Source organism: Papaver somniferum, chromosome 6 (assembly GCF_003573695.1).
Source record: "Papaver somniferum cultivar HN1 chromosome 6, ASM357369v1, whole genome shotgun sequence".
In the NCBI taxonomy this organism is placed as follows: Eukaryota; Viridiplantae; Streptophyta; class Magnoliopsida; order Ranunculales; family Papaveraceae; genus Papaver; species Papaver somniferum.
In genome coordinates this window covers 140,826,110-140,898,198 of record NC_039363.1, presented here as the reverse complement: position 1 = coordinate 140,898,198, position 72,089 = coordinate 140,826,110, and the positions used below count along the sequence as shown (strand labels likewise).

General features: G+C 37.6%; 4 protein-coding genes across 4 annotated transcripts; all 4 read left to right on the top strand.

The window, feature by feature from the left end:
- Window positions 1–30,285: 30,285 nt before the first annotated feature.
- LOC113291587 lies at window positions 30,286–31,251 on the top strand. Its single transcript, XM_026541106.1, has one exon. The coding sequence runs from the start codon at window positions 30,286–30,288 to the stop codon at window positions 31,249–31,251; it is 966 nt and encodes a 321-aa protein (XP_026396891.1).
- An 18,324-nt stretch (window positions 31,252–49,575) lies between these two features.
- On the top strand, window positions 49,576–50,630 carry LOC113291586. Its single transcript, XM_026541105.1, has 2 exons — window positions 49,576–49,608; window positions 49,740–50,630. Exons 1-2 carry the CDS (start codon window positions 49,576–49,578, stop codon window positions 50,628–50,630), a joined length of 924 nt encoding a protein of 307 aa, XP_026396890.1.
- Window positions 50,631–50,633: 3 nt separating this feature from the next.
- LOC113291584 lies at window positions 50,634–54,339 on the top strand. The gene is made up of 3 exons (XM_026541104.1): window positions 50,634–51,066; window positions 51,207–51,426; window positions 51,645–54,339. The coding sequence occupies exons 1-3, from the start codon at window positions 50,634–50,636 to the stop codon at window positions 54,337–54,339; spliced, it is 3,348 nt and encodes a 1,115-aa protein (XP_026396889.1).
- Window positions 54,340–54,411: 72 nt separating this feature from the next.
- On the top strand, window positions 54,412–55,143 carry LOC113291583. The gene has a single exon (XM_026541103.1). It carries the CDS (start codon window positions 54,412–54,414, stop codon window positions 55,141–55,143), a length of 732 nt encoding a protein of 243 aa, XP_026396888.1.
- Window positions 55,144–72,089: the final 16,946 nt, after the last annotated feature.

Here is a 72,089-nt window from a genome sequence, read left to right as displayed (position 1 = left end):
TTCTCTAATGGTCTTATGTTGTCTTTGGAAACCAACTTCTTAGACGAAGATAAAATCCTACATACCTCAGCAGTCTTCTGAGCAAGTTTAAGCTTCCTTGCCAATCGATTTGCTCTTCGTTGAAGTTTGTTGGCGTGCCTCACTTGATGTTTGTACTTGTAACATATTGATAGTTCATGACCCTTCTGAGAACAAAACTAGCACATCAAACTTGGATAGTATTCAGGCATCCGTGGTGTGAAAGCAGCCAGACACATAGTAGATCCTGAAACATTACAAACAGAGTTTCCAAAGGATGGGTCAATTGATTCTTCCATCTTGATTGGATTCTCTTCTTTAACGAAACCATCAAGGTTGATATATGTATTGCTACAATTATCAAAATCAATGTTTTCACATAAAAGACCAACAATTGATTTCCTATCTTCATCAGAATCATATATCTCAGACATCTCATCAAGTGTTACAGCAAGACCTTTGTTCCCAGTGTATTTTCTACGATTTGGTCACTCGTTTGCAAAATGACCAAAACCTTTACACTTAAAGCATTGTGGCATATCCTCGTCATCAGCCTCGTCATCATCCCTGTTTTTAGGAGGGACGCGATTGTGAGGTTTATCTGATGACCTAGGTTTGTCTCTTGAAAACCGTTTACTTCTCTTCAATAGAAGATCCCTAAACTGTCTTGTGATCAAGGAGACTGATTTGTCAAGATATTCATCCGAAAAATCACCCTCCGACTGATCATCCTCAGAGACACATACACTTTTACTTTTATCAAGTAACTTAGTGTTCTTCTGTGCTTTAAAGGCAACATCCTTTCGGATTTTGGATGTATGCTCATGATCAAAGATCTTTAGCTTTCCAAACAATGTATTTATGGAAAGATTATCAAGGTTATTTCCCTCAACGATGGCATGATTCTTAGAATCGTATCTAGATGGCAGCGATCTGAGAATTTTCATCACAATGTCCTTTTCAGGAATAGTCTTACCCAATGCAAAAGATGCATTAATAATTTCATAAACTCTGTGATTAAACTCATAAAATGTATCTTCATCTGCCATATGAAGGTTCTCCCAATCAGAATTAAGGTTTTGAAGCCTAGCTTCCTTTTCACTGGAGTTACCTTCAAATACGGTTTCTAAGATATCCCAAGCATCTTTAGACTTAGTGCAATTTGACATATGGTGCTCAAGATTTGGGGTAATGGCATGTATGATGGCATTCAAACCGTCGTAATTTTGCTTTGTAGCAAGTATCTCGGCAGGATTATATTTACCAATATTCTTGGGAACGTTTACATCTCCAACTGCCACAACGGGAGTATCATAGCCATTAACAACATATACCCATGATTGAAAATCATGCGCTTTAAAAAAAAGCTCGCATAGCAATTTTCCACCATAAGTAATTAGAGCCATTGAATACTGGTTGTACGTTAATAGAGATAACACATCTTTCCATAGAGTCAGATCGCTACAAACACAAACTTGTAAGGTCTTAAACGTGTTTGCATGCTCTGATACCAATTGAAAAAGCGGGGCCCCAACACCACCACCCAATATTTCGCTTAGAAATTTGTATGGACAAACTCAAATATAATTTTAAGAGAATCAACAAGACTCAATCAATTAAAAGTATATCAACAAGTTTATATCTCTCTCTTGATTTGATTTACTCAAGCAGGAACTGCGAGTTCTAATCAAATGCAAGGAATAACTTGTATGGTACCAAAGACCAATATCCAAGGATCAATCAATGATAATCAAAAACCAAAGGTTGGATTACTCTAATTGATGATCTAACGCAAAACCTGTATTATTTCAGTTATAAAGATAAAACAATATAATGCGGAAATTGAAATAACACAAACACCAGAAATTTTGTTAACGAGGAAACCGAAAATGCAGAAAAACCCCGGGACCTAGTCCAGATTGAACACACGCTGTATTAAGCCGCTACAGACACTAGCCTACTCCAAGCTAACTTCGGACTGGACTGTAGTTGAACCCCAATCAGTCTTCCACCAATCCAAGGTACAGTTGTACTCCCTACGCCTCTGATCCCAGCAAGATACTGTGCACTTGATTAACTTAACTGATCTCACCCACAACTAAGAGTTGCTACGACCCAAAATCGCAAGCTTTGACAATAAACAAATCTGTCTCACACAGATAAGTCTATCAAAGGATCAATCTGTCTCCCACAGATAAACCCTAAAAGTTTTGTTCCGTCTTTTGATAATAATCAAGGTGAACAGGACCAATTGATAATCCGGTCTTATATTCCCTACGAACAGCCTAGAGTTATCAATCACCTCACAAAAATCTTAATCGTATGGTAGCAAAACAAGATGTTGCGGAATCACAAACAATGAGACGAAGATGTTTGTGACTACTTTTTATATCTTTCCTATCGGAGATATCAATCTCAAGCCAATCAATATGATTGTACTCGTACGATAGAAGATGCAAGATCAGATCACACAACTACGATAAAAGTAGTATCGGTCTGGCTTCACAATCCCAATGAAGTCTTTAAGTCGTTAACCTGGTTTTAGAAGAAGAAAACCAAAGGTTAAAGGAGAAACGACTATAGCACGCAAAATAGTATCACACGTAAGGTGTGGGGACTAGTTTTGCACAACACTAGATGTCTCCTTTATATAGTCTTTCAAATCAGGGTTCGCAATTAAGTTACCTTGGTAACAAAGGAATCAATATCCACCGTTAGATGAAAACCTGATTTATATTCAATTTAATATTTCTCAACCGTTAGATCGAAAACTTAGCTTGTTACACACACTTGACAATGCACGTTTCTAGGTTTGTTAACCTTACCCAAACATATGCACTTGTTGGTTCAACAGTAGTTAACCAAATGGTTAGCCATATGAGCATTTCATATCAACCATGTTCTTCTTTACCATAACTAGTTCAAATGACTTCAATATGAACTAGTTAGAGAGTTGTTCAATTCCAAGGAAATCATATGTACTGCACAAGACACAACTGAAGCAAAGATGATTTGATTCACTTGAATCGGTTCATGAAATTTTATAGCCACGGTTTGCAAACTGCGTTCCTTAGTCTTTTTAAGTTTAAGTTCAGAAATCATCTTCAGATATATAACCTTCTCAAGTTCGCAGACTAGGTTCGCGGACTTAAGTTACTGGGCAGAGTTTACAAACTCCATCAAAAATTCTCGGGTATGATAACTTCGCCAGTTCGCGGACTTAGCTTCACACAAGTAGTTTGTCAACTCCATCAGAAATTCTCGGGTTTGAGAACTTCGGCAGTTCGCGGACTTGGCTCACGCCATTCTTCCGGTTCTCTTGATCAACAAAGTTCGTAAACTTTGGTTCAAGGAATAAGACTTATACATAAATGTGTTTCCACAATAATGCTTATGTCCACCATTGGTTATGTAATCTAAACTCTCATTTAAATCATTGAAACATTCTTAGAGGACGTTATATAGTTGTTACACCATTTTTCGTCAAAGCAATTTTCAAGATGATTGAAACATATCATGACTTTCGTCACTATGTAAGATAAACTTGATCGAAGCGAAAAGCTTACCAACACATATTTCGAGATATAGATAGGCGAGGTATACTCGGCTCGAAATACCAAATGTGTATAATCCAAGTCTATATATAGCATACGACTTCTTGTCTCAAAGAGTAGGAAATAGAGTAGATAGACTTTTGAGTGATAGATAAGTTCAAGTCTTCATATACCTTTTTGTCGAGAAGTTCCACCGGTTCCTTGATTAGTTCTTCTACTTATATGATGAATCTCCATGAAGTCCTTGAGCTCAACTACACTTTCTATCCTAGTCCGAGACTTAGCTATAATAGACTAGAAATTAACACTTATAGTTTTGATCACTAACATTGACAAACATGATTGAGATAGCAACGCATGCGAGTTCGACCGAGCAATGCTCTAACAGCTACGACCCAAAGTCGAAGACTTATAAACAAATATTTCTCCCATAGATAAGTCTATTCTGATAGATAAATCTTTCTCCCACATAAGTACCTATGAAGTTTTGTTCCATCTTTTGATAAATCAAGGTGAACAGGAACCAATTGATAATCCGGTCTTATACTCCTGAAGAGCAGCCTAGAAATATCAATTACCTCACAACAACTTAACTATATGGTAGTAGACGAAGTTATTATGGAATCACAAAGAATGAGACGAAGAGCTTTGTGATTACTTTTTATATCTTACCTATCTGAGATAAATGTCGAGCAAATCTTAGAGAAGATAAAACTCAATACAATAGAACAAGTAAGATCAGATCACGCAACTACAGAGAAATAGTTGGGTCTGGCCTCACGAATCCCAAATGAAGTCTTAAAGTCATTAACCTATAATGGATTTAGAAAAACCTAGGTTAAAGGAGAATCGAATCTAGTCGCAACTAGGACGCATGAAAGTGTCGTGATTAGGTTTTCCAGTTGCTAGAGTTCTCCCTTATATAGTCTTTCAAATCAGGGTCTTCTTTCAATCAAAGCTAAGATAGCTTAGTAACAAAGCATTCAATATTTACTGTTAGATGAAAACCTGATTTAAGATTCAAGCTAAGTCTGCTTAAAACCAAAGAAATATCTCTCCACCATTAGATGGTCTTAGCTTGTTACGTACAAATGAAATATACCTTCATTTAGATATGGGTAACCGTACCTAAACGAGTATATTGAGTTGGCTCAATAATAGTTAACCGAAATTAGACATATGAACACTTTGGTCTTAACCACATTCATCTAACACTTCTAGATCAACTATGATGATAAATCAATCATGAAAGATAATAAAATGAATCTAATTGTGTTTCACATAAATTTGTTCAATTGTTCACTATCTCACATAAATATATATGAACCAATTGAATCAAAATCGGATTGATTCGTAAGAATCAATTCATGAACATTAAGCCACGGTTTGCAAAGATTGCATTCCTTAATTCATAAATATATTTGTTCATGAGTATGATAAACATACTTAACCGATTTTAGAACTTTAACCACTAAGTTTGCAAACAGGTACGCAAACTATAACTTCCGGATTTTGGTCTTGTCCAGCAGTTTGCAAACGGGTATGCATATTGTTGTCCCGGACCTTAACTCAGGTAGAACCGTCTGCATACTGGTATGAAAACTTGTTTCCCGGACTATAAAAGTTAAAACCGTTCGCATACTAGATATGCAAACAAGGTTTCCGGACCTGAATCATACCAAAACAGTTTGCATACTGGTATGCATACTATTTTGTATCCAGGCAAAGGTTAATTGTTCTAAACTCCCATTTCAATCATTGAAACATCCTTAGAAGACGAGAATAGCTGTCTCACACAAACTATTATCTTATAAGTAATTTTCAAGTGATCGAATGACTAATACGAAACTTTCCGATTCGACATAAAATGGTTGTCTCACACAAATCATGTAAGATGTTTCAAGGCAATTTTCACATGATCATCTTTTGACTTATTATTTAGTTTCCAACAAATTAATTTTTTCCAACTAAACTCGTCAAGAATATGATGAACGTAGCTAAAGCAAAAAGCTTCCAACATATATTTCGAGAAATAGATAACCGAGTTAAACTCAGCTCGAAATATCAAATGTGTATAATATAAAATTCTATATAGCTCTACGCTTAGTATCATTATGAGATATAATAGAATATACTTCTAAGTGATAGATAGTTTTTAGTCTCCACATACCTTTTGTTGATGAAGTTCCTCCAAGCTCTCCTCCGTATATCTTCGTCTTCAATCGATGAACGCCGTGAAGTTTAAAGCTCAACAACACATTCTATCCTAATACGAGATATAGCTATAAGTAGACTAGAAACTAAGACTTACAGTTTTGATCAACTAAACTTGACAAACAAGAATGAGATAACAACGCTTGCGAGTTCGACCGAGCAATGCTCTAATAATTTCCTCCTTTGTCAATTTTAGTGACAAAACTATCAATACATATGGATTACAAAATAGATAAACTTTGTATCTTCTCATCCATCATGCTTGATTTCCTTGGTTCTTCAACATTCCTTGAATTCTTCGCCACTTCAAGTACTCCAGTGATTCTGAACTATATAACTAAGCATCATTGTTGTTGAAGATCCGTAGCCATAACAATAAGAAAAAATATATGTTCTCAATCATTGTTATACAGTGTCATAGTATTATTACATAGCATCAAAGTCCAATTGTATCACTTAGTCAATACTTCCATCTCACAGTGTCATAATATAAATTGGCAAAGGTACGAAAATTATGAGATCATAATGAAATTCTCAAAGAGATAATTCATGACTAAAATAGAACATACCAACTTTGTTTTGATGATTTCACATAGTCGAAACTTAGTATATTCATCAAGGATTTTATAAAGATACATGATAACTCCTACAATATTCCACAGCCGCACTCCCCACAAAGATTTGGCAATTAAGCACAAGTTCAATTAAGAACTCTCCCCCATAAACAACAAGAGCGACCTTACAAGAAAATAAGGATTTCTTTGGACATTAACAAAATACATGAAACATGAATTTTTATCCATAAAAATTGAATAAATTAATCACAAGAAGACCTTATAGATTAATTTAGTGAGAAATGCTCAACATAAGAAAACTTTCGGATCCATACAGTAGTTTCACATAAAAGTGGATCAGGGAAAGATCAATACTGCGGAATATTCAAAAGTTCATTCTATATTTTATCAATATTTGCATAAAGACACAATAGACTTAACTTTTGACATATATGAGATAATCATAGTTCACAGACGTAAACATACATAACCCATAAAATATTTTTGCAGTATATAAAACCAACAAAGATTACTACTGCAAAATCATGTTCCAAATAACTTAGAATTTAAATAAATAAATCTAAAACATTGCAAGATGAAAATCGTTGGCAATAGCTATGTATAATCACAATATTTGCTATTCCAAACCCTAGTTATCTATCTCAAACATATGAATGAATTCTCATAAGAAGTTTCCTAGACAAAACAAAAAATTCAGACTTCTTTGATAACTTCATACCTCTCCATAAATCCATCATCAAAAGTATTATCGATATCCTTGATCCTTTTGACCATAGAAACTCCATGTTCATGAGTTAGAACATTCACCCTTCGATCAACAATGCGAGCAAGTTTTCTGGCCTTGATACAATCATAGATGAGCTTCTTCTGCTTTCGTATCAGTATCTTTTGATTTTCAAAGATTTTGGTCTGACCATCAATGATATGATTTATTTGCAGCTGTAGATTTGCAAAATCGACCTTAGAATCATTCTGAAAATGAATTAATTCCTTGATTGATTCAGCAATCTACGAGTTGTACTCTTTTCTTGCAATCATCTTTTTCAAGACAAGTTCTTGAACCGAACTGTATCATTTGATGTCTTCTTCCATATCAAGATTTACTACTTCCTGAGATCTTGAAAAGTTCTCCATATTATTATTATTTTTTTAAAATGGGGATGGAGAAAAAATAATATATAAATATATATAAGTTTGTGAAAAAGAGAAGGAAACCCTTGTTATGGAAACCCTAAAAACTCTTAAAGGATAAGAAGAGGACACGGGGGCTCGTGGACCGGTTATAAAAAGTTAATGGATCAGAAGAGATCCAAAATAAGGAGACATACTTTGTTTTTCAGTTATCTCATATATTTTCAAAGCTAAATAATTTAGAGGATTCTCTTTAAATTAGAGCACATGAAACAAAATCAACAAGATGCATAGTTACTAGGAGTCAAGATATGACTCAACATTCACACATAAAGAAAACAACTTTATTTCAAACACAAGATCAGATGATAACATACAACGAACTTGAGCATCCCGCAAATATCATCCTTGCATCTCTCAAGTTAGCTACAAGGATGAAATTACCTAGAATTAGGTAGCAAAGTGAGAAGTCATCCCACTATGAATATTTAGAGATGATTTGTAAATACCATCTGAGTGTTTGTGCCTGGTATTCCTTACCTTTATTCGGTTATTTATTATTCCAGAAGAATTATACATAAACCTTTTAGAGTATCCAACAGAAGGATTTTTCTGAGGATTAAGTCTATGACCTCTTGAAATCTGTTCCATAGGATAAGAATTATGAGAGTTCCATATCCTAGACCTAGATGTGCCAGACTTATTCTCATAAATATTCCTATAGAGATTTCTAGATGAGTGATCTTGGAAACCACTTTTATGAGAGATCTGTTTTCTGCAGGAGTAAAATCCATTGTAGATGTCGTCATACAATTTACTTTGTCGACTGTAAAAATAAGTAGATTTCGAAGATCCGAAATTTGTTTCTTTCTAGCAAAACAATATAGAGAATTATGATTTATTTTTCCCCCAGAATGAACAGGTTTGTGGACTAGGAACATTAGAAGAAACCTGTTTTAAGCTTATAGCCTTTTCAGAAATCCGCCAGTCACGCAAATGTTTCTTAACAGACAATTCCGTAGGAGTAATTTTCTTCATGCTAGGTAATACCACATGAGTGTTAGACATAGGCATTGAAGAAGACTTACTCACTAAAACAGAGTTTTCCCTTTTCAAGGATTCGCACTGTTCCTGGGCTAGAAACATGGATGCAACAAGTTTATCTTTCTCAACACGAAATTTGTTCAATTATGATGAATGAGTCTTCATTAAACGTTCTTCTATGATTGAGTCTTCTTTAACAGTGTCTTCAAGCATACTAATTTTTGCGTTGTAGAGTAGTTTCTTGAACAAGATTTTTGATATTGTTTGAAAAAGACTCAATAATACTATAGAGTTCCCTTTCTCTATCAAGATACTTATCAAGTTCATCAGCGAGCTGAGTATATTTTTCTCAAGCGATTTCATTTTAGAAACTTGAATATCAACAATCTCAGCAGATTTTATTAAAGTCCTGGTGAGCCCCACTTTCAGATTATGACATAGTGTCAACTGTCACTTTAGAGAGAATGTTATCAGAATCTGATAGAAAAAGTTTTCTACCTCGGAATTCAGAAGAATCAGCTAAGGAGTTATCCTTTGAGGTAAGCCCAATACATTTGGCATAATCAAAAACTATGGAGGACATCTCTATGTGCGTAAAAGCGAGATAAACTTCTATCCACAGAAATCAGATTGCTACAAACACAGACGTATGAGGTCTTAACGTGTTTTCCTGCTCTGATACCAATTGAAAAGGCGGGGGTATAACAACCACATCCAATAATTCGTTCGGCAATTTTTATGGACTAACTCCAATATAATTCCGAGAGCACCGGCTTATAAAGCGAGCTCAATCAAGAAATATACCAAAGAGTTATATCTCAATACAACATGCAATCGAACAAATAGAAATCTGCGAGCCCGATTGATATGAGAAATAACTTGGACGGTACCAAAGACCAATGCCAAGTTCCAATCAATCACTATCCAACAATCAAGGTCAGATTTACAAATTGTTTGAACTACGCCACAACCTGTGATATTTCAATTATATAAACAAATATAACGCGGAAAAGAAATAACATAGAAACTAGAAGTTTTGTTAACGAGGAAACCGCATTTGCAGAAAAATCCCAGGACCTAGTCCAGATTTGAACACCACATTGTATTAATCCGCTATAGATACTAGCCTACTACAAGTTAACTTCAGATTGGAATGTAGTTGATCCCTAACCAAGTCTCACACCGATTAAGGTACAGTCGCATTCCTTACGCCTCTTGAACCACGTCGGATTCTGCGCACTTGATTCCCTTAGCTGATCTCACCCACAACTAAGAGTTGCTATGACCTAAGGTCGAAGACTTATGAACAAGTATGTCTCCCACAGATAAATCTATTCTGATTAGATAAATTTGTCTCCCACAGAAGTACCTATGAAGTTTTGTACCGTCTTTTGATAAATCAAGGTGAATAGGAACCAATTGACAATCCGGTCTTATACTCACGAAGAGCAGCCTAGAAATATCAATCACCTCACAATAACTTAAATATATGGTAGTAGAAGAAGTTATTTTGGAATCACAAAGAATGGGACGAAGAGCTTTGTGATTACTTTTTTTATCTTACCTATCAGAGATAAATCTCGATCAAATCTTAGAGAAGATAAAACTCAATACGATATAACAAGTAAGATCAGATCACGCAACTACAGAGAAAATAGTTGGGTCTGGCTTCACGAATCCCAAATGAAGTCTTCAAGTCGTTAACCTATAATGGTTTTGGAAAAACCTAGGTTAAAGGAGAATCCACTCTAGTCGCAACTAGGACACAATAAAGTGTCGGGATTAGGCTTTCCGGGACACAAGGAGAATCAGGTTTTGCTTTCAATCAAAGCTAAGAAGCTTAGTAACAAAGCATTCAATGTTTACTGTTAGATGAAAACCTGATTTAAGATTCAAGCTAAGTCTGCTTAAAACCAAAGCAATATCTCTCCACCGTTAGATGTCTTAGATTGTTACAAACAAATGAAATATACCTTCATTTAGATATGGGTAACCGTACCTAAACATGTATGTTGAGTTGGCTCAATAATAGTTAACTGAAGTTAGACATATGAACAATGTTGTCTTAACCACATTCATCTAACACTTCTAGATCAACTATGATGATTAATCAATCATGAAAGATAATCAAATGAATCTAATTGTGTTCCACATAGAGTTGTTCAACTGTTCACTATCTCACAGAAATATATATGAACCAATTGAGTCAAAATCGGATTGATTCGTAAGAATCAATTCATGAACATTAAGCCACGGTTTGCAAAGATTGCATTCCTTAATTCATAAATATATTTGTTCATGAGTATGAAAAACATACTTAACCGATTTTAGAACTTTAGCCACTAAGTTTTAAAATAGGTACGCAAACTATAGCTTCCGGACTTTGGTCTTGTCCAACAATTTGCAAACGGGTATGCATATTGTTGTCCCGGACCTCAACTCAGGTATAACTGTTCGCATACTGGTATGCATACTTGGTTCCCAGACTTTAACAGTAAAAACCGTTCGCATACTAGATACATAAACAAGGTTTCCGGACCTAAATCATACCAAAACAGTTTGCATACTGTGCTATCTCTAGACAAAGGTTAATTGTTCTAAATTCCCATTTCAATCATTGAAACATCCTTAGAAGATGGCTACAACTATCTCACACAAACTATTAGCTTATAAGTAATTTTCAACTGATCGAGTGACCAATATGAAACTTTCCGAGTCGTCATCAAATGATTGTCTCACACAAATCATGTAAGATGTTTCAAAGCAATTTTCACATGATCATCTTTTGACTTATTATTTAGTTTCCAACAAATAAATTGTTTCCAACTAAACTCGTCAAGAATATGATGAACGTAGCTAAAGCAAAAGGTTCCAACACATATTTCGAGAAATAGATAACCGAGTTAAACTCAGCTCGAAATATCAAATGTATATAATATATAAGTCTATATAGGTATACGACTTAGTCTCATTAGGAGATAGAATAGAATTGACTTCTGAGTGATAGATAAGTTTTAGTCTCCACATACCTTTTGTTGATGAAGTTCCTCCAAGATCTCCTCAGTAGACCTTCGTCTTCATTCGATGAACGCCGTGAAGTCTAAAGCTCAACTACACATTTTATCATAATCCGAGACATAGCTATAAGTATACTAGAATCAAGACTTATAGTTTTGATCAACTAAACTTGACAAACAAGCTTGAGATAACAATGCTTGCGAGTTCGACCGGGCAATGATCTATCATCCGCATTAATGAATAATGCATCTAGAAGCTCTATAAATTTACAGAATCCTTGGGATTGTTGCAACATGCACCAATATTATTTTAAGAAATTTAGTACATGTAGATACTGAATTACACAGTACATATGTAAGCAGAGAGGCATATACACTCATCAGATTTTTAGTGGCTCGGCTTCCTTGCAGAATGAAGGCACATAAATATGGAGTTTTATAGTTTTATCCCTGAACTAAAAACCACCATCAACAAAGTCGACAATAGTAGCCCAAAATAAAGTATGCAGAAAAGAAACTACAGTTTGGAACGACTGGAGCATAGTTTAAATACTACAGAGAATTGAGTCATCAACATCTGATGCAAATCCTCTACTCTACAGGGAAGAATAAACAATAATTGGATAACTTCTACCTTCGCACAACGGAGTGTCCCAACTAATCCAATTGAAACTCAACAGGAACAACAAAGAGATTACGAAACCATAAACGTCTCCCAGTCACTCAAAATCAAACTAGTGTTAGTGAAACTGAAAGTATCTTTATCGCAGCTCCATAGTACAAGCTCATGTTTAATCAATCCCGCACTCTCCATTACAGATTTATGTCTTCCCCCAAAAACCCTGTTGTTCCTTTCGTTCCACACAATCCACATGACTGCATATGGAAGAATTTTCCTTATTTCATTCCCTCTACCATGAAGAATGTTATTCTCCCAAGCTTTATAAAGCTGAATGATAGATTCCGGCAAAGGCCAAGCAACTCTAAAATCCTTAAAGAAGTAATCCCAAATATCAAACGAGGAAGAATAGTGCATGAACAAATGTAATGCACTTTCAATCTCACTGTTACAAAACATACATTCAATAGAATTAAGATGCGTATCTCTTCTGCTCAAAATTTCACGTGTTAACAGAGAATTGTGAAATGTAGCCCAAACCATGAAACTCACTTTTTGCGGTATATCATTCTTCCACAGATACTAAAATCGAAAGCTACAGTGTCACCTGCTAAAGCCTCATTACACCTTTTATTGCTGAAGTCACCCGAAAACATCACTTCATCTTCTTCACCCATAGTTAAGACTGGAACTGTTCTTAAATCTCTTCTAAGTAAGTCTCATTCGAGTTTCTCGTTAGCATTGAGAATGTGTAAAAACTCATAAGTCCATTCCCCTTCATGAATCGTTTCAGTTAAAGTAGCATGCTTGTTCCTCCAAGCCTTGTAGATTCATGTGAAAAGATCTTCCAGACTCCCTCTGATTACCCACCTGTTTTGCCAAAATCTTATGGTTTCACCATCGCCAACTTTAAAAGCTAGAAATTGCTGAATAACAGAGACCAAATCAACCACATTCTTCCATACATTTCTACCTTACGCATTATTGTCTGTTATAGGCATCAAAACTGATTTGTTTTGCCTTAGACATTTGTTGAACAATCTGCCTCCATAAAACCTTTTTGTGCTTTGAGTATCTCAACACCCACTTAGTTAAAAAGGACTTATTCATCAATCTCAAATCCCTAACTCCAAGACCGCAATCTTTTGAAATATTTACTTTTGGTCATCCAACCCAAGCCATAATTGATCCAATTGTTGCTACATTTTTATTTGTAATTACTTACTTTTAGCATCCTCTTGATTCGGGTTTTCGATATTAGTAAATTAACCATTATTTCGTTTGGTTAGGACATGCCACCCTACGTTGTCCATAATCCATATCATCAAAAATATGCAATTTCATTCATCAAGGCAGGACCACCTCCACTTACGGATTGGATTAATCATCAATGAGGGCAGGACCACCTGATGATGAGGAGAATATTAATCTCCTCGAGAAAATAATGCATTATAATCCTATTCAAGTTTGATAGATCCCAAAGGGCCAAGTAATAAGATTTCCTGACCTCAAGCCAACTGAAAAGTGAAAACTAACACCGATTGACCTTTTAGAGACGTTTTCTGTTTTTTAATTTATTAGTGAGTTAGTTCTTTAACACATTTTTAACCTCGCGCGTTTTTAGGGACCACTCAAAAGGATTTAGGGGCCATCAATTTATACCCATCCAAAGACTCTAGTTAAGGGGTACACTATATGATATTGAAGTTACATAAATGCCCTTCTGGTAAAACCGTATAAAAACCAAATCAAAAAAAATTCTATTCATTTCAACTCTTCTTCTTCCAGTTTCATATCTTCCGATTGTGGAAGAAAAAAAACTTTCCTCGTTCAACCGAAACATCGGCGCGAATCGTAAAATCAAAACATCGTCGATTCGTTTATAAAACAATGGATAAGGGAAATGAAACCCACAGACCTAGAACCAAAAATGTTGCTCGGGGTATCGATCCAAAGATTGGGATTTTAGCAAGAAATAAAGAAATTCTTGCTGCAAATGAAGAAGAACGCGAAGAACGCGAAGAACAAGTACCCGGCAATGTAGTCGGTGGTGGCGATTCCGATAGTCAAACACTTCGTCAACTTCAAATGGCCCCAATTAGGTAAGAATCTATCATTTTTGGTGTTTATTTCGCTTTAATTCGTCGAATCGAGAAAAAAAATTTCTAGGGTTTTCGGTTATTTATCCAGATTCGGACGATATTCATGCTCATTTACTTCCGAATGTAGTCGTGTTCTTCATTTCTCAAGAACATCGACAATATTCGGGAGAAATATTTGATGATTATCTGCCGAATATTGGTGGCCATATCTTCCTGGATACAAACTGCTAATAATCGGTAGTTTAATGAATTTTCTGGCTACCGAATATATTTAAGTAGACACAGAGTATTCGGAAGAACACTCACTACCGAATGTATATATTGAAAAAATCTCAAAATTTCTGATATAGGAAAAATCCCATTTTGGGGCCAGTATTTATTCGGAAGACAATATAATGTTTTATACCTCCGATTGTGTAGGATAAAATTTTAGAGTTTCTGAACTCCAGTTGATGAATATTCGGTTGTAAAAATGTTTAGTTATATTCCGATTGTTTTTCATTCGGAAAAAATATGTGTCTTCTTACTTCCGAATTTGTACATTCGGGTTATAGATGTGCACTTTGTCTTCTGATTGTGTAGGATGAAAAATTTACAGCTTCTGAACTCCAATTGATGCATATTCGGTTGTAAACATGTTTAGTTATATTTCGATTGTTTTGTATTCGGGAACAGTATGTGTCTTTTTACTTCCGAATGTGTTCATTCGGGTTATATTTCCATACTTTGTCTTCCGATTGTATAGTTTGTAAATATTGTTCCTTTCTTTGTTGTTTAGACAAAGTCGAGAAAGGAGGAAGAAAGTGACAACTAGTGCTAGGAGGGAAAGGAGCGCCAAAGATAATTCAAGTGCTCAACAAAGCTTACAAGAACAAAGCAGTCAACAAGGAGTGCAACCAAGTGCTGAACAAAGTGTAGAACAACAAGGCAGTGAACAAGGGGTGCAACCAAGTGTTGAACAAGCCGCTCAACAAAGTGCAGAACCAACTGCTCCACAAGTTACACCCCACCATGAAATTGAACCAGTTGATCCAGTGCCAAGAGTAGAAGAAGAAGGAAAACCAAGTGGTACCCAAAAAGCCAAAAAAGGAAAAGATGGTGTAAAGAAGGATATTGCTAAGAAAGCATCACATCTTGTCCCTCAGCACTTGAAGAAGAAGGGTATTCTAGCAGGCACAATCCTTGGGCTACCGGCGGATGGAGGAAAATTGCTATTTGGATACAAAGACTCATGGGCCAGAGAAATATACGAAACCGAGGTAATAAAATTACTATTTTTTATTAATGTATTGTTTATGTGTTATATCGTAATATTTGTATTAAGTATTTTTTTATGTACTTTAATAGGATCATCAAGATGCGGTCCATCTACTCAAACCTACCGCCGCACCAACAAAAATGCTTGCGTGGCCTTTATCCGGTGAATGTGAAAGGTTCAAGTCATTTGTTGCCAACTCGGGGTTAGCTAATGCCGCCGAGAATTCATTTTTGGAACATGATCGTGTGGCCATATCGGCGTTCGTGGAGAGAATGTATCCTGAGACCGATACTTTCCATATGTCGTTTGGGGAGATGACGATTACTCCGGATGATGTTGTGCAGATTTTTAACCTTCCCGACCAAGGCACAGCTGTGAAGTTTAACTACACAAAGCAGTTAAGTTGGGCACAACTTTATGCTCTAACTAAAAAGTGCTTAGGTTGGGATGAAGAGACAACAACAGCAGAGTTTAGGAGGCATGCAAGTTACAGAACAAGACAGATCAACATTACAGCTTTGATGAATATGTTTCGAGGCACCTTGGAGAAGGAAAAGAATGGAACGTTAACTGATGAGCAAGTGAACCACGCTGCCACCGCATATCTCCTTTGTGTATTGGGATGTGTCATATTCCCCAATACTTCTGGCAACCGGATCGACGCCAACCTTATACAACTTTTGGATCCTCTCCATGAAGTCGGTGACTATTCTTGGGGCACGGCATGCCTAGCATTCTTGATGGAAGAGTTGAGAAAGGCTTCGAGGCTAGGAACCTGCCAAGTTGCCGGGAATGTGGCTCTATTGCAGGTTTTTTCTTTAACTCTATAACTCACTCTAGGGTGATGCGACAACACGGGTATATACAACACAACCTGTGGAGAAAATGGGGGATTACTACAAATTGGAGTTGGAGTTGTGCTCTTCTAGTGGTGATAATCTCACTATTGTTCACACAGGCCCACCTACTGTTCTTGATAACTGGGATAAGAGGAATGACTTCGTTATCGACACTAGTAGACGAACCACCCGAGGTGATGAAAATTCTCCAGACTATATGAGTTGGTATAACAAGGTATCACATCCTTTGGTTATCCGTGAAATCAAATCCAACACTACTGCGGCGGGTTCAAGTTATAATTGTATCATCAAAGACAAACCAGCTGGTTATGATAGACTGGTGTGTGTTCTTATATTTTTGTTCATTTTATATTATTCCTATAAATCTTAGGTAATTACCGTTTGATGTTATGTCATTACGTATAAAAAACAGGTGAATAGGTTCAAGCGTGTTTTCAAAATGTTAACTGCATGCCTGAAGAGCGGAGATCCCATGCCAGCTGAGAAGATCAAAGAGGCTAGAGATCTAGTTGATAATATGGATAACGAAGATTATGCTGCCCAGTTTGGGGAGAAAGTCACGAAGAGGCATCAACCCAAGGTGGCAGTATCAAAGACGGGTAAAAGAACTCGAGCTTCATCGAGCGCTGAAGCTGCTCCAGCTGAAGCTGCTCCAACTGAAGGTGCTCAAACCCGTGGTTGTGCAGGACTGGGAGGTAGTCACGGTCGTAAAGTAAAGAAGAGCAGATAAATGACAATGATTTTTGTTGTACATTCGGAAATTTTTTTGGGTAACTAAGTTAGACAAGTTCAAATGACAATGATTTGTGTGGTATATTCGGAAGTTTTGGTAACTAATTTAACTTCCGATTATTTCAAAGACAAAATTTGAAAAGTATAAGTTTTTCCAAATTCTGATTTTTGGGCCATCGTACATTCGGAACTTTACAAAAACCTATCCTCCGAATATCACAAGTTCAAAACAAACCACGCCATGGCTCCAGGTTGTTCCAAGGGCCAATATTGAAGGTTAGACTTCCCATATTCGGAAGTTTTGGTAACTAATTTAACTTCCGATTATTTCAAAGACAAAATTTGAAAAGTATAAGTTTTTCCAAATTCTGATTTTTGGGCCATCGTACATTCGGAACTTTACAAAAAACGTATCCTCCGAATATCACAAGTTCAAAACAAACCACGCCATGGCTCCAGGTGGTTCCAAGGGCCAATATTGAAGGTTAGACAGCCCATATTCGGAAGTTTTGGTAACTAATTTAACTTCCGATTATTTCAAAGACAAAATTTGAAAAGTATAAGTTTTTCCAAATTCTGATTTTTGGGCCATCGTACATTCGAAACTTTACAAAAAATCTATCCTCCAAATATCACAAGTTCAAAACAAACCACGCCATGGCTCCAGGTGGTTCCAAGGGCCAATATTGAAGGTTAGACAGCCCATATTCGGAAGTTTTGGTAACTAATTTAACTTCCGATTATTTCAAAGACAAAATTTGAAAAATATAAGTTTTTCCAAATTCTGATTTTTGGGCCATCGTACATTCGGAACTTTACAAAAAAATTATCCTCCGAATATTACAAGTTCAAAACAAACCACGCCATGGCTCCAGGTGGTTCCAAGGGCCAATATTGAAGGTTAGACAGCCCATATTCGGAAGTTTTGGTAACTAATTTAACTTTCGATTATTTCAAAGACAAAATTTGAAAAGTATAAGTTTTTCGAAATTCTGATTTTTGGGCCATCGTACATTCGAAACTTTACAAAAAACCTATCCTCCGAATATTACAAGTTCAAAACAAACCACGCCATGGCTCTGATGAGTGCCAAATATTGTATATATTTATCCCTTTTTGTTGGCATTTAACTCATCTTTTGTGCAGTAATTCTGCATTTTATCCCATATTCTGTATTTTCATTGTTTTCAAGAATAAATATTTTTCTTACTTAATTTTGCATTTTTAGGTAATAAATAAAGTTTGGATGAATAGCAGAGCGGAAAAGAGCAGAAAAGTAGTGAAAAGCCGGGAGGAATTACACAAGGAAGCCGCGAAGAATGTTGTGCACAAGACCAAAAGGCTAGAAGTGGGCTTGAAGAAGAAGAATTGTCCTTAAAGAAGATATGGGCTTGGCATACCCAAGGCCCAAAACCCTTACTCAAACACATTTCCACTATCCAAGCCCGTCTCGGATTTCAGCCGTCAGATCGAAGCATCTCAGCATCCTACGGTCGCTCCATCATCGCACATCAAACTCCGAAGCCCCCGCTTTACATCGCAACGCCCATCTCCATCTTGGGTCGTCCGTTTTGCTACATCCCTTCATCCGACGGTCGCTCCACGCTTACCTCCGTATCGCCGTTGGATCCACCTACCATCTTCCCATCCATCGCTCCTTGTCGCAGATCATCAAACCGCGCTATCCCCGCTTCACACCGTAGAACCCGATACCCTATACCCAAACAAACACTTCCTTTCTCCCAAAACAGTCGAGCTTCTTCCCCTTCTCCCAAAATCAGTTGCAGAACCACCACCACCTACATGCCCTGTCTCTGCAAACTGTCACTACCTCGCCTTCTCCACCACCATCACTTCTTCCCCGACCGTAGCAGATACCACCATCACGTCCCCTTCTTCTCTAGCCATCTATTACATCAACTTCTCAACCCGAAAACCCTAGTTTAGAAGTTGATGAAATAGGTGAGGTTAGAGACAGAAATTGAAGCAGCCGAGAAGAGCAGGAAGGTCAGAGGAAGCATGGGTCGAGACTACATGGAAGAAATTTCCTCGATTTGGGTGAGTATCACTAACCCTAATTTCTCTGTAATTTGGGGGTTTCTCTAGAAACCCTAATTCATGTTGGGACCGTACCAGGAGAGGATTAGAGTAGGGAAATGAGCTCAATTAGACCCATGACATTAGAAAAACAGTAAACCTAATTGTACTGTTTTATTCTGGGATTTTGGGAAAATGGGTGATAACCCTAATTTGATGTTTTGGGTATAAATAGAACTGGAGGGTGTGTGTGAGAGAATATGCTGGAATAGCCAGTGTCACCCAAGAGGACTGGACTAGCCAATGCCTCAAGGGTCATAATTTCTGTTAATGTTTTAGTTCAATTTGATGCTTTGTTTTATGTTCATGTTCCACTTGCAATTTCAATTACTCTTTATGTTTATCATGTCATCAATTACTGTCAACATGTTCTAGATCATCAGTTGGGGCTTAGATGAAGCCTGAAGACCTTGTTGGGTAGCAAAATCTTAGTGAACACTCTTGTAGGTATAACTGAATTAGGATGTTAGTGTTCTTGGTGATCGAAGTCACCTGTGATTGAGTGTGCTGTAAGAAGACACTCAATGCTAGGGGTGAACTAGAGAATTTAGGGACTTAACCGTCCACATTTAACTGAAGTAGGGAAGTAATGAAGTTTAGGGATCAAACATCACCTGTGATTGAGTGTGCCTTAAACAGACACTCAATACTAGGGGTAATGCTAGTGAATTAAGCTAATTATCTTCCACTAATGCAGCCCTGGACCATAGGCAGGCTTGAACCTTAACCTAGGTCCATTAGGGACAAGATTTTAGTTCACAAGTAACACTGCCTAGATAGGTTAGATGGTGGAATCAAATCCCTAGTGTTCTTTAGTATTTTACCTCATCTTTGTTTACTTCTCTTTCACTGCCTTTGGTTATTTGCTCACTGTCCCTGCCCTTGGCTCACTGCCTTGGTCTTTCTCTTTGCTTCATTTTTATTGCCTCTGTAAATACCATTTTCACTGCCCCAGTAAACACCATCTTATTCATGTTTCATTGCTTTACTCCATTTGTTATGTAACTCACTGTCAAGGGAAACCACAAGCCCAGATCACTTTACTAAGCCCAGTACATTTCCAAAGGATCTAAAGGGTACTCAAAGCCCATTGACCACTCAAAAGCCCAATAGCAATTTAGAACCCAAAATAGCTAGAAACTACCAAACACTCCCAATCTCTGTGGATCGACCCGTATTTGCACGAGCTACAACTGACGACCGTGCACTTGCGGTATTACTGTAGGCCCGTTCTCATTTCACTTCAATTTTATACGCTTTCCCGGGCCCACCAGGCTCCAGGTGGTTCCAAGGGCCAATATTGAAGGTTAGACAGCCCATATTAGGAAGTTTTGGTAACTAATTTAACTTCCGATTATTTCAAAGACAAAATTTGAAAAGTATAAGTTTTTCCAAATTCTGATTTTTGGGCCATCGTACATTCGGAACTTTACAAAAAAATTATCCTCCGAATATTACAAGTTCAAAACAAACCACGCCATGGCTCCAGGTGGTTCCAAGGGCCAATATTGAAGGTTAGACAGCCCATATTCGGAAGTTTTGGTAACTAATTTAACTTCCGATTATTTCATAGACAAAATTTGAAAAGTATAAGTTTTTCCAAATTCTGATTTTTGGGCCATCGTACATTCGGAACTTTACAAAAAAATTATCCTCCGAATATTACAAGTACAAAAAAAACTGTTTCCTGGAACCAAACAACACCATAATCGGAAAGAAAGTTGACTCATAACATAACCGAATATTACAATCGGTAGGTTGTTTAAAAAAATAATCTACCGATTTCATATAATTGGCTAGTTTTCATATTAATAATACTCCGATTACATCCATTACATAAAGTTCAAACGGCCTTAACCTTACAATTTCGTCAAAAGCACCTAAATCCATACTCCTAATTGACCATAAAAGTATTAAAACAGAGCATAACTTCCAGTGACCATAGAAATTGTCCCTCTTAATTTTGTAGCATCCTTCATGTTCAAATCGTTTCCCGTAGAGGTCCACATACCGGCGATCCGCAAGATTTCTCTGAAATTACGAATGAGTAACAAGTTAGTACTAACTTTTGTTAATGTGAGTTGGAGTTACAGAGATACTTACTCGTTTTTCATACGTCCACCAAGGAAAAGCGTTCCTAACAAACCGTTCCTCATCTTCAAGTTTGTCAATCTCCTTATCGAGCGCATTCTTTCTCATCTTAATGTCATTGGATGATCTTCGAATTCGATTACCATCTAAGGCCTCAAATACCATTAAGATACGGTTCCATATCTGCTCTTCGGATTCCGATTTTTGGAGCTTGTGAACACGATCATGAACAGTTACCACAACCCACGCTCTATAAATAGCACAATCTTCTTCTTCGGCAAAAGCAATATCCATGTTTTTTGTTATGAAAATTAAAACTGAAGAGAGGAAAGAGTTTGGTGCAATTGGGGTGATAGATATGAGTTTCTTCATATAAGTTTAGGGTCCAACGGCTCTTTTTGTTTTTCCCAAAAACTCCAACGGCTAATTTGACGAAAGTTGAATGTGGAGAAACCAATAATCGATAGGTATTGTATTTAGCATATCTACCGATTATGGTAGCTTTCAAAATTTGAATTTGGGGCAACTTATAATCGGTAGGTTTTGTAATATATTTAACTCCCGATTAACGTTGCATCCAAAACACGAACCAAGTGGTTATGGCTGGCTGTGTACACTCCCGATTAATGAACACAAATCATTCTATTACTGCACCGACTACAATCGGAAATCTGGGAAATATTTTGGCTTCCGATTGCAATCGGAGGATAACAATGTTATCATATCCTCCGAATATATAAGGGTAATTTCGCCATTAAGAATTACGCGAGATAAGGGCTGGCTACATTTTCCCTTTGGGTGACCTTTTTTGTTTTATTGTTGGCCCCTAAATCCTTTCGAGTGGCCCCTAAAAACGCGAGGATTTTTAAAGGTCGCATACGAATCGTTGGTCCAGCTCAGACCTTTTGGCGATCTAGAAATTACTCCTAGTTACTACACCTACTTTGGAAATGCACATTCATCATGTACATGTACAAATTCGATTTCCAAATGATAAAAAAATAGGATCCTATTATTGGGGCCGTGGGGGAGAGAGTTTTTGGGGCTAAAATGCTATGTGTAGCCAAAACATGGATAGGGGATTCAAGGTATATGAAAAATTCAATAATACCTTTACCTAAATTTCACTACTCATGAAAAAAAAACAACTAAATCTATAATCTTCTCCTTCTCATTTACAAATCATGATGATCATGATTTTATCATGATGAAGATCATCAAAAAAAAACAACAACTAAATCTATTATCTTCTCCCATCCTTCTCTCCCCATTCATAAATTGTAATAAAGATGATGATCATAATTTTATCATGATGAGAATGAAGATCATAAAGAAAACCCAAAATTATCAACTTCTCTTTCTCCTTTTCATTCATAGATCAAAATAAAGATGGTGATCATCATAAAAAGCAAAAACTAAGAGAACCCACCATTTATTTTTGCTTTTAAATGGTTAGAAAATATGATTCTATGACTTTCGAGTTTAAAAAAAAAGTTTCTGAAAGTATTTACGGCTAGGAGTTCTTAGATTCCTAGTCGAAAGTACATGTTTCGGCTTGATTTTCCCATCCGAAATTAGTTTTATGATGTTTTTGGTTTTCAGAACCAGTTATGGCGGGGAAAACCCAGCCGAAACCGGTTCTTAAAACAAAAAATAATCGGAAAAATGATTTCACTAGAAGTTCTTTATTTCCCCGCCGTAAATAAAAATACGGCTTGGAACATCATTATTTCCCAACCGTTTTTTCTTTCTACGATTAAGCTGACAAATTATCCTAGCCGAAAACCAAGCCGAAGTGCAGTTAGAGCTTGGAAAACCTAGCCGTAACTGGTTCTGAAAACAAAAAAAAATCGAAAAAACTTTCTATTGGAAAAACCAAACCGAAACATGGACTCTCGGTTGGGTCGGCAAACTATACCATCCGTAATCTTGATTCATGGTTGGGAATCTAAGAACTCCCAGCCGTAATTACTTTCAAAAACTGTTCTTTTTTTTTACCCTAAATTCATCGAATTTGATTTTTTTAACCATTTAAAACAAAAATAAATAGTGGGTAGTTTTTTCTTTCTATGATGATCATCATTTTTATCATGATCTTTGAATGAGAAGGAGAAGAAGAAGAAAATAGTTTTGGGTTTTCTTGATGATCATCATCCTCATCACGATGAAATTATGCTCATCATCTTTTCACAATTTATGATCGAGAAAAGAAGGATGGAGAGAAGATAATAAATTTATTTTTTTATGATCTTCATTATGATCATCACTTCATCATGATCGTAAATGAGAAGGAGAATGGAAGATTATAGTATTAGGATTTTTATTTTTATTTTTTTTATGAATAATGAATTTAGGTAAAGGTATAATAGATTTTAGGAATATGATATGTTAAGGGATAATCTCATTTACTATTCATAACTTTAAAAAACCCCAAAAGATCATTGACTTTCAAAGCCCCAGTAATAGGATTCAAAAATTATTCAGCAAACCAAATTCTCGCAATCGCATCCCCCTTTTTCATGCCACATTGTGGATCCATGGAATTTTGTGGTTGTTGGTTGGGTTTGTGTTACCGGCCCACTAATCATGCATTGAACATGGTCATAATTCAGAAAACACACCCATATGGGATCCATGACTAATGTTCTTAGTTAACTAATCTACTGAATGAAGTTAAAAATAATCAAACGAATTAAACAAAAATTTAGCAAATTTTGTCGTTGTCTCTTGTGTTAAAATATCTATACTGGTAACATGTTACAGGGAACTATTCCATTCTCATACACAGTATAATTGTATGCATAAGCGCAACGCATGTCATATTATTCCATCACGCGTATATGTTAGCGGTTAAGAACTTGAGACATTGAACAATCCGCTTAATGTTAATCATCCACAAATTATAAGATGTATAAATACGTGGAAATGTTCTGATCACTGAATTGATTAATAACTCTTAATTTGTCATTTTACTTGATCATCATATCATTCGTCGGTCATTGCTAGATCTTTCACGAGACAATGGAAGAAAATGGAATCTCTCCTGGTTTTCTAGTGCTTCAAAGTAAGTTGGTATTTACAGAGTCTTATCTGTCATGTCTCGATCTCTCCGCTTACCTAATCCCTAATCCTAATGCATGCACTCAAGCTTTTGAGTCTTGGTCTTTTGCTGCAGTTAAAACTGGTTGTGCTTAATTTAGTCTATCATGATCACGTGTTGGGAAAACGATTAATAACTATGCAGCCAGCAACCGTTTTAAATTCAAATAAAACAAAATAATAGAGACCAAGTGATCTAGTTAATAATTAAGAACATAACTCCGACCCACCACCACTTTGGATACAAACACCGCGGTTTTAACCACCAGCCTATCTGTCGATCGACCTCCTTTGGGTCCTATCTATGGATATAGCAGAGATGGACTGCATTTTTTCTTTTGTTTTCACCTTTTGCTTTGGTAGTATTATGCTGTATTATTGACAGTTATTTTCAGTTGTCTCCTTTTGGCGGCTCTTGTTTACATTTGTCCTACTTAGGGCAGGTTGTGGCGAGGCTGGCATGCCGACGTAAAACTTGATATCCATTTATGAGATTAAATTTCTAGTTTATCTGTTTATGGATAAAAGATTTTGATTATCGGTTGTCGGAAAAATTATCGCATAAAAATTATTATATCCAAATTGTTCAATTCGTGGCAATTTATCAAAAAATAAAGACCATTTTCACGACAACTAGCAAGTCCTTGTGGTTTTACTGGGATACATATTGGATTGTATTTATAGATACCTCATTTAAAGAGACAAATTTATTGACGGGATATATTTTCCTTCTCTATTTGGCAGATCAAAGGTCTTATGTATATTGGGGCAAATTTTGGGTGGCCTTCTTCGGCTCTGCAAGTAGAAGCACATTCTCATGGGTCGCAGGTAACTAGATAAATTATAACACTCTTTCAAATATCATCCTAGCAATGGACATTATACAACTAGCGATTTTGTCAATAACAAAGACATAACAGTTCACTGGCAAGCCGAAAATATAATTAATAAGACTGTTTCGATTTTGGCGAACCTTCAACAAGCACAAGTAAAATTCATTGACATGGACCATAATACAGGAAAAGACTCCATGGAGAAAACAACGAGAATTCAAAGCTTCTAACAAATTTCAACAAATCTTAACAACAAGTTCAAAAGTATGCTATTTTATGTAATATGTTTACTGAACGAAAAATTAATAACCTGTTGTACTATTTAATAATATCTAATCTTCACATCAATTTTTTCTAGCTATAGTATTTTGTACGTTGCGCTTTGTGCCTCCACAAAATAAATTGTTATTGGCGGCATATCATATTAAATTTTCGAACTTACTTTTTGTTTGGATTTTTTTTGAAGGCATAATTGGGGGATACTCGAAAAAAAATAAAAAAATTATGAAGTAATTGAAGTACCCTTATCCAAGTGCGTTTAGGGGATACTTCAAATAATATATTTTGATTAGATGAAAAAGAAGAAGGACTTTAGGAGATTTGTGTGATATGGGAAGGTGTTTAAATTGATTTTAATGACTCCTAATTGCAAACTTTTGTAGACAAAACTTTCATCTATGAAAAAATCCTAAACCAAATCCCAATTCAAATACTAAATCAATCAAATTTGCATTTACAGAGCCACTGTCGATATTGTATTCATCCGACAAAACAATACTGACTGAACTTTTGGTATTGTATTCATCTGACAAAACAATACCGACTGAACTTTCAGTATTGTATTCATCCGACAAAACAATACTCGGTTAAACTTTCGGTATTGTATTCATCCGACAAAACAATATCGAGTGAACTTTCGGTATCGTATTCATCCGACAAAACAATATCCGACTGAACTTTCGGTATTGTATTCATCCGACAAAACAATACCCGATTGAACTTTCAGTATTGTATTCATCCGACAGAACAATACGGACTATTAATCTGGTACTGAAATTCAAATTCGATTGTTTTTATTTAAATAAAATTTCGACTTTTTTTTATAACCTAGATGGTTTTGATTCAAATCATTTTGATTATCATAATTTGCGTCGCTACTCAAAATGATTTTTTTGATAACCTAAATTAATAATCATTCATCATGATTTATGTGATTTGTTTGATGGAGAAGAAAAGTGAATGGGGATACTAGAAAAAAGGGTTTTTAGTCTTTCTTTTTAATTTTTATTAGGGTAAGGATAATATGATTATTTCACACCTAAAAAAAAGTACCCCTTAACCAAAATACAACCCCATTTAACTTTGAGTATCCCAAATTTGTGGAGGTATCCCCAAATTGCGCCTTTTTTTTTCCATACAACTTTCTTATAAAGGTGTGAAGTGTATCGGCATGGCACGACATAACACACAATGGAACGTGGCTGATATCATGGTGTTGTATCCGATAATTAAGTATCCCTATTAGGATGATGTACTTTTTTTTCTTTCCAAATTTATATTTTAAAGATCAATTAAAATTTCATATATATTGTTATTTAGTAAAATTACATTTCAAATTGTATTACTTAAAAATAGATGTATAACCAAGTTACTTGATAGCGAATACACCGTTATCTATTTTACTATCAGATGAATGTCAATTCCGCCTTTTGAAAGTTTTATTACTTAAAGTATGTACTCCGTTAATAATTACTATATTAAGTATTTTTTTTTGAAATAAATGTAAAATATGATATATTATATTGAGCCTTACACCGTTACACGCTTTGTATTACGGTTTCGCAACATACAACATATTGTGTTGTGATATGATATGCTCGTGCCAATTGTGTTGTGATATGATATGCCCGTGTCAAATTTGTTTAATGGACCGAAAATCGTGGTACAACACGTATGAAAATGCTAAACACGGGACAAAAGCAAAACAAAAAAGATGGCCTAGATATGGGACAGAAGAAAAAAAAAAGGTAAGGATAAGAGACATGGCGCCTATTCATGGATGCACATAAAAACATCCCTTGCTAATCTATGATCCCGAGGGCTAACACCTCCTGTCCCGTATCCGTCCAAGCCCTTTTATCTCGGCTGTAGCAGCTTTGCAATGCAACGCAACACTTATAGTGTTAAACAATGATATACTAGGTTTTCACTTTTCAGGTTGTATGTTGTGCTGCACTTTAAAAATGATGTATAGAGAGACCAAGAAACTAAAATCAGGGAACATTTGTTGAGTTTGGAAAGATATTTACTCTCATCTTAAAACCTTCAAGCAATGCACCAATCTCAGGCTTGGGGATGGCAAGACGATCATCTTTTGGGAGGACACTTGGGTCAGAGAAGAACCACCGAATGCAACCTTCCCTCATATTTATTCAATCACTTCTACTAAAAACTGGACAGGGTGAAAATATGCTGACATTATTCAACGGAGGTTCGTGGAACTTTGGCTTGGACATAAGACTAACACAAGTTCAAATTGATGAAGTTTCTACCTTACTAGTGATGTTAGAAAACTTAATGATAGGTTCTGACCAAGATCCTTTAGCATGGTCTCTTGACAAAAAGGGATTTTTTCCAGTAAAGTCCTCTTATTCCTGGTATTCAAATCAACATTTAATGGAGACTGAAAACTTAAGCATTTGGTCAAGGATGTCCGCACAAAGTAGGCTTCTTTTTATGGCAGGTCTATCATAAAAAACTATGGATGTCCTTTATAGAAAAGGTAAGCTCTTGATTAACAATTGTCTTTTGTGTTGTCATGATAGAGAAACTACTTCCCATATTCTATTTCACTGCAGTTCTGCCTATTCGGTTTGGCAACATTTTATGTCGAGCACTAAACTTAATTGGGTAATGCCTAATTGCATTGACTTACTTATCAAAGGATGGGGAGTGAAAAATCCGTCTACTTCAGGAAAAAGTCTTTAGCATGTGCTGCGGACAGCTATTTATTGGTGTATTTGAAATTGCCGGAACGACATCATTTTCAACAACGAGACGACGAACTTTACGAATCTTATAGAAGACATAAAAACTCAAACTTTCTTCTGGTGTGAAAACTTGGACTCTATAACAGGAGTCTCTCTTGATCAAGTAATTGCTAATTGGGATTCTTTTCCTTTTGGAATTTAGGTTTCTTTACTTGGGTTCTTTCTAAGATGTTTAGGTTCTGACAAGTTTAGGGAGGTTGAGCCTGTTCTTTCTCTCCCTTTGGATGTTTAGGTTCCGTCGTTTTTGGGGAGTTTGAACCTGTTCTTCCTTTCCCTTTGGGTTTTGTCCCTTCTTCTTTCACTGCTTACTTTTCGTAAACCTTTTCAATATATGTCTTTTGCCGAGTAAAAAAAAAAAGAAAATGTTGTGCTGCATTGTGATGTGCCATTAACGTGCCAACAGAATGTGATGTGCCATTAACGTAACGTGATGTGCCATTAACGTGCCAGCGTAATGTGATGTGCCATTAACGTGCCAGCAGAACACACTTTACACCCACAGCTTTCATCAAGTTGATCTTTTTGTTAAGTAGAAGATCTATTTGGGAGAAAGCCACGCCCAAAATGTTGGAAGAGCTAACTTAAGAAGAATTAAAGAATGAAAAAGAGAACTACTTTTGACTAATTTTGCAATAAATTAAGTACAGTAGAGTACTACGGTTACCAAAAATCGAAGATGATGATCAATTTGCTTAGCTCATAAACATCTTGCTTAATAAAATAGGAGGAGATCGCTGCCACCACCCAGCTAAGAGTTGTCACACAAACCCATAAATCTCATTGGCTACACGTCACACAGGTAGGGTCCTTAAATGCTTTAACCAAGTGGGTTGTGGTGTCTGTTTAACGCGTTGCCGCCGCCTCCGCCGTCACCCAACTGCCCATCCCAAAAGTTTTAGTTTGGCTAACTAAAACCGTGTGGTATCATCAAGTTCAAGAAATATAGTTAGTTGGCCTTGACTATTTAAGACTTAGACTCTTGGTCGCAGCTTGCAACTTGCAAGTAATCAACACATATTAGCTTAGCTACTCAGTGTTTCTTTATTCTACCATTTTCCTATTGGCACTAATTAATCTAACGCAAAATCACCTCCATGGCCATGACCACACCCTATGGATGTCAAACTAAAACTCTATACACCACCAGGATCATAGCAACGCACATATAATACTACAATGCAGTGCACTCACGTGCATAATTAAGGTAGATTGTGATCGTGATGGTAACACCGGTTATACAAAGATATTTACACTGATCTGATCTCCCAATAATTTGAGATTTTGACATTGTTTATTTGTATTCAACCCTAGAAAACCTAACTAAAATCTTGAAAATCAATCAAATCTTGATTCACTCCCGATATTATGCTGCTTTTACTTACACAAACACTTCCAAATCTTGAATTACACTCATTAAAACCAGCTAGCTAATCAAATCTCTCATTTTCCCTCTTAATTAATCAATCACTAATCAATCGTACCCACGTATTTCTCTGTACACACCCATACATCATCATCTCTTGATTTCTCATCCGTATGGTCCCACGTGAGTAAATCAGGTGGTGGGTAACTGTTAAAAACTCCAGATATGGTCTCACTTCATTCAAAATTCCAGCTACTTCCTCCACGTGGTGTCCCTTTTCCCTACAAAAAAAAAATACCCTCCTCGATTTCAATTTTCAACCCCCTCGGAAGTCCAGCTGTACTTCCATCTATCCCTACTCCTATAACGAGCAAAACTTTGCTCACTCACTTCTTTATCGTGAACAAAACCCACGATCTTAGCAACTCACGCGTAGAATCAAACGACCGTAAAGATTCAAATTTTCAGGTGACACTTTTAGCTCACTAGCCACTACCCCACCACCACTGATTGAATACCCCACCAACACCATTTGCTATATAAAAGCACGAACCTCGCTTCTTCCATTCACAACAGCAAAACAAGCCTTACAAGCACATTTGAGTTTTCCAAGTGTAAATAGTTACAAATGGCGGTTTCAAGAATCCGTCGCACACTTTCATTCAATAAACCAAACCTTAATCATCAAACATCCTTTTCCTCACCAAAGGGTGGAAAATCGTATCATGTAAGATCAGTTAGTCTTCCATGCAGAACACATCCATTGTTATCTCAACTCAAAGACGAAATCAATGAGCTCAAAACATGGGCATCCAAAGTTGACGACCGAACATCGTCTTGGTTATGCGACGGATTAATGATGCTTAAAGATGTTCATGATTCCGTCGATGATCTCCTTCAACTTCCACAAACACAAGCATCTCTTCGCCGTAGATCTGATTGGGTTGAGAACCTATTAGAAGATTTCCTACGTTTTGTTGACGTGTTTGGAATTTTCCGTGCCTCGCTTGTTACATTGAAAGAAGAACAGTTATCAGCACAAGTTGCCATAAGGCGAAGAAGAGACTACGAGTCTAAATTATCTTCTTACGCGAAAGCTCGCAGGAATATGGAAAAAGAAATGGAAAAACTCGTGTCCACGGTTCGAAGTATCGGACGTTGCTCTTTGCCACCACCGGTGGGTTGTGCGTCGTTGTTAGCGTCATCGACGTCGACCCAAAATGAGATTGAGTTGGCTGGGATTTTAAAAGATGTTAATGAAGTGACAGTTTTAGTTTCTATGTGTGTTTTCAATGGAATTTCAAAGTCTTCCATGGGAGGGAAATATAAAGCTTGGGCTAGTTTAAGTTTATGGAAGAATAACAACAAGGAGATGATGAACAAAGATTTCCAAGGGATTAGAGAATTTGAAGAAGTGGAGATTGAGAAATTAATGAGGTTGAGAAAACAAAGAGAAGAAGAAGAAGTGAAAAGGGTGTTGATAAAAATGGAGAAGTTGGAGAATTCAATCGAATGTATTGAGAAAGAGAGTGAGAAAATGTTTAGGAGTTTGTTAAACACAAGAGTTTCACTTCTCAATATTTGTACTCAGTAATCTAAAAATTGTAGCTCAAACTAGAGATAAATGAGAAAGATCTTATCTTCTTTGAAAACTATGACATTGAAATGAAGAAGGATTAGAGAGGAAAAATGGGGGGAATTATTGAATAAAAATGAAGTTTAATTATGAATTAAATTGCAAGCACTAGAGGAGGAAAAAGAAAAAAAGGGTGTATAGTAGTAGCAGTAGTCGGGATGATTTGACAGTGTAAAATGGTTTCTTTGAAAAGAATACCCAATCGGGTTTTTTGCCATATGAAGTTGGTCTGGTTTTTTTAATTTTTTTTGTTTTACTTCTTATTTTGTGGCTTTTGTTTTTCTCGATCAATATCTCTCGCCCAATCATTTCTTTGCAATTTCTAAATCTTTTTCATACCATCTCCGAAGGTTTCTTATCTCTCTTTCTCTGGATTTTTTTTTCCTTTTGTTCTGTTATCAAATATCCTTGTATGCATTATGAGTTCTCAGCAGGAGAAAAAGAAAGAAGTATTATTGAAGAGTCTAAAATGTCATTCGATTCTTGTTTGTAATCTTATTTTAATTATGGGAAAGAATTTGTTGTTGTTTTTTCTATTCAGTTACCTGTTTAGGAGTTATGGTTCGACCAGTTTACTACACCACTTGATCTTACTTAATAATAATTACATTAACATATCTGGGGCCAAATATTACTGCTAAAAGAAAATGTGTTCCTATAATTATGTTCAACTGCAATATGACTCTTTTGAATCCTTAATTTTTTTCCGCCAAATTGAATTGATGAATAGGTCGACATTAAGTTCAAAATTAGAATATTTTTGAATCCGATTTTTTTGCACACTCTTTAACGAGAATTTGCATCATTTGATAGATTTTTGAGAGTTAGTAGCTAGGGACGAGATTTTTAGCATGTGTAACAATGATACCATCTGTTAACTATTTAACCAACCATATAAAGATCAAAATATTATTTTGTAAAGGAGTGGGTGGGTACAAAATCGAGCTGGAATATGCTCCATGGATCCCAATGTTTTTGGCCGCGATCAATGGAATATGGTTCGGTGTGACTGTATAGAACTCCGGCCATAGCTAGCTGGATAATGGGAGCTATAATAAACAGCAGATTAGTTAATCAACTAATTAAATAGTTTGGGGAACCAGACCGTGATTCTTGCTCTTAATTAGTCACTCATTCTCTTATACCAACGCGCTTTGCAACCACCTAGGAGTCTAGGACTCAAAGAGTGATCACGTTCACCCAGGACTCAAAGAGTTAATCATGACATGTTAAAATTGAAACAGATTTGAAACCATGCATGTAAAATGCTAATTTGGCGAAGTCTTATGGACTAGATTGAAGGTGCTAGATTAGCAATTAAGTGTTGCATTAAAAAAAAAGTGTGGCCCAAAAGTTAACACTAGTTCTCTCTCCTACCAGTTGCTAGCATGTGAACTAGCAACTAGATAGTTTCGCTGAATGATTAAGCGCAAAAAAAAAACACTTTTTCGCTGAATGGTTCAGTGCTGGACGATATATATTTTAATCTGACGGCTGAGATTTAAAGCGCTGAACCATTCATCGCTGGGATAATTTGGATTGCTAATCTAGCTGCTAGATTAGGACTCACATAAGATTTAGGAAATAGTCCTAGATGACGTGGACTGCTAATCTAACTGCTAGATTAGCACACCATGAGACTTAACCTTAGGATAAGAAGGTATATTGCATTGGTTTAAATTGATTCTTAAACTAATGTCACGAAGATAACTTTTTATTAAAGTTCTTCTTATCGAGTTGTTGAAAGGGCAGTTTTAAACACTACAAAATTTGATCAGTTGTGACTGTAGACTACGTCGTAGGATGCAAGTGGTGAGGTGCTTTGCCAAAAAAAAAAGTTAAATTAAGCTTTGGCAGCTGATTAGATGCACAATTCCATGCATGTCATGAAGAATCGGAAAATGGGTTATTTGTCCAAATATTTTTAAATCACGATTCAAATGGACGAGTAAAAAATAGTTTGGGTGAAATGGCTAAAAAAAAATAGTAAGGATGAAACTGGTTTTATCCTAACTTAAATTTAAAAAATAGCAAGGATGAAACTGGATAAATCCTGTGTAAATTAAAAATAAGAAAAAATATTTAAAAATGGGCACGATGAAACTGGTTACATCCTGCCTATTTTTATATTTTTTTCCATTTAAACAGTATCGAAATCTAACTATCCATTTCACCCAGGACTTATTGATTTTGGTCTTCTTAACCAATTTTGTGATGAAGAATCAGGTTATTAGCTAGTAGGAGTAGTATTTAATAATGCAAATGGCATGCGGAGTAGAAACTAGAGCTAAGAGAGAAACATAGTAAGTAAGTTCTAAGGTTGAAATAATTGCTGGCCGTGCTATACCAAACATATAATTCGATGATTGAAGAGAAATAACATTTTTATAAATGAATCAATCAATGTTGTAGTGCCTAGAAGAATGATGCCATGCATGAAAACATGTCGAGTCATGAGTGTGTGCACATATTTCATCATCAAACACGTGTACATAGGAAGATACATGGAGGGCATGCGGAAAAGGTCATTAAAGTATGATGACACACGCTCATAACCAAGAATCCCATCCCATCACCGAGGGATCTTTGCCCGAACAATCCAAGGATAGAAGTTAAAGGATGTTCCGGTAACACGCTGTACTGCGGAGCACCAAATAACTCCCAAAGAGTTACTTTATCTCATCCCCAAAAGAAGCCAAGATCAACGACGGAGAGAAGATGTACTGACATGGACGCGACAGAGGCAGAAAACACTTGCCTGACACGAGCAGGCGCCTCAACTACCCGCATTAAACACTCTGAGCAGCATACGTGTCGATCAACCCGTGGAACGAACGAGGATGAATCTGCGTGATGAAGTTACGAACGAAGACCCCTGCGTGATGGACACAAAACACAAGAAGATAAGGTTCCAACGGCCTTCAGAGATGGGTCCCACACTCTAACCCTATAAATACCCTCTCTCCACCAAGAGGAAAGGGGATCGGAAAAATCAGGAAGAGAAGGAGAGAGAAGAATCTTGAGCGTAAGTTAGTCCTTTACAATAGAAAGACATGTAAACTCAAAAGCCATTCGACTACTCTTGTAACCGTCAAGTATATAGTGAAACGACAAACCCCGTGGACGTAGGCCTTAGTTCTGAACCACGTAAACCTTGGTCTTGTTTATATTTCTGCACTTTACGTTTGCCTAAAACCCCATGAATCTTTACTTCTATGTTTTGTTTTCTTTGTTTTTACTTATATCCCGTGCGCAAACGCCTCACACGGAGTTAGATGAGGCTGTGATAAACCCGAGAGTTTTGAGCCAAGGAATCAACACTATGATATCATCATTACAAATCATTCTAAATTACGATGATTGGTTGTGAGCATTCAGATGACTTCTTGATTTGTGTGTTCACAATTTGGCGCTAGAAACAGGGACTTCGTCCCGGTAAAAGATTTATCTTGTCCTGTGATTTCATCTTAAACTGGCATATGATTGCTCTGCTTTATTAGCTCTGACAGTATAGATCATTTGTTAACTTTATTATATTCAAAAACGCACCTATTATCTTCGGTAGCCTTGGAAATACTTTCATTTACTCATTATAAGATTTATTGTTTTGATCTATGGATTTACGTTTTTCTTTAGATCTCGTACAAACCTACCTCTCAGGTGAGTTTTCGTAGGTTTTTTAAAGGATCTACTTGCGTTTTTCAATGAACACTCTCTTTTAATAAAACTTTAACCCGTGTATTGTAACTCATATGTTTTAATCCGATGAGCATCCCTGAGAGTTCTATGTGGCCCTCGGGTAGTTATTCCCTATCTTGGAAGAAGATATTTCGCCGACTAACCCGATTCGCACGGATATTCCCGTTTCTCGTTGTTTAAAATTCCCTTGTGCAGAAAGAAAACGGATAGTGAGTAAAGAAGGCGAGCTTCCGCGAGATTTCATTGTCGACAAAAGGACCCGTGATGGAAAGACGCAGGAAGCAGGCAAATCCAAAGCTTTGTCAAAGGAAGCACCCATGACAACCCCGGTCGTCACCCAAAGCAAGCAGAAAGGAGACAAAGCCAAAATGACCAGTCAAAGGCAAGATACTGCGGAAATCACTTCACCTATAAACGCTAATTCAGTTGCATCCGCGGCTCTCAGAGAAGCGGCAACAAAGTACGGTGCGGTTGCGATAGTCCCGAAGGCTGCCGAGGCTAGCAAAACTTGTGCTATGAATCAATTTCATCAACCAAAAGAAAGGGAGGATGAATCCAGAACATACCAACCCGTGCACCTTCCAACTTTCGGAATGCCATCAACAAATGATCAAAATCAAACCATGCCGGCGGCTCTAGCACCGCAGAGGGGCACTCACCCCGATTCGGAAATTCCAGCAACCGAAGCTGAACCTCTGCCACCTTTAGTGCAGACCGTAGAGGAAGGCGACACCATGTCCGTAGTGGCACGAGCTGGGACTCCCAATCAGGGGTCAAACCAATCACATCGACTGATGGCTGAGCTTGAAGAAGAGCCAAAAGGTTTACGCAGATGCCGTAGCTCTGCTGGCCCGAGAAAATCAAGATTTGAAGGATCGGATTGCCCTAAGCACGAAGACCAGCCAACAACTTGATGAATCAAATTCGAAGGCACCAGAGCCAAACCGAAGAGTCGTTAGAGCGGCTAATGGAGACGCGACTAGGGGAAGTAGCGCATCCGACCCGGATTATGACGACGGAGAATCAGACTATAACGAGCAGAAGAACATAGGGCACCACCGCGCGATGGAAGAGCTACGAGATGAAATGATGGCCAAGATCAGGCAATTAAAAAGTATACAAGGAGGGGGAAGGTTAGAAGAGGTCATGAGAGAAGCTAACTCTACTCCCTTAACTCATCGCCTGGCCAACACCCCTATTCCGCTGAAATGCCCTGTCCCGACGTTCGAATGCTATGACGGATCCAGCGATCCTGCTGCACATATTCGGTATTATAACCGTGTCTTAGCTAGATGGGGTCAGAACGACGTTGTACTCTGTAGATACTTCCCGTCAAGCCTGAAGGGATCGGCATTGTCTTGGTTTGATAATCTTCCACCAGACTCCATCCACTCATACGACCAACTCGCAGAAAAATTCTTAAGAACATACATGTACAACAAGACTGTAAACACCGGAATGGATAAGCTCTTCTCACTAGCAATTGGCTACAAGGAAACCACGAGGGAATACACTAACAGATGGCACAAGATCTGCCAAGCCATAGGAAGTGTGGACCCAGTGGTAAGCATCAATTGCTACAAATGGGGATTAGACCGAATGAGTCCACTATTTGTTGAGATTCACGGAAGCATGCCTAAGATAGAGGGAGATCTTCGAATAATTATTGAAAAGCACGCTCGACTTGAAGAAATCCAACGGGAAAACCCGAGGGCATTTCTGCAGAGATCTCACCGCACCAATTCAGCAGAACAAACCAATTGGGCCAAAAGGAGTTGTTCGGTGGAGAGACCTCACGAAGATAGGAAGGAACGAAGGGATGAACGAAGAACAGGTGACCGAAAATTCGAAGATCAAGTTTACACGAAACTCAACGCTAGTTATGCTCGTATCCTACGAGAGATCAAAGGAAGAGAAAACCTGGAGTGTCCATGGTCTAAGGGAAAGCATCCCCCGAGATCCGAGAAGTCTAAAGATTACTGTGAATATCATTGTTTCAACGGACACCAGACCGAAAAATGTAAAAACCTCAAAACAATGATCCAAAAATTAATTGATGCGGGAGAGCTCAAACATTACGTACGAAAGGATGTTGCCGAAGATAGATCCAAACGAACCAAACCAGTCCAACTTCCGGAAGGGAACCGCACAATCAACACCATCTCGTGTTCTGAAGCCGCAGGGCCCTCACTTACAACACAGATAGGAAAGAGGTTACGGAAGCAATTCGAAGACCGCTGCGAATTGTATAAGGTCGATGGGATAGAGGTGGACGAGCACGAAGAGTGGATGGACTCTCCTATTATTTTCGATGCCGAATATATAGAAGAAGATATGGAAGACCATAACGATCCCTTGGTCCTAACACTACCATTAGCTGGATGTAACCTCAAAAATATCCTCATAGACGGGGGAATCTCGGTAAACGTCCTATTCTACGATGCATTCAAACGGATGAAACTCCATGATGAACAGTTAATGACCTCTTATTACACCATCTACGGATTCAATGGAGCACCCACGAAGCCTTTGGGAGACATCGTGTTGCAGGTTAACGCAGGACCCATGAAATTAGAAACCTGATTCAGTGTGGTGGACACCCCATCCCCCTACAACGCTATTATTGGGCGAAAATGGTTACATAAACTTAAAGGAGTTGCGGCAACGTACTACCAATATCTCAGATTCCCAACACCCGAAGGAGTAATGGAAATCAAGGGAGATCGGGTCACTACAAGAGAGTGCCAGGCCACTCAGGATCGTATCAACAACGAGCAAGAAGAGCAGCGAAAAATCCGAAGAGTTAAAAATTAAGAAGCCGCGAAAGAGAAGGCCATAGACCTGTTCCTCAAGGAAACTACAGGGAAGGGCTTGACGAAAGATGATAATATCCTAAGCACAGAGACAAGTACTTCAACAACCAGCGAAGGACAGAAACACGCCAAATAGCAAAAAAGAGCGTCCCAGTCCTCGGAGACCCGAAGCCCGTGTTCACACCAGTGGAGCCCGTAAAATAAATCAACATAGGAACGGAAGAAAACCCGAAGATGATCAAAATAGGGACCATAATGGATGAAGGAAGAGAAGATTCTTTAACCAAATTACTTAAGGAATACGCGGATGTGTTCGCCTGGAAGCTAGGAGATATGCCGGGGATTGACCCGAAAGTGATCCAACACGAGCTACGCATCGAACCGGGCACGCCCCCGTTCAGGCAAAAAATAAGAAAAGTAGCTCCAGAGTATCATGAGGCAGTGGAAACAGAACTTCGGAAACTACTAGACGCATGATTTATCAAGGAGGTCAAGTACCCTACCTGGATTTCCAACATGGTCATTGTTCCTAAGAAAAATGGAGGGGTTAGAATATGCATCGATTTTACTAATCTCAACAAGGCATGTCCAAAGGACAGCTATCCCCTGCCGAGCATAGATCAGCTGGTAGAGAGAGCAGTAGAAGGATATGAAGAACTGTCATTCATGGATGGACATTCTGGCTACAACCAAGTAGCCCTGGCAGAAGAAGATCAGCCACACACAGCGTTCTACACCCACATGGCCTTTATTGCTACACTAGAATGCCCTTCGGACTTCGAAACGCAGGGGCAACATACCAAAGATGGTCGATGCTATCTTCAAGCCATGGATTGGAGGAACCTTAGAAGTCTACGTTGACGACATGCTCGTCAAAAGCAAGCTGCGCAAAGATCACCACCAGGATCTGAGAATATCTTCGAAGCAATGAGAAAACATCACATGAAAGTGAATCCGGAGAAATGTACTTTCGGTGTCACCTCGGGGAAATTCCTCGGGTATCTGGTAACAAAAAGGGGCATCGAGGTAGACCCAGCAAAGATTCAAGCCATAGTAGAGATGCCGTCCCCAAAGAATTTAAAGGAAGTACAGAAACTCAATGGATCCATAGCAGCAGCTTTGGGCAGATTTATTGCCGATCCTCGGACAAATGCAAACATTTCTTCAATATTCTCAAAAAAGGGAGCAGGTTCGAATGGACCGTTGAATGCGAGGAAGCATTCCAAAAAATCAAAGAACACCTAGCCTCAATCCCGATCCTGCAGAAGCCAGATCCTGATGAGGTTTTGGCATTGTACATAGCAGCAACAGAAGACGCAGTCAGCGCAGTGTTGGTCAAAACCAATACAAAGATAGAACAACCTATCTATTACGTCAGCAAGACCCTCAATTCTGCGGAAAGGAACTATACAATTGAACAGCTCATCCTCGCATTGGTATGGGCTACTCAAAACTGAGAACCTACTTCCTAACTCACCTCGTCAGGGTCCCATGCAAAGCACCATTGGAAGCAGTCCTCAAAAGCACGGGAAAAGTGGGCCGAATAGCCAAATGGAACACCCATCTGGACCAATTCAACATCATTCATGAAATTCAACATTCTCGGAAGTCCCAAGTTCTGGCGGATTTCTTAGCAGACCTCCCCCTTGACAACGACGAAGAGATTAAGGGAATACCAGAAGCCGAGGAAGAAAACAAGGATCCAATGGATATCCTCGAACCTGCGAGTCAAAGACAATGGGAAGTCTTCGTCGACGGATCCAAAAATAAGGAAGGAGCAGGAATAGGCATTGTCATCATCACCCCAACCGGAGAAAGGATTATACAGGCACTTAGGTTAGAATTCAAAGAGCATACCAACAACATCGTTGAATACGAAGCTGTCGTACATGCCCTCCGTATAATAATAGAGATGGGGGTAACCGATGTAAGGCTGACAAGTGATTCGCAGCTTGTCATACGGCAAATAGGGCTCGAGTATAATGTGTACGATGACACCCTCTCAGCTTACATGGCCTTGGTCCAAACATTGGCATCGCAAATCCCGAACATAAGTTCCGGCACTTATGCAGAAGGGACCTCAGGCACGCGGATGCCCTAGCATATATATCATCCATGCTGAGGGATAAAAACGTCGAAGCTATTAAAATAGCAAGGGTATACGAGCCTTCGATTGCATCTCAATTCTCCTTCGCTACCAATCAAGATACAGTGGAAGAAAATATCGAAGACCAGGTAGGAGAAGACATCCATAACGACTTTGACGAAGAAGATATCCTGTCAAGAGCAAATCAAGACGAAGACTTCAGCAACGAAGATTGGAGAGTGATGATCCATGCCTTTCTCGAAAAGGAAAAGCTTACCTGCGGATCAGAAACAAGCTAGGAAGATACTCTCCAAAGTAGGAAGATATGATCTTCGGGATGGGGTCCTGTACAAGAAATCCTTCCTCTGGACCATTACTACGTTGCTTGTCCCGGAAAGAGGGGCATCGAATTCTAAATGAATCCATTATGGTGACGCGGGGAATCATAGCGGCATGAGATCACTAGCTGACAAAGCAAAAACGCAAGGATATTACTGGCCGACAATGATACAGGATGCCGCGAGGATGTCCCGACGTGTGAAGAATGTCAGCGCTTCGCCAAAAAGATCCACGCGCCGGCAACAATGTTAAACTCCGTCGATAGCCCGTGGCCATTTGCAAAATGGGGCGTAGACATCGTCGGGCCTTTCATCGAAGGATCAGGGAAAAGACGATTTTTGATAGTAGCCACGGACTACTTCAGTAAATGGGTGGAGGCTAAGGCCTTGGCCAGGATCAGAGACGTGGATGTGTTTACTTTCATATTCCAGAACATCATTTGCAGATTCGGTATACCCGCTGAAATTGTATCTGATAATGGTAAGCAATTACAGGGGAAAAATATAGACATGCTCTTCGATACTTTCAAATAAGAAAGAACAAGTCCACCCCCATATACCCTCAAAGCAACGGACAAGCGGAAGCTACCAACAAGACCCTCGCCCTTATACTCAAAAAACAATTAGACGAGCATAAGGGAGATGGTGAACACTGCACAATGTGTTATGGGCATACAGGACAACACGAAGATCCGCCACGGGGAATCCCCGTTTCTTCTAACTTATGGAGCTGAAGCAGTCATCCCTACGGAAATCCTCATGCCAACCACGAAGACCGAAGCTTGGGAGAAAAACCTCACAACAGATATGATGTTAGAAAGGTTGGACGACTTGGAAGGAAGAAGGGAAGCAGCATTACAAAAGATGGAAAATTATCAACGAAGACTAGCAAGGGAGTACAACAAAAAGGTAAAGCTCGGAATTTTGTAGAGGGCAGTATGTGTTGAGAACAATCCCACGGTATCAGCAAGAGAAAGAGATGGGGAAATTAGCACCTACGTGGGGAGGACCTTTTATAATACACGACGTTGGGGTAAGCGGTTCCTACTACCTTCGTAATCTAAAAGGCGAGGTCCTCCGGCATCCTTGGAATGCTAAGTGGCTCAAACCATACTTCCCATAGGAGCAACGCAGACTTGAATCTGCTTGGAGTGTACCAGAAGAAGAAGGGAGTGACCGCTCCACATGTTTCTATCTCTGGAAGAGGAATTGCAGGCCTCAACCTATCAATCAAACAAGCTTTCAAATTATCAAGTCACGAAATCTATCGACAATATTGGGGAAAGTAGTTAATCTACAATCTCTCAGGGCTCCCCCATCAGTGTCCATAAGTGTAAGACCAGGGGGAAGGCACCCAGCAGAAAGAGATACCCAACCAATATTAAGGCAACGGGTCGACGGAATGGGTGTATGTAAATATTTTAACCCCATATCCTAGAACGTTGCCTCGGCCCCCACCGTCTGGGAATCTTCTGGCCCAGGATTCGCCAGCGGGGTGACAGGTCTCAAGACGATCACGAAGGTACCTCCCTTCAGTATCGCACCCAAACACTTAAAAAACTTAGATTTTTTTTTTCACAATGCTTAAAATAAAAACAAACCAACATTGCAGGTATATCAAGAAAAGGATCCATTTCATAAAGGATGATTACAAAAAGCAGAAGGCCAATTCAAGGAAGAATACACATCAAAAAATATTCCTTTTACATGATACTAGCAAAAAATATTATTTTTGCATGATTACAAAAAGTGGAAGGATAATGATGCCGCGGTCTCTACCTAGATGATGCCGCCCCATCAGCAGGATTGTTCCGAAGACTTGAAGGGACGCTCCCACCAGATGAGGGTCCCGAGGAGCCAGGCAAGGCAGCAGGAACTGGACGACGCGGATAGTTCTTCACAAGACCATGCTCGTTCTTTAAGCCAAGTTTTATCTTCTCTAGCATCTTGTTCGTCTCCTCAGCCAATTGACACCGAGCCTTGTGCTTAATAACTGTCGTCCGCTGTTGGGCTTGGGATAACAATGAAGATAGACGATTCACTTCTTTAGAAGCAGCACCAACGGCCTCCTCGCGGGTTGCCGCTAAACTCTTAAAATGATTGGTCTGTTCTTCCTGCTGCGCTAAGGAAGATTGAGCCTTTTCAAGTTTTTCATTTGCAACGCGAAGTTGTCCCTCGAGCTCTGAAAAAGACAACACCAGGGAGTTAGCACAGAAAAGACACAATCACACTCGATGAATAGGGTTATACCTTCGACACAAGCCGAAGCTCTTCATACTCATTAACAACCGCATCTCGCGCTTCATCAAGATGTCATATTCCGCGGATAATTTCTTATAATCTAGTTGAAGGTTGGTGAGAGTAAATTGACTGGCATCTAATTCTACCTGCTTCATCGAATCCATGTGACGAAGGTGGTCGACTTCTTTGTTTATCTCTGATACCCCCTTGCTCAATCTGTACATACACACTTCAAGATTCTCTCAGACTCAGCCTGACGAGCTACTTCGCGGGACGCGGCAAGGGCCTTGCTTAGAGCAGCTTCGGCACGGGCATTGTCCCTTTCTCTGAAGACACACCGCACTATCCTAACTCCTGGAAAAGGGAGGGATCGAGCCTTTTGTAATTCCTCTTCCAGAAGTTGTATCCTAGACTCCAACAAGAAGTACGCTCACGGGATTCCCGCAGACTATCACGTGTCCACAGCAGGTATTAAATAAAGCACGGTCATGGTTATACAGATTTGCATATCCATTGAACATGCCTGCGCCCATACCTCAGCCGAGCATCCCATTTTTGGCTTCGCTTTTAATTTTTCAACAAGTCTTTAATACGAGATTTGCCGTGCCCTTTCGTTCGAAGCCATATCAGCTCGGGGACCACCCACTGGAGATAGGGTGGGGAGACTCAGACAGAACACTAAGTAATAAGAGGAAATGACACTGCGAGGAAAAAGGAAAGAACCAAACCTGTGAAAGCTGAAACTTGGCCGCGAGTTTGCTCTAACTCGGCGCGAAGAACAAGCTCTGAACGAAGACCGGCCTCCGCTTCACCCAGCTTTCTTTCTCCTTGAGGCTTTTCTTCAGCTCTTCTATTTCCACCTCAGCCGCAGATAATTCCTTTTTCTGTGACGAAGCTTAGCCTCGAGCTTCAGAGATTTCGCTTTGAAGAACTGATACAGCACGTGGTTACAATGCTCACTCCTCATCATCTACACATCAAGACGACAAACATTATTTTACTGAAGAATTCGTTCGTCACGAAGAAATATGTACGAAAATTTACCTCCAAGACACGCTGCTGAGGAAAGCCATATTGATACCCGTCGGCTATGGCCATCATATCCGCAACGGAAGAAGGAGGCTCCGACAAAAGGGTAGCTTCGGGAACACTCAAATTTCTTCCCCAGGCCTCAGATACCCGCGCCTTGGAAGACATTTCCATCATACGACGGGTATACGCATCAGAATCCTTTTCACCAGTAACAACCGGGGCGGGATGAGGGACAAATAGCAGATCCTTTTTCTTGAGCCAATCCATTATGGTGTCCTCACCCTCAGATGTCGGCGAATGAGGAAGATCCGCGGCAGGCGAATCAATCACTGACTTCCCCTTTTCTGATACGGCCCCTTCAGCACAAATGTCGGCAACAACATGCGCACCATGCTCCTCCGCGCCACCATCCTGAACATCAGCGTCTTCGTTATCAGCACCCCCGAGCACATCGCAATCATCATTGGGGGAAAGTAGAGAGAAGTCCTCAGGAAAATCGAGGGCATCGTCGAAGAACTCCCCTGTGGAATACATCTGGTCAAAAGAAAACTCTTGAGAAAGGGTGGGGAGAGTATCCGCGGCATCACCAGCAGGGACAAAAATATCACCAATAACACCGCCATCAGCTACCACGGCGTTTTTTCTCCCTTCATCACCATCATGACCCGCACAGACCTCTTCTTCGACATTGAGAGGGGAAATATCAGTACGTTCCTCCCCATCTGTAATCTCCTCATACTCAGCAAACTCTTCGTTCACCGGACTGGTAACTTCTTCATGAGCCTCAGCCTCACCCATCACAATGGTAGAAGACTGCTTCGGCTTAATCTTTTTCTTCTTCGACACCTGAAAACCAACACACCACAAAAAGAATTATTTTTCCCCGAACGGTTGAATTTCTAAAGAAGGAGAAGCGCAGCTAGAATCCGCATACCTGGGCAGTCGAGGCACTCCTCGGTGGAAGTAGGCACAACAGAAGCAGAAAATTTACAAATCAACATAGCGTAAAACAGTGGAAACAAAGAAAAGAAAAAACTTACCAGCAAAAACAACAGCAGAAAGAACAAATCAGAAATAAAGAGGAAGCAAGTGTGATTAATGCTAAGGCGGAGAGAATTTAAGGACTGAAGAATGAAGACTGACAGAGAATTTAAATGAAGACTGACAGGGAATTTAAGGGCTGAAGAACAAGGAATGAAGAGCAAGGAATGAAGACGGAGAGAATAAAATAAATTTGAGTGAATGAAATTAATTTTTCTCTCTTCCTTAATATACTCGAAAAAAAGAGGAGGAAGTTAAGAGAGGAATGAGAAACGTGCCCATTAAATGAGCAGTTAATGCACGAATAAAGAAACATGCCCAAGTATCTAGGAGAAGTTATTAGGAGAGAGGAAGAATATGTAACGACTATTTTCTTCAATGCTCCCGCTAAACACTCAAGCCCGAAGAAAAGGGGCAAATTGTGTGCACATATTTCATCATCAAACACGTGTACATAGGAAGATACATGGAGGGCATGCGGACAAGGTCATCAAAGTATGATGACACACGCTCATAACCAAGAATCCCATCCCATCACCGAGGGATCTTTGCCCGAACAATCCAAGGATAGAAGTTAAAGGATGTTCCGGTAACACGCTGTACTGGGAGCACCAAATAACTCCCAAAGAGTAACTTTATCTCATCCCCAAAATAATCCAAGATCAACGACGGAGAGAAGATGTACTGACATGGACGCGACAGAGGCAGAAAACACTTGCCTGACACGAGCAGGCGCCTCAACTACCCGCATTAAACACTCTGAGCAGCATACGTGTCGATCAACCCGTGGAACGAACGAGGATGACTCTGCGTGATGAAGTTACGAACGAAGACCCCTGCGTGATGGACACAAAACACAAGAAGATAAGGTTCCAACGGCCTTCAGAGATGGGTCCCACACTCTAACCCTATAAATACCCCCTCTCCACCAAGAGGAAGGGGGATCGGAAAAATCAGGAAGAGAAGGAGAGAGAAGAATTTTGAGCATAAGTTAGTCCTTTACAATAGAAAGACATGTAAACTCAAAAGTCATTCGACTACTCTTGTAACCGTCAAGTATATAGTGAAACGACAAACCCCGTGGACGTAGGCCTTAGTGTTGTACCACGTAAACCTTGGTCTTGTTTATATTTCTGCACTTTACGTTTGCCTAAAACCCCATGAATCTTTACTTCTATGTTTTGTTTTCTTTGTTTTTACTTATATCCCGTGCGCAAACGCCTCGCACGGAGTTAGATGAGGTTGTGATAAACCCGAGAGTTTTGAGCCAAGGAATCAACACTATGATATCATCATTACAAATCATTCTAAATTACGATGATTGGTTGTGAGCATTCAGATGCCTTCGTGATTTGTGTGTTCACAATGAGAATATGGATAATCAGGGATCATATAAATCATTGGTAGCTAAGGGCCGAGTGAATAAATGGTGGAGGGTGTTTCAACATGGCATTGCACCAAATTTCTCCCACAATGACAGCTTCACTTCGCTTAGTTTTGTTTTCTTGTAATAACTTTCTCAATTATTTTTTGCATTACTGAAAACCAATACAACCTATATGATCTGCATGTGTTTCTCAAATCCACTTGTTTAATTAACAATTGAAACTCGGGTTTCTATCACTAACTCGATAAACTTCGTTGATTAATTAACTAATAGAACTCCTATTAAGTTTCTTCAGCAATTTAGGGCAGAGAGAGGGGAGGAATTATTCTTAGAATCGGTATTTTGTTTCTCATGCACTTGAATTTTTTTCATTTGTTTGGTGATGTTTTCTTGTTTATATATATATACTTTGAGGTGCACATGGGGCTTTTTGGTAGCAAAGATGCTTTACAAGTGTGGTTTGAGTTGTTTATATATTTTCATTCTTCCTATATTGCTGTTCTTAATCATATTTATTGTATACATGAAACTCTGTAACAAAGGTAGTGACGGAGTTCATCAATGGTGGACAATATGTAAGGAATGATTCCTTGACTAGGGCGGTGAGAGCGCGAACATGTCTGCAGCTGCAGTTAGCTCTATAATGATATTCACTATAGGTCGACGACGACATTAATTTTCTCTGATTCTGATTTAAATAATTATGCTAAAGTTTTATTTTTTAATCTTGAATCACAGTTTTATGATGATATGCCTACGTATACCGGACAACCGAAAGTACAGTAGTTACATGGTTGATTAAATAGGGAAAATTTCTTGTTTGGTCCTAGGCCCATATAGTTATTTATAGTAGGGTCCAACCGGATCCTTTTTTTATCCGCAGGTCCAAAATTAATTAAAACATGGAAATGTCCATAATACCCATTACTACCAAACGTGTGTGTCTACACTGCTTACAAATTTGAGTACATATCTGGTACACTGCTTACAAATCTGAGTACATATCTGCTACACTACGTACAAATCTAAGTATGTATCTATCTCACTGCTTACATATAGAGTATGTATCCGTTGGACATATTGAACCTGTAAATGTGACCAGAATATAACAATATTAAAACACAGCAACAAAACTAGCATCCATTTCAGTATTTCGCATACGTACTCATGGATCAAACCAAACTAAAGTGGCAAAACTATGAATAAAACAGAATTAAAAGAAGTTTTTATCAGTACAACATATACGTACCGCGGATTCATAAACTAAAAACTCAATTACATGTCAAGAAGTGATGAATCCATGAATATAACCGAATCAAAGCACATACTTCAGTATTTCACATACGAATTCATGGATCAAACCAAACAAAGTGGCAAAACTCTGAATAAAACAGAATCAGAAGAAGTTTCAACCAGTACAACATATATGTACTCCTGGATCAAACCAAAAAAATAAGAGAAAACCTATAGATTCATAGTAAAAAAAAAAAAAGAAAACAGTACGTCAGATATGTATTGATGGTTAATACACAAAAGAAAATTGAAAATCAAACCAAAAACCATAAAAATATCAGATCTACTAATGAAATAAACATAAAACATGATTTTTTATTTAGATCTGAACTTGTTTCATTAAAATCCACCAATATATCATATACGTACCGATGATTAATACACAAAAGCATATAAAAAAAAATGGAACTAAAATCAGCTGCATGTGAAAACCAAGTAATGAATCTATAAAAAAACTGAATCGAAACACTTTTTTTTCCAGTATTCCATATATATACTTCTAGATCGAAGAAGAAGAATATCCAAAACTACAAAAATAACAAAATTAAAGCATAATTTTTCAGTACATCATATATGTACTGCTGATTCATAATCTAAAATTTAGCTGCATGTGAAAAACAAGTAGCGAATCTATGAAAAAATAGAATCGAAACACTTTAATTTGAGTATTCCGTATATGTACTTCTGGATCAAACAAGAAAAATCTCCAAAACTATAAAAAAAACAACAAAATTAGAGCAGTATATTTCAGTACACCAAATATGTACTGTTGATTCATAGTCTAAAAATCAGCAGCACGTGAAAAACTAGAGCACATCATGAAATCGAACTACCAAAACTGGAAAAAGAAAGTGAAAACATCATGAAATCAATCAGATCTTCATGATTCGGTTGAGAATTAATCAAAAACAAAGAAGAACTGGAGAAAAGATTACATAACATACCTGTAAAACCACGAAACATCTTCACAAACCCTAGGTCTAAACTTCATAAGCGGCTGCAGCAGAGAAAAGGAGAGCGAGCGAGAGAGGGAAAACGGATCTGAGAAGAAAATTGAGAAAATGTGGCTTTTATTTCGGTTATATTTATAGTGAAGGCCATTTTGGGAATTATTAAAATGCACGTAATAGGTTACACACGTGTGTAGGATCTGGGCTTAAAAAATTTGGTCCATTTTTGTGTTTTGTTTTAATTATGGACCTCCGGTTACTGGGCTTTAATGGGTGGACATGCCACTAACTAAGAACACTATAATAGTACCTATTGGTAATTCCTACATTAAATATCTCCGATGAAAGGAGTAGTAAAAAGAGAAAAAACGGTTTAGTCCAAAAACACGTCAAAAAATACGAATTAGTCCAAAAGTTATTTAAAATATGGAAAATACATATATAACCTTTCTGATTTACAATTTAGTCTAAATTAGATTTATGCCCGTACTATACACCGGGTATTTTTCTTTCTGCTTTGTATGCACGGGAATTCGTCCAGCCCCGTAGCCATGCGTTTTTTATTTGGTCTGCGCGGGGCTTCGCCTTGCCCATCGTGATGCACTAAACCTTTTTCTTTTTTAATAAGAAAAACAAAACAAAAACAAAATACCTATAGCACTACTCTAGTCCAGCACCAACAAAATGAGGCCAAATGTCCCACTTTTCTTTAGCATCTTTCTTCTCTTCACTACTACCGAGAAAGCTCTAACCGTTCTAGAGAATTTTTTTCTTTATAATTAGTCTCCCCACCATTTAAAAGATCAAATGCCTTCTCATGTTCAGCCCATGTCTAAATGTTATTGATAAAAAAAGCAAAAACCTAGGGTTTGGTCGGACTAGCTCCGGTTTTTTCTCTTTTTCTTCTCCTTGCGTTCTTTGTGCTACGATTTGGCATCAATGGCGCCGAATCAATCAATCCCGCCTGATCTAGGCAACCATCCAAATCAGAAATGCTTTGATCGAGCACAGAATAGAAATCAATCACGTTCAAGGCCAAGATTTACCTATGTTCCAAAAACAGAAAACCCTAATCATGGCGCGGCCAATTCCAAAGATGGGAATAGTTCGTATGCTAATATAGTTAAGAAGAAATCAATTGTTATGTCCAATATTGATGCAGATTCTTTATCACATCCTCTTGTTCGAGCTTCTACTGGGGAGACTGTGATTACAATTCCTAAGGATGTCATTCGGCGTTCTAAAGAAATATGGAAATTCAGTATTGTAGGCCGTTTTGATTTCAAAACCCTAGGTACCAAGTTTGAAGATGTTAAGCGAATTCTTTGCGAACAATGGAGATTAACAGGCTAAGTCCAGTTTATTCCATGGGTGAAAGGTTATTTTGTCATTAAGCTTAACAATGAGGTTGATCGTAAAAGAGTTAGCTATGAAGGTCCGTAGAAGGTTAAGGAACAACAATTAAAGATGATGCCATGGACTCCTATGTTTAATCCTGAATCGGAGAAGAACTCAAGGGACACGGTTTGAGTGCATTTCCCTTATCTTCACTTTGAATATTGGGAGGAAGAGATCTTATTTCGAATTGCTCGTGGCCTTGGCAAGCCTGTGACTGTTGATCCGAGAACATTGAAAGTTGAATATGGTTATTTTGCTGCGATACTGGTGGATATAGATTTTTCAAAACCTTTGCCTAAGCTTGTTATTGATGATGAGGATCGTTCGGAAGGTTTTCGTCTTGATTATGATTTTTTGAATAAGCCTGATTTTTGTGACCATTGTAAATCAGTTGGTCACACTTTGTCCCAATGCAGAACAGCTAAGTATCAAGATTTGGAGAAGCTGCATGATGCCAAAGAGGATGATTTAAAATGTGCGGCTCTCAAGGCTGAAATGGATGAACTGAAAGATTATTGGAAGAAGGAAAAATATGTTAAGCCAAAAGATAAGCCTCCACCACCGGATCATACTGGTGGAGGAGGGGAACAATCTTTGGAGCCTAAGGATGATGGTTTATGTATTGGTGGAGTTAAGCATACTGGGCGTCATACCCTGATTCCGAGTCCAGCTTCGAGTATTGCTGGAGAGGACAAGATTGCAGACATTCCGCATGTCTTGCCTGATTCTGCTAGCAATACAATTGGTTCAGTGCCTTTGCGTGATATTTTTGATGATGCTGCTTCACTTTCTTTGGACCTTGAAAAGGAGGAGGAGGAACTTTACAAAGTCTATGATGAAAAAAAAAGGATAGCTGATGATATGGCTAAGGCTGCAGATCTTGCAAAAATAGAACAAGATGCTTTATTGGCTAAATTGCAACATACTAGACAATTGCTTATGGCAAAGAAGAGGCAAGAGGAAGAGAAGAGTGTTCAAGAAGAAGATGCTACTTTGGTTTTAGAGAAACAACAACAAGAAATTGCTCATCAAGACTTTTCACAAACGCAACAATCCTAAGAGATGCATTCTAATACTGCTTTGGAAAAACTCGATGATGGTTTTAGTTCTCCAACTAGAACGGCTAGAAGGTCCTCTCCAGTTCGAACTGCTGAAGCCCTTGAGACTTCCAATATGTTTGAAACTGGTATTGAAGCTAGTGAAGATGAAGACGAAAGCATTGAAGCTGATGCATTGCCTTTTAAGGAAAAGCCACCAGATGTTGCACGCATCGTAGAGATTGAGGCTGAAAAATTGGAATGGAGTGCCGCTAAAGATGAGGAAGATAAGCTTAGAAGGGAGTTAGATGGGAAGAAGAAGTTGGATAATTTGGCTAAGAAGGGCGTTTTTAAAACAGCGCCAAAAAAGAAAAGCAAACCTGGTGCCAAGTCGGTTGAGGCTGTGGGCCAAGTTGTTAGAAGAGGTCGAAGTCAAACTCGCAAAGAAGATGATAAGGGTTCAACAAGCCCTTCAAGGAGCATAGTTAATTAATGCGTGTCTTCTATTGGAATGCTCAAGGATTGGCTAAGGATGGTGCAAGAGACAAGTTGCGGGAGCTTTTTTACTTGCACAAACCTGACTTTATTTGCATTGCAGAACCGCATGTTTTCTGCAGTGTGTGTTTTGTTAGGTCTCTTAATTTGGTTGATTTTTCTGAAGATGTTATTACAAATGATATTAATGGAGATAAAGATAATATTTGGATTTTATGTAGGAATACTCTTTTAAGGCCTGATATTTTATCTACTTCAAGGAAAGCAATTACTATGAATTTTGCGGGGATTTCATTACGGCTGTTCACGCTTCCTATAATCCGGTGGTTCGAAAGAGGCTTTGGCGTCAATTGGGTTTAGGTTTTATATCTATTCCTTGGTTGGTGTTGGGAGATTTCAATTGCATTCTTCGCCTGGAGGAAAAGAAGGGTGGAAGGCCGATCAAAGAGGTTTATATGAATGAATTTCGTAGCTGGATTTCTGACAATGGTTTGGTTGAGGCTGATGCTATTGGTAAAAAATACATTTGATCTAATTGTAGAGGTGGAAATCACCGAATTGTCTCTAAACATGATAGAGCGGTTGTAAATGATGCTTGGTGCTATAAATATGCGAACTGGAGATGCAAGGCCTTTCCTAGGGTTTGTTCAGACCATTCCCCCCTTTTTGGATTTGCGTTTGAAAATCCAAGGACTGCTAGAGTTCCTTTTCGAATTCAGAAGACGTGGCTTTTCCATCCAGGCTTTATGAAGTTGGTGGAAGACAGCTGGAGTGTGTATCTTAATGGCGCTCCCCCTTTTGTTTTTACTTCTAAGCTGAAGAGACTAAAGGGGGTATTGAAGATTTGGAACAAAACTATTTTTGGAGATGTGCAATTTCGCCTGAAACAGGCGAAATTAAAGATTGAGACTGAGAATGATCTTCTTGATTATGATCCGGCTGATGAGTTGCAGTTCTTAAGGGTTGCGGATGCCAAAAAAGAGGTTGACAATGTGAGAACGGAGTTGGCCATTATGCTTAAGATGAAGTCAAGAGTAACTTGGTTGGAGGATGGTGACCAAAATACTCATTTCTTTCATAACAACATCCACATGAGGAGAAGTCAGAATACCATATCAGAGCTTAAGATTGTTAACGATACTACTTTGTTTTTGCAGGATGAGATAAAGGATTACATTGTTAACCATTATCAGGCCAAGTTCAATGGTGGTGACGTTCATATTGATCCAGTTTTATTTGATATTGAGCATGAAAGCATCTCAGCTACTGAAAGTGCTTATATGGATGCTATTCCATCTTTAGAGGAAGTTAAAATGGCGGTTTTTGATTTGGAAGCTGATTCTGCGCCTGGCCCGGATGGCTTCACTGGTTCTTTCTATCGACAGTGCTGGGATATTGTTTCTAGAGATATTTTTAATGCAATTGCAAACTGTTGGTCCATGCGTAAAATTCCCAATGACATTAACTCTAGTTTTATTGTTCTTATTCCAAAAAATAGCAGGTCTGATGCTATTAAAGACTATAGGCCAATTGGCTTGAGCAATTTTTTCTTCAAGATCATTACTAATATTATGGCTACCAGGCTTGGTACTGTTTTAAATAAGTTGATCTCTGAAGAGAAATTTGCGTTTATGAAGGGTAGAAACATTCATGAGAATATAGCTTTGGCGTCTGAATTGATCAATGGGATCGATACGGAAAGGAAGCATGGAAACGTTGGCCTCAAACTGGATATTTCCCAAGCTTTTGATATGGTAAGTTGGGATTTCATAGATGAAGTTTTTCGTCAATATGGCTTTTCTGATTCCTGGTGCAAGTGGGTTCTTAATATCCTTAGCTCAGCTCGGATTTCTGTCATGCTTAATGGTTGCCCTGAAGGTTATTTCAGTATTACTAGAGGTCTACGTCAAGGTGATCATCTCTCACCTTTTATCTTTGTTCTTATTGAAGATGTTTTAAGTCGCAATCTTTCCAAGTTGTTTGCAAATAATAGTATGCATGTTATGGTTAGCAAGAAGGGTGTGGCGCCTACTCACTTACTTTTCGCGGATGATATTCTTATTTTCTGCAAAGGTAATCTTCATAGTTTGCAAAATTTGAAGAATATGCTTGATTTGTATGAGCGTGCGTCTGGTCAGTGCGTAAATTATGCAAAGAGCAAGTTTTATTTTGGAGGTGATCGAATTTCTCGTGCTATTGCTATTTTTAACTATTTGGGTATGGAAAGAGCTATGTTTCCGGACAAGTACTTAGGTATTCAATTGAAACCTGGAATTGTTCGGCATATTCACGTTCGTCAATTAGTTGAGAAAATTATGGACAAGTTGGCTGGCTGGAAAGGTAAGCTTTTATCATTCCAAGCGCGGCTAGTGCTAATTAAATCGGTGATTTCTAGTTATGTTATTCATTTTATGGCTGTTTATAAGTGGCCATGCACAGTTATTAAGCAAGTTGAGAGGGCCATTAAAAAATTTCTTTGGTCGGGGGATGCTGAGAAATGTAAATATTTTACGGTTCTATATGATGATCTATGCCTCCCAAAGCGTGAAGGTGGTCTTGGCATTAAGAAGTTAAATGATGTTAATAGGGCTATGCTCATGAAGCTTTGGATTTCTATTCGGGATTCAAACAAGATTTGGGCCAGATTTTTGAGGGCCAAATACTTTAAGCTCAATGGTAATCTGATAAATTACAAGCTGGGTTCTTCGGTTTTTCCTGGCATTCGCTTAGTCTACAACTTTGTGCAGAAGCATACTCGCTCAATTATAGGTAATGGTGCTAATACTTCCTTATTCTTTGATAATTGGTTTGGTGATTTTTCTATTGCGCAAAGACTTGGCATCACTTCCAAATGCCCTAATGATTTTAAGGCTAAAGTTAGTGATATCATTTTTGATGGTGCTTGGGTTATTCCTGATAAAACAAGAGATTTGATGATTCGTTGTAATATTGATGTGGAAAACTTGCCGGTTATTGCTGGTGGTGAGGATTATAAAATTTGGGATTTAGATAGCAAAGGCGTTTTCTCAGTTAAGTCGGCTAAGGCCGCTCTTAAGTTGTCGGCAGAAGTTGTGCCTTGTGCAAATCTGTTTTCTAGACAGGTTGTGCACCCTACCTTGAGTGTGCAATATTGGAAGATTTGGGCCAAGCAATGTTGTGCTAGTGAAGACAATATTATTAAGAAGGCTGGTAGGAGCATGCCTACTATGTGTCGCTTATGCAGGAAGAGTTGCTAAACTCTTAGCCACATCACTTGGCATTGCAGAGTTGCTAGGAGGATTTGGGCTTGGGTGGCTGGAGTTTTCAAGATGGATCCAAATGAAGACCTGGTGGACTCGTATAAGGCTGCTAAGGGTCGTAGTAGAATGATAAAGGACCTGTGGTTGGTTGCAAATCTTGCAATTGTCACAGAGTTATGGAAGTTACGTAACAAGTCTTATTTTGAGAACATGGCTTTTCAATGGCTGGGCTTTAAAGGGAGAGTTTATCAGGTTATTCGTGATAATTCAATTAGAATGAAAGGCCACATTCATAATACTTTAGAGGAGTTACGCATTCTGAATTATTTCAAAGTGCGGCATAGATCTTGCAAAACGTCTACCCCAATTGAGATTAGTTGGTCTCCTCCTGATCAAGATGAAATCATGATTTGTTGTGATGGTGCTTCTTTCGGTAACCCGGTCCAAGCTGGTGCAGGTGTGGTTTTCAGGAATGCAAGTTCGGAGGTGCTTGGTGTTCTTTGTGTTGGCCTTGGTTGGCAAACAAATTTCTATGCGGAGGTTTGTGCAATTATTTATGGTGCGATTATGGCTAAGAGATGGAATCTGCGGAGTCTTTGCATTCTTTCTGATTCGAAGGGTTGTATTCAAGCTTTTCAAAAGGAGGAGTTGCCTTGGAAGCTGGTGCAGAAGTGGAAAATTGTGAAGTCGTTCTACACTAATGTCCGTTATATTCATATCTATAGGGAGGTTAATTTTTCAGCTGATGCCTTGTCCAAGCAAGCATGTTTGCTGGCTGAGGATATTTTTGAGTTTTTTTAGGGTAGGCCAGGTTTTTATTCCAGCTGTGGAATGGCCTGGAAGGGTTTATTATCGTTTCAAATAGGTCTTTCAGGTGAGTGGACTAGCGGATAGTCACTCAGAAGTCCTAGTCCCTATACTGTTTTCGCTTTTTTTTTTATTGACCGGGTAAAAAAAGTCTAAATGTTATAGATCGTGTTAAATAATTAGTAAAAGAAAACGTAAAATAAATATGAATTATAACCTGCTTTTGCATTAACATTTTGAACATTAAGTGTAAATATATATACAATGCAAATGATTGTACTTATATTAGTTTCTCTTACTACTCATTTGGTAACACTGCAGCATCACCCATGCATAAAAGTTATAATTTCAGTTTCAGCTATAAAAACCCCATGCTGGCATCACCTAACCAAGATGGTCAATCCGTCAATGATATATAAATTATAATTTCAGTTTCAGCTTTGTTTCTGATTCCTTCCCTATAAATAAGTAGAACTTATGTTGTGGCACTTGAGTTAGGATCTAAGCGAGTTCATAAACTCAACTTCGAACGAATTGAAATATTGTAAACCTTTGCCGAAGAGTGATCAATTTTTGAGATGAAATCAAACGATTCAAACCTTAATAATATGGATTTCTTGATAACAATATGGATTTCTTGATAATAATATGAATTCATGCATACAACCTCAAAAACTATCCATGCTATTTTCCACACTCATGATAATAATATGGATTTCTTGATAACCTTCATGTATGGTGCTCATGATGTTACAGAAAATGCTAACCAGTGGCAATATCTTATTAATATGCATTTGTTTGTTGATCTTCCTTGGGTTCTTCTTGGTGACTTAAACTTCACCATGCACGACTCCGAAACACATAGCTCTAGTGTCACTCATCCTCATCATGCTAGACATGTTAGAAATTTTGTTCAGCAACTAGGTCTCATTGACTTAGGTTACTCAGGAGCTGACACAACTTGGTCAAATCATCGTAGTGGAGATGATCATGTCTATGCTCGTCTAGATACAGCTTTAGTGAATAATCGCTGGATCAACCACTACACAAATGCACATCTTCAACATTTAGTACATGTTGCTTCGGATCACTGCCCAATTCTGCTACATACAGTTCCTTCTGCTACAAAACATTCTCCCTTTAAACTCTACAAGTGTTGGTTTAAAATGGATTCATGTACTGATACTATTGCACGCAGCTGGCAGCATCGTTTTTCGGGGTCTCCTTCGTTTCAGTTTTCCAGTAAATTAAAACTAACCAGAACTCAGCTGCAGATATGGAAAAGATTTTCCTTTCGCAACATTGAGAATAACCTTCAAAATATTCAGAAGCATCTACAATTTTTCTATGACTACAATTTGCCTTCTTCTCATCCCCAAGTTAAGCATCTAAGCTCTTCCTTGCAGCAATGGCTTTCGATTCAAAAGGAGTTCTTCATGCAAAAAGCAGGTGATAAATTTCTTGAAGCAGATAGAAACACTTCTTATTTTCATTCCATAGTCAATTACAATAGGAGAATATCAACTATCAACTCTATCCAGGGTCCCTTGGGCATTTGGTTTGATAGCAGAAGTGATATTGAAGCTATATTTACCAACCATTTTAAGAATATTGCTACTTCTTCTAAGCCTCAGATTAATAACGAGATTCTGCAGCTTTTTCAACCTTGTGTTTCAGAAATACAGAATAACACTCTTATCCAGGTGCCTCATGCTCAAGAAATAAAGGATGTGGTTTTTCAAATCAAACCTTGGGTTTCTCCGGGTAACGATGGGTTTCAAGCTGGATTTTATCAACACTGTTGGGATGTTGTTGGCACTGAGGTAATCTCCATGGTGCAATATTTTTTCACTCATAAACATATGCTCAAAGCCATCAATCATACTTATCAGGTTTTAATCCCTAAATTTCAAACCCAAAAACTCTTGTTGATTTCAGACCCATAAGTCTGTGCAATGTTAGCTATAAAATTATCTCTAAAATTTTAGCCAACCGTCTTAAACCCCTTCTTCCTGATATTATCTCCCCTACTCAATCTGCCTTTGTTGCAGGAAGACATATCCATGACAATATTATTATTGCTCATGAGATTTTGTTTAGTATGAAACGTAAAAAGGTTAAGAAGGCTTTGGTTGGTTTGAAATTAGACATGTCGAAAGCTTTTGACAGGGTGGAATGGTCTTTTCTGCTATCCATCTTTCGGCAATTGGGTTTTCATAATGATTGGATTAGTTTAATAGAGCAGTGTATTTCTACTTCAAATATTTCCATTCTTATCAATGGCAGTCCTTCTTCAACTTTTTCTCCGACTCGGGGTATTCGTCAAGGAGACCCGTTGTCTCCTTTTTTATTTCTTTTTGTCATGGAAGCTTTTTCTAGACTCTTGCAGCTTAATGTGGAATCTGGTTGTCTTTCAGGGATTAGAATTAATCATCACTGCCCTATAATTAATCATATGTTCTTCGCGGATGATTGTTTGTTATTTTTTGAAGTTGATTCTACTCAAATGCAGCAGCTTCAACACTTGCTTCATATATTTGGAAAAGCTTCAGGTCAGGTGATAAATATGCAGAAATCAACCTTATTTTTTGGCAAGCACACTTCTAATGCTCATAGGTCTAATATTACTGGTATTCTTGGTATGAAAGTTATGGGCCTTGGCGAAAAATACTTGGGTATACCTCTTCTGATGCATAGATCCATACATAAGAACTGTCAGGGTATTATTGATAACATGAATAACAGATTGCAGGGCTGGCAGAGCAAAATTGTAAATCAAGCAGGAAGAACTACTCAGGTTAATTCTGTTCTAAGCTCTATGGGTCTGTATCAAATGCAGGTTTTCAAACTCCCTGAAACATCTCTTCATCAAATGGAAAGAATTCAGAGAAGTTATTGGTGGAACAGTTATGTCAAGCCACGTTCTCAAAAGTACATTTCTTGGAAAAAGGTATGTTTACCTAAAAGGCTAGGTGGTTTAGGACTTAAAAATCTATGCAACTATAACTTATCTTTTCTTTTGAAACTTGCTTGGCAATTGTTACATAACCAAGATGCCTTATGGGCTAAGCTGTTGAAAGGTAAACATTTTCCTCATCATGACCTGCGTTTCTTCCCTCCACCGGTTAACTTAAATTCAAGTTGGATTTGGCAAAGTATCTCTATTGGGCTTGAGATTGTGTTGAAACATGCTAAATGGCAAGTTGGCAATGGAGATCATATCAACATCTGGACTTCTAACTGGATTCCTTCACTGAATTCTGCTTTACAGGACTGGGGTGATTTGAATATATCTAACTACCAGTTGGTTTCTGATCTTATAGATACTGATACTGAACAGTGGAATGTGTCGCTTCTTCGTCTCCCTTTTACATCTGATCAGGTGAACTCCATTTTAACCATTCCCATTCAGTTAGATCAAGAGCATAAATTAATATGGCCCTTTACAACCACTGGTATTTTTACTACTGCCTCAAATTATAGGATGTTGTGTGATAAGGATATCCTAACAGATAACTCCATGGGTTTATCTCAACATTTTTGGTTATCTTTTTGGAAGTTGAAAGTGCCTTACAAGTTTCAGCTTTTCCTGTGGAGAGCTATTCACAATGTTGTTCCAGTCAAAGCAAGAATTTTCACCCATGTGCATAATGCTGATTTACACAGTGTTCTTTGCAACCACTATCAAATAGAAGATCTGGACCATCTTTTTCTTCATTTCCCTTTCTCTAGGGCAATATGGCAGTATTTTTTACCTCATCAGTTTCACTTTATTTTGCAGCACTCTTCTCTCTTATCCTGGATTCAGACTTGGCAACTAAAAGACTCCATCATCAGCATCCAGAAGTCCCCTGAGATTGTTCACTTAGCTATGTGCATCATGCATTTCATATGGAAGATTATATGTAGTGTTGTTTTTAACAATACCACTCCCAACCATAACTCTGTAGTCCATCAGGTTACTTCATACATTCTCCAGCATCATCTAGGAAACACTCCTGCTAACTACAATCATCCTAATGTTCATAATGAGCATTTACACCATAAATGGGAACCTCCTCCTTTGCAGTACATTAAAATTAATATCGATGCTTCTTATCATTCTAGTTCTTTGTTAGCTGGTATTGGAATTATAATTCAGAACTCTGCAGGGGCATATGTCATGGGAAGGGCAGCCTTGAGAAGAGTTAGTAATGCTCAGCAGGCTGAAGCTTGGGCGATGTGGGAGGCTATGCAACTGGCAGATTCAAATGGTTGGTCTCGAGTGATTTTTGAATCTGATAATCTGGGAATTTGTTCTTTTCTTAAAAAACAATCTTCTCTTTGTCACTGGCAGAGTATGCCCTGTTGCGAAAATGTGTAAACATATGTAATATTAATCCTGGTTGGTCTTGTAGTTTTGTGTATAAGTCTGGTAATAAAGCTGCAGATGCAATAGCGAAGGCAGCTTATAAACATAATCTATGTGGGGATTGGTGGTATCATCCACCTCCTTTGTTAATTCCCTATATAAATTGTGATGTATCAGGTACTCATGTTTAATACAAGTTCTTTCCTTGGTTAAAAAAAAAACCTTAATAAGATATATCTTGAGATGACCCTATACTTACAATGGAAGTGAGTATGTTGGTGTCAGCTTCCTTATTACCCCATCCAAATACAACATAACTAACATAATTTGATGATTCCAATTTGTTTTTATTTCCCTTGGCGTAATCCAAATATCTAGGTTAATGTGTAGACCTGTACAGAACCCCACAAACCCAGACCAACTAATCCTATTAAAAAGCAATATCATCGGATTATACGAATCAGTCTTTGTCTAACCAAGTAAATGACAAAGGTTGATACTAAAATACAAAACTACAACACTTTTTATTTTTTTGTTTTGTTTGAACATTGTAGTTTATTTAATAAAAAACCGAACCTGCATATTTGGAACATCATAATGGGCCTTACCTCATAAGAGCCTAAGATATAAAGACACTATTCCTGTAATATCCGCTTTTTGGTTAGAGGTCTTTGTCGATTTTTCTAAATTCAACTTACATAAACTACATAGTAACATGTTGGACAACTTGATTAGGAGCTTCGGCAGTTTGTTGGTAATGTGAGACTGTCTGGTTGTATTGCCCACCCAGCTTCGTCTTAAATCCTGCGTCAGCTGCTTGTTGGAGATGTGGTAAAACACTCTCTTTCGAAAGTGGTAGAAGGTAAAGGCTAAGGTTATTATGTCATCTTGAAAGACTACCCATAAGAGTAGCCAAGTTTTTGAGCGCAACAGTTCCGAGAGTTTTCCATCGCTAGTTGGTAAACGAAGTACCCGCCGGAGATAACTGCCCAAAATTTCCTCGCAGTCGTCATCCCTAGTTGGTAAACTAAGTACCCGCCGGAGAAGGTAGCTGTGAGGAGAGGGTCCACTTGGTACTGGAGCTGAGGATGGTATATGTACAAGTTGTTGTGGAAGCAAGCTGATGTATAATCGTCGTCGTAGTCGGATGGTCCGTAATCCTGCAGAGTGATTGATGTCTTCACCTAAAAATATACTTTCATAGATATTATTACAGATCGTTGTGAACATGTATATAGACACAGTAATTAAAACAGACACAAAGCAAACACAACATTTAGACTGTCCTAAAACTAAACCTAAAACAGACACAAAGTAGTTAAAGCACTTAAACCACCCTAACACTAAACTAAAAACATTAAAACATTTATTTATTAAACATACAAGACAAGATAGCCCTGTTTCTGGATAACTTTTGTTCAGAGTTTTATCATTCCCCCTTTCGGCTTTATCCTGGCAGTAAACATCTTTTGTCCCACCCATCATTATTCCATGTCTTTTTACCTTTAGGCCCTTGGACGTTGTTGATATTATTACCATTGAGCCACTGATTTTAATCCGCCTGAATCCCTGAATTGACCCGGTATGGAACCGAGTTGTTGTATAGAAACTCAAACAACTCTTTGTTTTGGAGATTTTGTTGTTAATGGCTGTGTGAAGACCGTCGGAGACATCAAAGTTGTAGTTATGGGCTGAGAAGGCCGTTGTCCAGGCGTTTAGGATCATTACAGCAGGACAATATTGAGTTGATTTCAGTTTACTCACTGAGTCTTCAATTGCAGATTCGTCAATATCGTCATTGGTGCAAATCTCTCTGGTTGATTGATTTTGGCCAAAGATGATGAGTTTGATCTCTGATGGTGGTTTTGAGTTTTGAGTTTTAATTGAAGTTATCCATTTTTGAAACCAATAGGATGATAGAGATGGGTTTTTCCTCTCACTGGTTGATGTTTTGTTTTGAATCTCATGGATCAGTTTCCCAGAGAATTCAACTGGTTGATTGAGTTTGATCAAAACAAACAGATCTTTTTTTTTTTTGGGGGGGGGGGGGGGATATCAGATGGTGGAGCTTAACAAATTTGTGTTAGCACAACTCTGCAACGAAGCTTCAATTGGAGAAGCAAATTCCATGGTGATGATGAAACAAAGATTTTCGTTCTCAGAACTTCCAAATCAAGCATACAACCATCTTTCCTTCCTAATCGACTTTTAATAAACAGATTTTAAACCAAACTTGATTTCTATCTGTTTAATAGAAAACAAGATTAAACGGAAATTACTGGTAGAAGATTTATGATTGGGAAGATCATTTGGTTGATTGGATAGGGTTTGATAATGATGGATCGGTTGGAACTTTTACACTCAGATAAACCGAGTTGCAGAGCAAAACTCGGAAGAGAGAGGTTTGGTGTCTGTTGAATACCAGATAACACTTTTGATGCCTACAAACAAACATTAACATCATGTACCATTACAAACTAAAACAAAAATAAAGTAAAATAGGTTGGACTCTTCATCAATCCGAATAAACTTAAAGGCGCTTGGAGCACGCCATCCTTGTTCATTAGCTTTTCGATATATAACATGAGCGAAAACTCAAATATTCGGTCAAGACCAATATTGGCAGAAAAACAGATATGTACCAGAGAAATTATTTAAGGAATTAAATAATCAAACACCAAATTCAAGGAATTATTTACCCTAAGTCATGATTTTTCATCTGGCAATACAACTCAAGTTGTATGTAAGTATTGCCATGTATTCTGGAGTTTGGAGGTAGCGCTGCACATTGGTGTTTAAGTTAATTAAAAATCAAAATGAAGAAAGACAGAAAGAAAGGGGCTTTTGAGCAACCAACACACCTGGTTAATTAGCTTTTCTGTAGTGCGAGACTTCTCTTGAGCTCCCTCTTCCTACCCCGTTCTCAGAGTGCTAGTTCATTCGAATTTGGGTCTGTTAGTGAAGAAATCAAAATAAAAATTCAAGCAAAAATCTTAAAATCAAGAGAATTTTCTTAATTTCTGCATAACCCATTACTTACGATTTGAAGCTTGACTGTTTCAAGTTTCTTTTTGTATTCCGAGAAAAATCAGTTGCAGCCTATATTTCGTCTTTGTTGCAGTATTGCCAAAACAAGAACATCGATCAACTTCAGTTTCTGAAGTGCAATTCGGATCTTTGTATCATAGACCTCCTCTTCTTTTGGCACCTCAAGTTCTTCCATGTTTTCCAAATTCTTAGAATTCTTCCTTATAGCAGTTTTTCTCTGCACCTCTTATATTTCCATGCCAACACATAGGGATAGTCGTTTCTTTGACACATTTAGAAGATAGTGCCTGGACCTATAAAATTGCTCCAACCTAACATAACTACGAATATAACCTGGACAACGCTTAAAGCTAACAAATCGACTTAACCTATTTAAGAACTCTAGTGTTACAGTGAGTTAATTAGTTCCCGTGGAAGTCCAGGATGAGCAAAAGGTTTAATTCGTTAGAGCCAATAAAATCTCAAAATTAGCATGGTTGTGAATCATCAAATGGAACGAAACAATCTAATATTCTTTAAAGTACTCAAATCTCGAAATGAATCACAAAAAAGTGTGAAGACCAAAAACGCAAAATCCATCAAATCCACTTAATTATCTTGCACAATTTCTCGAGTTAATTTTTAAAACATTAAAAGAGCAATTAAAAATAACAAACAAACCTTAAATCCTAAAAAAATAAATGAGAATAAAAAGGAAAAATAACAGTATTACCTTCATGGAAACTTAAGATTAGATTCACCATTGCCGGTGTACATATTCTTCAAACAGAGAACCCAACACCAATTAAACTGTACATTTATGAAGTCTATATATATAGACAGCAAATGGATCATCCACTTTCCTTGCTAACACAATTTTTATAATCGGGAAAAACTGATTTCCTTATAAACTTAATTTTGTGTTTCTTAATGAAAATCCAAATTTTGTGTTTTTTGTAAAATCTAAAACCTATAATCAAAATCAATAGAATTAACAAAAAAAAAAAAAAAACAGAACTTATGAATGCATTGGGTAGATCAATCTGAATGCATTGGGTCTCACTCCGAAACCACATAAAATCACACGAACTGAACTTGAAGTAGATCAATCTGAGCAAATTGATGAATAAAAAAAAACTTACTTGGAAATGAAATTGAAGAAGAAGGAAGATAGATTGAAGAACGGATTGAAAAACACATTGTAATAGATTGTGTAAAAACCTTGGTAGAATCTCACTGTGTAAAAAGCCATATCTCTGTCGATAAAATCTCACTGTCTTGACTCTTAACCAAAAGAACGAAACCCTGGTTCCAGGTTTGTCTTGAACACAAAATCTTATCAGATTCCAACTGGTACCACTCGTTTCTTCTCCTCTCTCCAATGAAATTTTGGGCTATTTGACGTAAGTATTGTCCACACTGACGGAGTTACCAGATGGTGGATTTAGGATTGGGAAGATCATTTGGTTGCTTGGATAGGGTTTGATAATGATGGATCGGTTGGAAATTTTACACTCTCAGATAAACCGAGTTGCAGAGCAAAACTCGGAAGAGAGAGGTTTGGTGTCTGTTGAATACCAGATAACACTTTTGATGCCTACAAACAAACATTAACATCATGTACCATTCCAAACTAAAACAAAAATAAAATAAAATAGGTTGGACTCTTCATCAATCCGAATAAACTTAAAGGCGCTTGGAGCACGCCAGCCTTGTTCATTAGCTTTTCGATATATAACATGAGCGAAAACTCAGGTATTCGGTCAAGACCAATATTGGCAGAAAAACAGATATGTACCAGAGAATTTATTTAAGGAATTAAATAATCAAACACCAAATTCAAGGAATTATTTACCCTAAGTCATGATTTTTCAGCTAGCAATACAACTCAAGTTGTATGTAAGTATTGCCATGTATTCTGGAGTTTGGATGTAGCGCTACACATTGGTGTTTAAGTTAATTAAAAATCAAAATAAAGACAGATAGAAAGAAAGGGGCTTTTGAGCAACCAACACACCTGGTTAATTAGCTTTTCTGTAGTGCGAGACTTCTCTTAAGCTCCCTCTTCCTACCCCGTTCTCAGAGTGCTAGTTCATTCGAATTTGGGTCTGTTAGTGAAGAAATCAAAATAAAAATTCAAGCAAAAATCTTAAAATCAAGAGAATTTTCTTAATTTCTGCATAACCCATTACTTACGATTTGAAGCTTGACTGTTTCAAGTTTCTTTTTGTATTCCGAGAAAAATCAGTTGCAGCCTATATTTCGTCTTTGTTGCAGTATTGCCAAAACAAGAACATCGATCAACTTCAGTTTCTGAAGTGCAATTCGGATCTTTGTATCATAGACCTCCTCTTCTTTTGGCACCTCAAGTTCTTCCATGTTTTCCAAATTCTTAGAATTCTTCCTTATAGCAGTTTTTCTCTGCACCTCTTATATTTCCATGCCAACACATATGGATAGTCGTTTCTTTGACACATTTAGAAGATAGTGCCTGGACCTATAAAATTGCTCCAACCTAACATAACTACGAATATAACCTGGACAACGCTTAAAGCTATCAAATCGACTTAACCTATTTAAGAACTCTAGTGTTACAGTGAGTTAATTAGTTCCCGTGGAAGTCCAGGATGAGCAAAAGGTTTAATTCGTTAGAGCCAATAAAATCTCAAAATTAGCATGGTTGTGAATCATCAAATGGAACGAAACAATCTAATATTCTTTAAAGTACTCAAATCTCGAAATGAATCACAAAAAAGTGTGAAGACCAAAAACGCAAAATCCATCAAATCCACTTAATTATCTTGCACAATTTCTCGAGTTAATTTTTAAAACATTAAAAGAGCAATTAAAAATAACAAACAAACCTTAAATCCTAAAAAAATAAATGAGAATAAAAAGGAAAAATAACAGTATTACCTTCATGGAAACTTAAGATTAGATTCACCATTGCCGGTGTACATATTCTTCAAACAGAGAACCCAACACCAATTAAACTGTACATTTATGAAGTCTATATATATAGACAGCAAATGGATCATCCACTTTCCTTGCTAACACAATTTTTATAATCGGGAAAAACTGATTTCCTTATAAACTTAATTTTGTGTTTCTTAATGAAAAACCAAATTTTGTGTTTTTTGTAAAATCTAAAACCTATAATCAAAATCAATAGAATTAACAAAAAAAAACAACAGAACTTGTGAATGCATTGGGTAGATCAATCTGAATGCATTGGGTCTCACTCCGAAACCACATAAAATCACACGAACTGAACTTGAAGTAGATCAATCTGAGCAAATTGATGAATAAAAAAAAACTTACTTGGAAATGAAATTGAAGAAGAAGGAAGATAGATTGAAGAACGGATTGAAAAACACATTGTAATAGATTATGTAAAAACCTTGGTAGAATCTCACTGTGTAAAAAGTCATATCTCTGTCGATAAAATCTCACTGTCTTGACTCTTAACCAAAAGAACGAAACCCTGGTTCCAGGTTTGTCTTGAACACAAAATCTTATCAGATTCCAACTGGTACCACTCGTTTCTTCTCCTCTCTCCAATGAAATTTTGGGCTATTTGACGTAAGTATTGTCCACACTGACGGAGTTACCAGATGGTGGATTTAGGATTGGGAAGATCATTTGGTTGCTTGGATAGGGTTTGATAATGATGGATCGGTTGGAAATTTTACACTCTCAGATAAACCGAGTTGCAGAGCAAAACTCGGAAGAGAGAGGTTTGGTGTCTGTTGAATACCAGATAACACTTTTGATGCCTACAAACAAACATTAACATCATGTACCATTCCAAACTAAAACAAAAATAAAATAAAATAGGTGGGACTCTTCATCAATCCGAATAAACTTAAAGGCGCTTGGAGCACGCCAGCCTTGTTCATTAGCTTTTCGATATATAACATGAGCGAAAACTCAAGTATTCGGTCAAGACCAATATTGGCAGAAAAACAGATATGTACCAGAGAATTTATTTAAGGAATTAAATAATCAAACACCAAATTCAAGGAATTATTTACCCTAAGTCATGATTTTTCAGCTAGCAATACAACTCAAGTTGTATGTAAGTATTGCCATGTATTCTGGAGTTTGGAGGTAGCGCTACACATTGGTGTTTAAGTTAATTAAAAATCAAAATAAAGACAGACAGAAAGAAAGGGGCTTTTGAGCAACCAACACACCTGGTTAATTAGCTTTTCTGTAGTGCGAGACTTCTCTTAAGCTCCCTCTTCCTACCCCGTTCTCAGAGTGCTAGTTCATTCGAATTTGGGTCTGTTAGTGAAGAAATCAAAATAAAAATTCAAGCGAAAATCTTAAAATCAAGAGAATTTTCTTAATTTCTGCATAACCCATTACTTACGATTTGAAGCTTGACTGTTTCAAGTTTCTTTTTGTATTCCGAGAAAAATCAGTTGCAGCCTATATTTCGTCTTTGTTGCAGTATTTCCAAAAGAAGAACATCGATCAACTTCAGTTTCTGAAGTGCAATTCGGATCTTTGTATCATAGACCTCCTCTTCTTTTGGCACCTCAAGTTCTTCCATGTTTTCCAAATTCTTAGAATTCTTCCTTATAGCAGTTTTTCTCTGCACCTCTTATATTTCCATGCCAACACATAGGGATAGTCGTTTCTTCGACACATTTAGAAGATAGTGCCTGGACCTATAAAATTGCTCCAACCTAACATAACTACGAATATAACCTGGACAGCGCTTAAAGCTAACAAATCGACTTAACCTATTTAAGAACTTTAATGTTACAGTGAGTTAATTAGTTCCCGTAGAAGTCCAGGATGAGCAAAAGGTTTAATTCGTTAGAGCCAATAAAATCTCAAAATTAGCATGGTTGTGAATCATCAAATGGAACGAAACAATCTAATATTCTTTAAAGTACTCAAATCTCGAAATGAATCACAAAAAAGTGTGAAGACCAAAAACGCAAAATCCATCAAATCCACTTAATTATCTTGCACAATTTCTCGAGTTAATTTTTAAAACATTAAAAGAGCAATTAAAAATAACAAACAAACCTTAAATCCTAAAAAAATAAATGAGAATAAAAAGGAAAAATAACAGTATTACCTTCATGGAAAGTTAAGATTAGATTCACCATTGCCGGTGTACATATTCTTCAAACAGAGAACCCAACACCAATTAAACTGTACAGTTTATGAAGTGTATATATATAGACAACAAATGGATCATCCACTTTCCTTGCTAACACAATTTTTATAATCGGGAAAAAATGATTTCCTTATTAACTTAATCTTGTGTTTCTTAATGAAAAACCAAATTTTGTGTTTTTTGTAAAACCTAAAACCTATAATCAAAATCAATAGAATTAACAAAAAAAAAAACAGAACTTATGAATGCATTGGGTAGATCAATCTGAATGCATTGGGTCTCACTCCGAAACCACAGAAAATCACACGAACTGAACTTGAAGTAGATCAATCTGACGAAATTGATGAATAAAAAAAAACTTACTTGGAAATGAAATTGAAGAAGAAGGAAGATAGATTGAAGGACGGATTGAAAACCACATTGTAATAGATTGTGTAAAAACCTTGGTAGAATCTCACTGTGTAAAAAGTCATATCTTTGTCGATAAAATCTCACTGTCTTGACTCTTAACCAAAAGAACGAAACCCTGGTTCCAGGTTTGTCTTGAACACAAAATCTTATCAGATTCCAACTAGTACCACTCGTTTCTTCTCCTCTCTCCAATGAAATTTTGGTCTATTTGACGTAAGTATTGTCCACACTGACGGAGTTACCAGATGGTGGATTTAGGATTGGGAAGATCATTTGGTTGCTTGGATAGGGTTTGTTAATGATGGATCGGTTGGAACTTTTACACTCTTAGATGAACCGAGTTTCAGAGCAAAACTCGGAAGAGAGGGTTTTGGTGTTTGTTGAATACCAGATAACACTTTTGATGCCTACAAACAAACATTAACATCATGTACCATTCCAAACTAAAACAAAAATAAAATAAAATAGGTTGGACTCTTCATCAATCCGAATAAACTTAAAGGCGCTTGGAGCACGCCAGTCTTGTTCATTATCTTTTCGATATATAACATGAGCGAAAACTCAAGTATTCGGTCAAGACCAATATTGGCAGAAAAACAGATATGTACCAGAGAAATTATTTAAGGAATTAAATAATCAAACACCAAATTCAAGGAATTATTTACCCTAAGTCATGATTTTTCAGCTAGCAATACAACTCAAGTTGTATGTAAGTATTGCCATGTATTCTGAGTTTGGAGGTAGCGCTACACATTGGTGTTTAAGTTAATTAAAAATCAAAATGAAGAAAGACAGAAAGAAAGGGGCTTTTGAGCAACCAACACACCTGGTTAATTAGATTTTCTGTAGTGCGAGACTTCTCTTGAGATCTCTCTTCCTACCCCGTGCTCAGAGTGCTAGTTCATTCGAATTTGGGTCGGTTAGTGAAGAAATCAAAATAAAAATTCAAGCAAAAATCTTAAAATCAAGAGAATTTTCTTAATTTCTGCATAACCCATTACTTACGATTTGAAGCTTGACTGTTTCAAGTTTCTTTTTGTATTCCGAGAAAAATCAGTTGCAGCCTATATTTTGTCTTTGTTGCAGTATTCCCAAAAGAAGAACATCGATCAACTTCAGTTTCTGAAGTGCAATTCGGCTCTTTGTCTCATAGACCTCCTCTTCTTTTGGCACCTCAAGTTCTTTCATGTTTTCCAAATTCTTAGAATTCTTCCTTATAACAGTTTTTCTCTGCACCTCTTATATTTCCATGCCAACACATAGGGATAGTCGTTTCTTCGACACATTTAGAAGATAGTGCCTGGACCTATAAAATTGCTCCAACCTAACATAACTACGAATATAACCTGGACAGCGCTTAAAGCTAACAAATCGACTTAACCTATTTAAGAACTCTAATGTTACAGTGAGTTAATTAGTTCCCGTAGAAGTCCAGGATGAGCAAAAGGTTTAATTCGTTAGAGCCAATAAAATCTCAAAATTAGCATGGTTGTGAATCATCAAATGGAACGAAACAATCTAATATTCTTTAAAGTACTCAAATCTCGAAATGAATCACAAAAAAGTGTGAAGACCAAAAACGCAAAATCCATCAAATCCACTTAATTATCTTGCACAATTTCTCGAGTTAATTTTTAAAACATTAAAAGAGCAATTAAAAATAACAAACAAACCTTAAATCCTAAAAAAATAAATGAGAATAAAAAGGAAAAATAACAGTATTACCTTCATGGAAACTTAAGATTAGATTCACCATTGCCGGTGTACATATTCTTCAAACAGAGAACCCAACACCAATTAAACTGTACATTTATGAAGTCTATATATATAGACAGCAAATGGATCATCCACTTTCCTTGCTAACACAATTTTTATAATCGGGAAAAACTGATTTCCTTATAAACTTAATTTTGTGTTTCTTAATGAAAAACCAAATTTTGTGTTTTTTGTAAAATCTAAAACCTATAATCAAAATCAATAGAATTAACAAAAAAAAACAACAGAACTTGTGAATGCATTGGGTAGATCAATCTGAATGCATTGGGTCTCACTCCGAAACCACATAAAATCACACGAACTGAACTTGAAGTAGATCAATCTGAGCAAATTGATGAATAAAAAAAAACTTACTTGGAAATGAAATTGAAGAAGAAGGAAGATAGATTGAAGAACGGATTGAAAAACACATTGTAATAGATTGTGTAAAAACCTTGGTAGAATCTCACTGTGTAAAAAGTCATATCTCTGTCGATAAAATCTCACTGTCTTGACTCTTAACCAAAAGAACGAAACCCTGGTTCCAGGTTTTTCTTGAACACAAAATCTTATCAGATTCCAACTGGTACCACTCGTTTCTTCTCCTCTCTCCAATGAAATTTAGGTCTATTTGACGTAAGTATTGTCCACACAGAAGGAGTTACCAGATGGTGGATTTAGGATTGGGAAGATCATTTGGTTGATTGGATAGGGTTTGATAATAATGGATCGGTTGGAACTTTTACACTCTTAGATGAACCGAGTTGCAGAGCAAAACTCGGAAGAGAGAGTTTTGGTGTCTGTTGAATACCAGATAACACTTTTGATGCCTACAAACAAACATTAACATCATGTACCATTCCAAACTAAAACAAAAATAAAATAAAATAGGTTGGACTCTTCATCAATCCGAATAAACTTAAAGGCGCTTGGAGCACGCCAGCCTTGTTCATTAGCTTTTCGATATATAACATGAGCGAAAACTCAGGTATTCGGTCAAGACCAATATTGGCAGAAAAACAGATATGTACCAGAGAATTTATTTAAGGAATTAAATAATCAAACACCAAATTCAAGGAATTATTTACCCTAAGTCATGATTTTTCAGCTAGCAATACAACTCAAGTTGTATGTAAGTATTGCCATGTATTCTGGAGTTTGGATGTAGCGCTACACATTGGTGTTTAAGTTAATTAAAAATCAAAATAAAGACAGATAGAAAGAAAGGGGCTTTTGAGCAACCAACACACCTGGTTAATTAGCTTTTCTGTAGTGCGAGACTTCTCTTAAGCTCCCTCTTCCTACCCCGTTCTCAGAGTGCTAGTTCATTCGAATTTGGGTCTGTTAGTGAAGAAATCAAAATAAAAATTCAAGCGAAAATCTTAAAATCAAGAGAATTTTCTTAATTTCTGCATAACCCATTACTTACGATTTGAAGCTTGACTGTTTCAAGTTTCTTTTTGTATTCCGAGAAAAATCAGTTGCAGCCTATATTTCGTCTTTGTTGCAGTATTTCCAAAAGAAGAACATCGATCAACTTCAGTTTCTGAAGTGCAATTCGGATCTTTGTATCATAGACCTCCTCTTCTTTTGGCACCTCAAGTTCTTCCATGTTTTCCAAATTCTTAGAATTCTTCCTTATAGCAGTTTTTCTCTGCACCTCTTATATTTCCATGCCAACACATAGGGATAGTCGTTTCTTCGACACATTTAGAAGATAGTGCCTGGACCTATAAAATTGCTCCAACCTAACATAACTACGAATATAACCTGGACAGCGCTTAAAGCTAACAAATCGACTTAACCTATTTAAGAACTTTAATGTTACAGTGAGTTAATTAGTTCCCGTAGAAGTCCAGGATGAGCAAAAGGTTTAATTCGTTAGAGCCAATAAAATCTCAAAATTAGCATGGTTGTGAATCATCAAATGGAACGAAACAATCTAATATTCTTTAAAGTACTCAAATCTCGAAATGAATCACAAAAAAGTGTGAAGACCAAAAACGCAAAATCCATCAAATCCACTTAATTATCTTGCACAATTTCTCGAGTTAATTTTTAAAACATTAAAAGAGCAATTAAAAATAACAAACAAACCTTAAATCCTAAAAAAATAAATGAGAATAAAAAGGAAAAATAACAGTATTACCTTCATGGAAAGTTAAGATTAGATTCACCATTGCCGGTGTACATATTCTTCAAACAGAGAACCCAACACCAATTAAACTGTACAGTTTATGAAGTGTATATATATAGACA

Excerpts from the sequence above, each read along its gene's own strand:
- LOC113291587 (XM_026541106.1), top strand. The coding sequence starts at position 30,286 with ATGGCGGTTTCAAGAATCCGTCGCACACTTTCATTCAATAAACCAAAC.
- LOC113291586 (XM_026541105.1), top strand. The coding sequence starts at position 49,576 with ATGAGGTTGATCGTAAAAGAGTTAGCTATGAAG. Across the intron at positions 49,609-49,739 it reads TAAAAGAGTTAGCTATGAAG|GAAGAGATCTTATTTCGAAT; the intron begins GTCCGTAGAAGG and ends GAATATTGGGAG.
- LOC113291584 (XM_026541104.1), top strand. The coding sequence starts at position 50,634 with ATGCATTCTAATACTGCTTTGGAAAAACTCGATGATGGTTTTAGTTCT. Across the intron at positions 51,067-51,206 it reads TCGCAAAGAAGATGATAAGG|AACCGCATGTTTTCTGCAGT; the intron begins GTTCAACAAGCC and ends TTTGCATTGCAG. Across the intron at positions 51,427-51,644 it reads TTCACGCTTCCTATAATCCG|AGGTGGAAATCACCGAATTG; the intron begins GTGGTTCGAAAG and ends ATCTAATTGTAG.
- LOC113291583 (XM_026541103.1), top strand. The coding sequence starts at position 54,412 with ATGGATCCAAATGAAGACCTGGTGGACTCGTATAAGGCTGCTAAGGGT.